This window comes from Meles meles, chromosome 8 (genome assembly GCF_922984935.1).
Source record: "Meles meles chromosome 8, mMelMel3.1 paternal haplotype, whole genome shotgun sequence".
Lineage (NCBI taxonomy): Eukaryota > Metazoa > Chordata > Mammalia > Carnivora > Mustelidae > Meles > Meles meles.
The window spans coordinates 98,509,810-98,569,728 of NC_060073.1; the positions used below are offsets into that span (position 1 = coordinate 98,509,810).

A 59,919-nucleotide genomic window follows, 5' to 3' on the forward strand; every position below is an offset into this window, starting at 1 on the left:
TCAAGTGAGAGGTTCTCAGCTCTCCATACATAAGACTATTCCTAGGGAGCCTACTTGCCTCTCTTTCTGGGTTCCCACTACAGGTGAGCCCTTGGGAGAAGACCATTTGGCTCAGCTCATCTTTTTAAACCAGGCTGCATCTTTTTTTTTTTTTTTTTTTTTTTTTTACCAGGGCTGACCTACTGGGTTCTTCACTTCGCTTCAGGCCATTAGAAACCAGAGCTTTCCCTCATCTGGGATGGCAGAGATGGGCAGAGGAAGGACACAGGGACTGGAACGCCTCTGGACATCTTACTCCCAAACACTTCTGGTCCCACGGCAAATTCTCCATCACTCCATGTTTTTTATACAGTGTGCTCAGATACTCACAGATTTGACTCCAAAGTGCCAGACCACGGGACACAGGGAGAAAGTTTCCAAAACAGAGCTTAAGGAAAGCCAGCCTGGGTGGGATTAGGATACAGTCCCGTAATGCTAACTTTAAGAAAAAAAGGGAGGAAAAAGTTGGAGGCTGAGGTTTAAGGAAAGACTGTTAGGGCCAACTTAATGTTAAAACCTGTTTAACTATAGGGCCTGCTTAGCCACAGCAACTCCATACTGCCTCGGTAGCCATATTGTTGTTTACATCCACGGACTTCATTCTGGGAATAAATGCCCCCGTAGTTCCTGGTATGGTTCCTGGTATGGTTCCGGGTATCGATTCTGGGAGTAAACGCCTTAACAATAGAAGCCGCGTACCTTGGGTCTGCGGTTATGCCCTATAAAACCAGCCTGTGAGATCGGGAGGGGGTCGCTCTCTTTGGAGGCGGCCCTGGCCAGTCAGTCTGACTTCTAATGCTTGGCATAGAATAAGGTTTTGCATAACTTTCACTTTGTCTCAGTCTCATTCCTTTGATAACGGACCCCAACAAAGACCATTCAGGCTTTAGGTCCTACCTTTCAATACTGTGACTCCTAGGTAGGGATGAGGCTGCAATATTCCAGAAAGTTCTGAGAACTGCATAAAAGCGTGCTGCCAAACTTTAAACAACTGGTGGGTGTTATACATAGTGCCTCTCCCTTTCCATGAATTTCCACTGCTTCTATCAACAAAAGTCTGACTCAGTATGATCCCCAGCTGTTTCTCCAGACTCTCCACATGGAGAAAAATTATCAACATCTTGCTCCTTCATGCATTTCTCCACTCCCCAGCAACCCAGCCTTAAACCCACAAATCCTAGTTTAGTTCTCCTACACAAGCCACTTTTGACCCCTGCTGATCCCGCTTTTTCCAGCTAACCCACAGTCTTTAGCCATACCAGTCTCAGAGCTTTCTATAAACTTTCCTCTGTGAGGCAGAGAGGGGTCCAAAAAAGGCAACTCATCCATTCCTCCATTCACAAAGCACTTATTAAATATGTATTATGTGGCAAAACTGCTACTGGGTAGTGGGGCGTACTTCAGTGATCAAGACGGACAGGGGAAAAGAAAAAGAGACAGACAGGGACCCTGCTTTCAAGGAGCTTAGAGACAAATGGAAGAGATAAATATTAAACCCATAATTGTAAGAGTGATAAATGCATCTGTACTGGATCCAGCTTTCAGTACTACATGTAACAAAGTCCAGCGGAGGTGGGCATGGAAGAAGTAGGAGGTGAAGGTCAAGAGCTCTCTGCCACCCAACCCCCAACAGTTCTAGCTTTCCACCAGGTGGATGCCTCGCTGCATCCACAGTCTACCCCCTTGAGAGAAATTATAGCTCAAGGCACAGCTTTCAACAATTCCTTGTTGATCCCTTTTCTGGGCCCATACCATGTATTTGCCACTTGTTTCCTGTCAAAACCAACATGTTACCATAGCCTGGTTGAGAGCAGGAGCCATAAGAGAGAGGACACCCAAGAGCAGCTTTGTCATGTCAAGATGCAACCGGTGTCAAAACCATGGCAGGAAAGGAAGAAGAATAAATATAGAATAAATATTTTGATCTCAATCTGTGTGTGTGTGTGTGTGTGTGTGTGTGTGTGTGTGTGTGTGTGTTTTCCCCTCTAATCTTCCACTGGCTAAATCCAGTCTGAAGCCAAACACAACCAGCTTTCAGGTGATCAGGTCAATAGAAACTAGCTTACAGGGCCAAAACAACAACAACAACAACAACAACAACAACAAAACCAAAACCAAACAAAACAAAACGGGGGGAGGGGGGGCGCTGATTCAAAGAGCTGAACACAAAATAATCACAGCTCGCTGTCAAGAACATCTCAAAATGAGAATAGCTTTAAAAATTTATTACAAAAAGAATGTTTTGGTAATAGGATTTTGGTAATGGGATTTTTTTTTTAAGATAGGGCAAAGAGCCCCAATACACCATGTTACACATGGCAAATTAGCCTTCACTGGCATCATTTGCCCTGAGTTGTTAGAGAGCCATCCTGCCTGAACAGCCTGCATGAGAACCTCAGAGCTCAACCCATTGTGAGGCACATGGGTGGTCTCTGAGGTTCTAGAATTCCCAGGAGCTGTAACTTAGCATTGGGAGCTTCTGCTCACAGTTTTCCTTCATAACTCTTGGGTGCCCTACGCCAGAGTCTCCTCTTTCCCAAAATCCAGATGAAGAAGTTTCTCTTACTAATGAGTCTTTATCTGATTGGATGTGCCAGAGGTGAGTCCCCTATCTTGGCTCTGGGAGGCTTCTTTCAGGTCTTTTAGCCCTTGAAGAAGGAAGACCAGAATACTAGTTATCTAAATCAATCTGACTCAGAATCAAGAATAGCTCTGAGAGCTCCCAAGCCAGTTGATTCCTTCTAGCAATGGCTTTGCCATCAGAGAAGCCCACTGGTTGGGCACAGTCTCAGTCCTACTACTTCTTTCAGTCGCTCATCTTTTGTACCTGATGCTCTGTGAGATGAGAAAACAGATCTAAGGGTTCTGTGAAAGTACAATGAATGTTTGTCCCAAAGAACTGAGTGCAAGGGATCCTTATGTAGTTAATGTAGCAAGGAAAGATGTAAGGAGATGGGAATGTGATGTACCCAGGAAGCCATCTCAGAACACAGCAGGGCTATGGGCCAGAGACCTTACAAGCCTCTCTGTCATGGCCATGTTCTATCCATCCAGTTGTCTGTATTTCCTCTTTCAGGGTCCTCATTCATGGGTTGTGTTCCCTCATTTTTCCTAGAGGAGAAGAGAGAGGCCATGAAATCTGAACAGTTGGCTAAATGACAAAGTGTTTTCCATAATGTTGGTTGTCTGAGATTTTGTTTTTTGCTAAGACTTTCAAAGTTGATTCAGAAATATAGATACATAGCTACCAGATGGTAGTATATGCCAGCCACATGGCAAAGCAGTGACTCGTCAACTTTACGAATGACTAAGAAATGAGTGTGTTTTTTCAAGCCTCCTTTCTACATCATGAATTTCTTTATTAAAACTCCTGTTAACTGTTAAAAAGTCAAGCAGGTAATAATCGATAACAACTTTTTTTTTAAAGATTTTATTTATTTATTTGACAGACAGAGATCACAAGTAGGCAGAGAGGCAGGCAGAGAGAGGAAGGGAAGCAGGCTCCCCGCTGAGCAGAGAGCCCGATGTGGGGCTCGATCCCAGGACCCTGGGATCATGACCTGAGCTGAAGGCAGAGGCTTTAACCCACTGAGCCACCCAGGTGCCCCTCGATAACAACTTTTAAAAAGAAAAACCTCCCCAAAGCCTTTCCAAATCTTACCTTTCCTTTATCAACATATTCTAATCCTAGTCTTTCAGAAAGTCGTAGATTATAAGGACTGTGAATCATCCAGAATACATGAATTTATTGTAGGACTCTTACAGAGATAAGGGTAATTTAGAGCCCTAGGCTACCTCGTCCTTAAGAGATCTTGTCATTCCTCTCAGATTTTGGCTAGGTAGGATTAATAACTCAGTCCTTTTGGGGCACATGGGTGGCTCAGTGGGTTAAGACTCTTCCTTGGGCTCAGGTCATGATCTCAGGGTCCTGGGATCGAGCCCCGCATCGGGCTTTCTGCTCGGCAGGGAGCCTGCAGCCCTCCTCTCCCTGCCTGCCTCTCTGTCTACTTGTGATCCCTCTCTCTCTGTCGAATAAATAAAATCTTTAAAAAAAATAATAACTCAGTCCTTTTATAGTCTACCCACCCTCCTCTGAATTACTCAGTCTAAGCACATAGTAATAATCAAATTGTTTGGTGCTACATTCAATAAAATAAAAAGTACTACCTAAAGAATATTTGTCTAGTAGTCATTGGTGAGATGGATTAAAAGTAGAAGGGACTGGCCAGAAGAGAATGATTGGCTAACAGGTTTTTTTTTTTTTTAAGTCCCAGTTTAAAGTGGGGAGGAGAGAAAAATTAATTGAACACTTAAACAATGAACTAGGCACTTCACAGTTTACCTTACTGAAAACCCATGCAACCCATGAAGTGGGTATAAATGGTATATCACAAGGAATCTCAATTCAGAAATAAATAAGCAAATAATGTTTTTTATCTTAATAACTGTTCCCATCTTTGAGTTTCCAACCTGCATGGATTGGGGACTGAGTGTAAGAAAGAACTTGAATTTGCCAAATAAAAATGTCTTAAATCTTGTCTGGTCATTTTTGTGAGTTCATTAGATATTTGTCATCTCTGGTTTAAAATTTATCCTGTCCAAAGGGTAAAATCTTCTATCTTCAATTTCATCTAGAATTACTTAGCTATTGAACCGAGTTGGTTTCTCTTTCCCTTTTGTATTTTCATCCTTCCTGCCTTTCACCCAGAGAGAAACTGGAGGGAGGGCTGGTGGTAGACTTCTGATAATGTGATTGATGGCACATTGATTTCCTGATGCTGTCTTTGTCAGGGAGGCACACGATTTTCCCTTTGGGTGCTTTTGGTACATGGGCCAGGGGACCCCCCTGTACATTTCTTAATAATGTGGATCTCAGGGATGCCTGGTGGCTCAGTCGGTTAGGTGTCTTTCTTTGGCTCATGTCATGATCCTGGGGTGCTGGGACTGAGTCCCTTTCCTGCTTAGCGGGGAACCTGCTTCTCCCTCTGCCTGCTGCTCTCCCTGCTTGGGCACTTTCATTCTCTCTCTCTCTCAATCTGACAAATAAAATCTTAAAAAAAATAATGTGGATCTTAAAATTCTTCCTTTATATGGCAGAGACAGTCTCTGTGTGTTTCATTAATGCCTCTGTCCTTCATGGTCTTTTTGAGTAATTAGTTGATTTCCTCCAACATCTGCAATATCTTCAGATCCCTGACCAGGCCCACAGGAAACCCAGGAATCCCACGTTAGCCTTATTGCATAAGCAAAACAGTCCTTATTCCATTCTTTCTCTCGCCTTCACTATCTCTCTTCTGTTTCTTCTCCATCCCAGGAGCATCAGGTCAGCCTGATGAGCCTCCTGGCTCTATGGATCATCAAGCTTCAGTTCAGCAATTTTCAGGTGAGTACGTTTCACTTGGAAACCCTTCAGATGGTGAGGCTTTATATGAGACTTCTGCAGGCGAGAGCACTTTAAGTGAGCATTCTTCAGGTGAGCACACTTCAGCTGAACATGCTTCCAGTGAGCACACTTCGATTGAACACACTTCAAGTGAACATGCTTCAGGTGAACACACTTCAGGTGAACACACTTCAGGTGAGCATGCTACGGGTGAACACACTTCAGGTGAACGTGCTTCGGGTGAGCACACTTCTGGTGAATCTTCAGTTGAACAGTCTTCAGGTGAAAAGCCTTCAGTTGAACAGCCTTCCAGCGAACAGTCTTCAGGTGAAAAGCCTTCCAGTGAACAGCCTTCCGGCGAAAAACCTTCAGGTGAACAGGCTTCAGGTGAACAGGTTTCAACTGAAAAGCCTTCAGGTGAACAAGCTTCCAGTGAGAAGCCTTCTGGTGAACAGGCTTCAAGTGAACAAGCTTCAGGTGAGCAGGCTCCAAGTGAACAAGTTTCAGGTGAAAAGCCACTGGGTGACCAGCCTTCAGGCATTCCACCATCAAGCACATTTTCAGGTGAGGCACATTTTGGGGTGAAGGATATCTGAATGGGTTCTTGTCCTTGACTTCAGGAGAAAAACAGGCAACACATCAAGACACCCAACTTTAAGGAGAGCATACAGAAGACTAGCTCACAAATACTTCACAGACAGCTCTCTCAAAAACACTCGTTACATCTCTTTACAATAATACCAGGAGGCAGGATATAGGTTTTGTGGAGCCCTGAAGGCTAAACAACTTTGAGGGCCCTTTAAAAAAATAACACAAATTCAAAATGCCAGCGGTCCCTCCAACTTCACCCTTCATAAGAAATTATGAATACAAATGCCCACTGCTCCCTTGGAAGGGGCCCATGGGACACTCACCTTCATGAGCTTCACGCTAAATCTGCCTCAACAAACTATGTTAGAATGCCTTGCAAACTCTGGGAAGAGATGACTAGTCCTGGAGCTGGTGGCTCCATTTTGTTTGAACATGGAAAATAAAGCATGAACACACTCTTGTCTGTTAGATTCGTAAAAAAGTTCCCACCACAACTGCAATTCTTTGGCTCTTAATAAAAAGAGGTTGTTCAAGAAAGGAAAGCAAGATCCAGAGTCTGACCCCTCAATATAGTACCAGACATAAGCACTTCATAGTTCCTCCCATTGCACAACTTCAGATGAGAGAAGTGGGGCTAACATCACATAGCTAGAAAGTAGCAATCCTTGGATTCAAAGTTAAGGTGGTCTGACTCCAAAGCCCACATCTTACCTATTTATTTATCCTTCCTTAACTAGGGAACTGGCAAAGAACATAGTAAAAGAGGCAAATGGAAGCATCAAAAAGAATGCCCTTTGTGACAAATTGACATTGTTGTTTTGTTTTTAATAAAGATTTTATTTATTTATTTGACAGAGAGACAGGGAGAGAGGGAACAGAAGCAGGGGTTGAGAGAGGGAGAAGCAGGCTACCCACAGAGCAGAGAGACCAATGCGGGGCTTAATCCCAGGACTCTGAGATCATGACCTGAGCCAAAGGTAGATGCTCAACCTACTGAACCACCCAGGTGCCCCAACAAATTGACATTGTTGAAGGTCAACTTGAAAATGGAGAATGATCACTCTTTACAGAGTTTGCAATATTAGAGCATTCTTTAAAAAAAAAAAAAAAGATTCTATTCATTTATTTGACAGAGAGATAGAGCATAAGTAGATAGAGCGGCAGGCAGAGGGAGAGGAGAATCAGGCTCTCCGCTAAGCAGGGAGCCCTATGTGGGGCTTGATCCCAGAACCCTGGGATCATGACCTGAGCCAAGGGCAGCCGCTCAACCAACGGAGCCACCCAGGCTCATAACATCCAGGCCCTCTAACATAGCTTATTAATCAGTCAGTTCTTACTCTAAGTGTGCCTTGTGGGTGACAGTATGATGGGAGAGTAAAAAGGGGAGCCAGTCATGCGATTAAAGGTCTACTTTGCTCCTATGGAGTAATACACGGCAGATCCAGTGGGGATAAGAATTGGAGTAAACATCAGTATTGTAGAGAGAAATCTGGGATTCTTCAGCAATGAAATTTATAGACTAAGTAAGTAGTAAGAATGAAGGAATTTCCTCTGGTCCAGAGGAGAAACTATGCTCTATCAGATGCAGGGCCCTCAAATGCCAACAAGAACCATAAAAAGATATGTGGTATCCAGGCTACTTACTGCCCACCATCCCTCTCCCTGGGACTCATGGCTCTACACCTGGTCCATCAGGAAATTTCATCAGGCTTATCTTAAATTTGCAGGCCCAATATTAAATTGCCACACATGTTCATATATGAATGATCAAGGAAAATGTCTTCGTGGAGAAGGAGTCTGCTCCACTCAGAATTCCCAGCAGTGCATGTTAAAGAAGATCTTTGAAGGTATGTGGGGACTTCATAACACAATCTCTGACAGAGAAACACATCAACTAATGAGTACTCTTGAGAGCAGCTGGGGTGGCGGGAGCCAGAGGGGAGGGGTCAAGCTGTGCTTCCCCAGAAGCTTGAAGACTCAGGAGAACCTTATCCTGAATTAAGAGCACAATTCTAGCTGCTGATGGGGAGGGAAGGGCCCTTCCCAACAGGCCTATGATGTCTTAAAAGGAGACAGGGAGACTGGCGGTCTCTTCCTACAAAAGAAATGGAGGAGTTGCACCTTGAGATGTTGAGACATTGACCATAAGCTCAGGACCGTGTCTGTCTTGTTCATGGCTATATGTTCCTAGCAGTTAGCACAATGTTTAGTACATGGCAGGCATTTAGCAAATACTGAATAAATGAATAAACAGTTGTCTATCAGTCAGTGTTCATAGGTTGCCAGACCTATTCTGCTTTATTCCCATACCCTCTACCCTTATTATACTCACTCCTCATCCCCGAATAAAGGGTCTTGGTTACTGCCATCCTGTGAACCACACTGCCTGACTTCCCTTGTGGTTTGTCTAGTCCCTCCTAGAGGCTGGGGGCAGCAGATGTGGGGAAGGGCACAGAAAAGACAGGCAGAAGGAGTGGAGGAGGAAGAATACACAAGCTGGTGGTCTTGGTCATGCCTGCATGGAGACACTGGGGACCATCAAAGGTCAGAGGAGGAAGCCTTTCTGCTCACTACAGTCTGTCTCTGCTTCTTTCAGGTGGAAAACTCCAATTCATGGTTCAGGGGTGTGAGAACATGTGCCCATCTATGAACCTCTTCTCCCACGGAACCAGGATGCAAATTATATGCTGTCGGAACCAATCTTTTTGCAACAAGCTCTAGACGCCTGTGCCCTCGCTTCCTGCCCTGATTCAGGCAGCAAAAATTCTCCATCATCGTAAAAGCCTCGATTAATATTTCGTTTCTTTCCCAGCCAATAACTAATCATTTCTGCCTCCGCCTGAGTGTCAGGATGTTCAAATACCTCATGCCGTTACCCATTCTTCTTTGTCATCTGTCTTCCCTTACCCCATCTCCCAACACGCTTTTCTTTCTCAATAAATTCTGCACGGTCAAGAATACAGCCTGGAGATGCACTTCTTTTCCCATTAGCCAGCTGCAGGGTCGGCCTGAGCTTGCTTCCTCCCCACACACTAAAGTGGATGTGTTCTAAATCACTCCCCATTCACCAAAGTGGTGGGGCCCTCCAGGGCAGACAAAAAGAGAAACGCAGAGTAGCTTGAACAATACTGTGGGACCTTCTCTGACCCCACTCCGTGTCCATCCTATTAGAAACCTCACCCCCTTCTATTATCCCATGATGGTGTCCAAAACTCACCTCTTCATTGGCTCTTGAGTTTTCAGTCTTCGAGTCTACTCTTCACATAATTATAACAACAAAATGTCTCTTTTTTATTTGCTATATAAATACACAGGAGGTCATACTGTTTAAATCTCTCACACAATGTTACTGGATCATCTCAGTATAGAGAAGCAGGTGGAAATACTGTAATAGTCCCTCTCTCACCTTGTATTAGTGTTATATTCTTTAATATGTTTTTATATACATGGTCTCATCTGATCCTCAGGAAAGAGCCCAGTAGGGCAGACAAGAAAGACTGCGTCATCCTTGGTTTACAAATACACAGAATTTATTTATTAGTATACCATGTTGTTCCAAACTGGCCATGGTTACAGAGTTACATTGAGCCAGGGCCGGATTTCAAAACCAAATCTGCATGATTTCAATTTGAGTTGTTTCCACCACATGATAAATACTAAGCAGAATGGTTCTTCCAAGACCAAAATCGAACCTCCCTCTGCTCTCCCACACCTGTTTAAAACCTCCTGAGATCAGGTCATGGTCCCAGGGTCCTGGGATGGTGTTGGTGGTATAGTGGTGAGCATAGCTGCCTTCCAGGGTCCTGGGATCGAGCCCCACATGGGGCTCCCTGCTCAGCTGGAAGTCTGCTTCTTCCTCTCCCACTCCCCCTGCTTGTGTTCCCTCTCTGTTTCTCTCTCTGTCAAATAAATAAATAAATAATCCGAAATAAAATAAAATTCCAAAAGAATTCTCGACTTGAAATATGGTTTACTTGGGTGCTTGGGTGCCTCAATCTGATAGGCATCCAACTCTTGGTTTCGGCTCAGGTCCTGATTGCATGGGTCCTGAGATTGAGCCCTGCATAGGGCTCCCCACTCAGGAGTCTGCTTGGATATTCTTTTCTCCCTTGACCTCTTCACCCACTTGTGCTCTCTCTCAAATAAATAAATAAAATCTTAAAAAGAAATTAAAAAGAAAAAGAAATATGGTCTACTGAGAGCAAGAAGAAAAATGAAATCCTACTAAAACATTATTGACATATTTTTTTGAGGGAGGGGGATAAATATGAGCTAAATCTATTCTATAAATATAGCTATAAACATTGAGGATATAAGTTCAAAAATGTGGTTAAAATGGAAGGGAAGTTCTGGCTTCCATTAATAATGGAGTAGTTTGGTCGAACTAGCCTCTTTTAGATAACAATTATAAACAGGGTGAAAAATAAGAAAGAACTACTCGAAAGTTCCTTGAAAAGTACCGGAGAGAAGTCACCCCTAAAAAGACAGGAACAGGACCAAGCAAGATTTGCAAGTCTGTGGCTTTATGCCTGAGAGGACTTCTTTGTCCACATATCAAGGGAAGGCAAAATCCCACAGTTTACTAATTTGTGGATTCAGAGAACAAAGATTAGGGCTGGCAGAGCAGCTATAAAAGGAAATCCTAGAAAGAATGAAGTTATAATTAAACCTCAAAATGAGTATAAACTGTGACCAAATTCTTGGCTGATCACTGACTCCTGGAGGTCTGACAATAGCAGCTGGAAGCTGAAAGAGATGTGTGCTGCTGTCTACCTCAAAGAAGACAGAGTCTGGACTACAATTCAATTACAATTCAACCTAGGAGAACAAAAGTCAACACTCTTCAGAGGAACACACAGAATCCAGAACCTCTACAATGCATCATTCACTATGCCCACTATATAATAAGAAATTAGTAGAAATATAAATAAAAATGTGACCCATAGGAAAGAAAAAAAGGTTACTGACCTCAAGATGGAATTAGTGAATAAAAGCAATAAGCAGCTAGTAGAGATATGTTCAAGAAACTTAAGGAAAATAGTGTCATATAAATGAACAGATAAAAGAATCTCAACACAGAAACTAAAACTATAAAAAAGAACCAAATGGAAATTTTAGAACTGAAAAATACAATAACTGAAAAAAAATCACATAATCTTAACAGCATATTGGAGACCACATAGGAGTTGGCAATTTTGAAGAGAGCTCAATAGAAATTATCCAATTTGAAAAACGGGGAAAAAAGTATTAAAGAAAGCGAACAAATCCTCAGTGACTTGGGGGACAATAACAAGCAATAGAACATATAATTAATTGGAGTCCCAGAAAAATAGGATAATGAGATAGAAGAAGGATTTAAAAAAAAATGGTCAAAATTTTCCCAAATTGGGTGAAAACATAAACTTACACAACTAAGAAGTTCAGTGAACTAAGGGTAGGATAAACACAATAGAAAACTACACAGGCACATAATAGTCAAATTCAAAGGTAAAGAATTCAAAATTCAAAGATAAAGAAAATAAACTCAAAATTGGTCCAGACAAAAGATACATTGTAATATGTATATAGAAGAACACTGACACAAATACCAGCTGACTTCTCATCAGAAACAGGAGAGCACAAACAAGAGAACTGTATGTTTAAAACCATAAAAGAAAAAAACCTGTCAGCCAAAATGTTACAAACAACATAATTATCCTACAAAAATGAAGGTAACAAATACATTTTCATATAACCAAATAGGAAGAGAATTCACAACCAACAGACCTGTACTATGCGGGGCAAGGAGTGGAGTGCTAAAGTAATTTCTTTGAGCATAAGGAAGCCAAAAGAAAATCTGGCCAGATGGCAACTCTGATCTACAGGAAGACAGGTAGAGAACAGATATAATGTGGTAAATTTAAGACATGTATACTATTTCTCTTAGTTTTAAAAGCCATGCCCTTGGTCTTAAGAAGGGCATGGAGAGGTCCCCACCGTCCTGAGTATCCATACAGGAGACTGTCATCTAGAGAGGAAGACAAGAAAAGAGAATCTCTGATTAGTGGCCTCTAAGATCAAGTGTTTCCCACATTTGAGGTAAATACATTTTTGTTGAAAGAATGAGTGATTCAGTCAGTGGGAAAAAACACCCCATGGTCCTGAGGAGTAGGTTGCCAGGTAAGAAGGGACATCAGCCACGCTGCACTGACAGAGGGGGCCCCTAGTGGGCCATCTTCCCCCAACCCCTCACCTTGCCCCCACCAAGGCCTCCGCTTCCCAAAAGCACTACCACAAACAAGCTCCACTGGTATTTTTTCAGCCAGTCCCTCCCACCCCGAGTCTGCATGGAGACTCCCCAAAGACCCAAAAAGACCCAGGGACCCCTCCACAAGCCCTTGTTCTCCTGATAACTCTTGTCGGTCCAGGCAAGGGCGGGTGGCAGTCCAGCACCCGATCCAGGACACTTGGGCAGTTTTTTCTTTTCCCAACGGATTTCACAGACTTTGTCACTCTCCTATGTGAGCTTAGACGATATTGAAATATTGCCACACTGATTTCAGCCACAGCTCCAGCAATGCAAACACTAATTTTGCAAACGGTGCCAGAACCCGGATCTGGGATAGCTTTCCCAGTGCTTAAGGATGGAGTATGCAAGGAAGAGCCAAGCCCTGTAAGGAAACTCCCGATTATTAATTCCAGGAAGCCGGTTATAGAGCTATGGTGGAAATTACTTAAAAACACCACCCTCGAGGAAACCCATGATGCATTCTGGCCATGACCCCTTTTGAAATTTTTTCAGGAAAAAAACCCTTCCTGAACTCTCTTGCTTTTGACCTCAGGGCTCCTGAGAGCTACCTCCCTCAAGATCCGGTAAAGGTCACCCAGGTGACATCTTGGGCCCCACCTACCTTGATGGTCTGTCCTCAGAGAGCTCTGTTGACTCTCTTCAGTCTGGATTCGCCACCCTGGGAAATGGCACTTTTAATTTCCAAATAAAACATGACCTCAGAAACTTCCTCCAACACAATAGAAAATGGTCTGAGGTTCCTCCTATCCTGGCCTTTGTCCACCTCCAATCTAAACCCTCTCTCTGTCAACCCTATTTGCCCTGCCAAGTCCTTCTCCTCAAAAGAAAATCCCATCCCTCCCCCTCTTTCCTCCCCCAAAAACCTGCCTGCAATTTCAAGCAGATGCATTGCCTCCATTACCACCTCTCACCTCTGTGCCTTCTCCAGCCCATCAGTGCCTCCTCCCCCACCCCACCCCCAAATCTCATGCCCCTACCAATACACTCCCCTCCTCAAGGAGGTGGCAGGGGCAAAAGGCATTGTCTGCATTCATGTGCCGTTCTCCCCTGCTGACCTTCCCCAAATTAAAAAGTGCTTGGGCTCTTTCACCACCGATCCTACCGCCTTCTGTAAAGAATTCCTATACATCAACCAGTCCTATAATCTTAACTACTACATCTATGTCATCCTCTTGTCCACCCTCTCCTCTAAGGACTGGGAACATATCTGGGCAGCAGCTCAAATTCATGTAGACACCCTCCATCAACAGGATGCCACCCACAACCCCATTGGCATCATTGCTGTCCCCAAAATTGATTCCAAATGGGACTATCTGCCCAATATACCCGATAGACAGAGGAGGGGGCCACATGATTATCTACCTCCTGGCTGGTATAGATAACACTACCCTCAAGGCCATGAAATATAAAAAGATAAAAAAAGTTACCCAGAGCCCTGATGAAAACCCTGCCCCCTTCTACTCCTGGCTTTCAAAACCTACAACAAGATACACTACTCTCACCGCCAACACAGACAAGGAAAAGATTTATCTCCACTTCTACCTCATTTCACAGTTGGCCCCAAATATCCATGAAAACTCCAAATATTGGAAGATGGCCCACAAACCCCACAACAGGATTTAATTAAGGTGGCCTTTAAGGTTTTTGATAATATAGAGGAGGAGCAAAAACCCAAAACACTCAAAAGAAATCAGGCAAAATATCAGATATTGGAGCCTGCCAGGCAAGGCTCTCAGGGTCCTCAAAAACCTAATGTCCCATGCATAACCCCACCATGCTTTAAATGCCATCAACAGGGCCACTGGGCAATTGCTTGCCACAATCCCAAACTGCCACCAAAACCTTGTCCTATCTGTGGCAGAAAGGGCACTGGAAGTTGGACTGTGTTCTGCGAGACTGTTTCCCGTCCAACCACTTCCAATTCAAACCAATCCTCTAACCCAAATCTAGGCCTGGGGCACCTAATGGGTTGGGCCACCAAAGACCGACAGGGCCCGGGGTCTGTAGACCCCACCACCATTACTGTCTCAGAACTCAGGGTAATGCTGTCAGTATATGGTAACCCCATCTCTTTCTTGCTGGATACAGGAGCAACATTCTTACCAGAGTTTTCCAGCCCTCTCCACGGTTCCTCCATCTCTACTATTGGGGTGGATACCCCCCATGCATAAACGACTGGCCTGACACTCCCTTCATTCATTCCTTTTTAGTTACCCCACAATGCTCTACTGCAATCTTAGGGAGAGACATTCTAAGCAAATTCCAGGCCTCCCTCCAATTTGCTCCCGCCAACTCAACCCCCTTCATTCTACTTTTTCACCTATAGGCTTCTCCCTCCCGTCTATTTCCTCTATTCACCCTCTTCCCGCAAGTGGATCCCACCATACACTGTGGAACCCACTATAGCCACTCACCATACACCTGTCACAATCAAACTCCAAAATCCCACTCTCTTCATCAGCTACAATATCTACTAAGCCCTCCAGGCCTTCGGGATTAAAGCCCCTTATTTCCAAACTCTTTCAGGCTCATATCTTAAAACCCACCAAATCCCTCCACAACACTTCTATCCTAGCTGCCATCAAAAAATTGGACAAGTCCTTATCCAAGACTCTAAATTGTTAACCAGGCTATACTTCCTGTTTACCCCATTGTGCCTAACCCCTAAACCCTGCTTCCCGCATTCCCCAATCCACCACTTGTTTTTTTCTGTGCTCAACCTAAAAGATGCATAATTCCCCTAGACCCCACCTGCCAGAATCTTTTCTCCTTTACACAGATTGGCCCTCCAAAACCAAACCAAACCTAAGACCAAATCTCCTAATTGCCCACATTGAGGGAACATACACTTACATTAATTTTTTTAAAAGGTTTTATTTATTTATTTGACAGAGAGAGAGCACAAGCAGGAGGAGCAGCAGGCAGAGGGAGAGGGAGAAACAGGTTCCCTGAAGAGCAGGGAGCCTGATGCAGGGCTCAATCCCAGGACCTTGGGATCATGACCTGAGTTGAAGGCAGACACTTAAACAACTGAGCCACCCAGGTGCCCCAGAACACACACTTTCCTAAAGGAGGAGTGCCACTTTTATATCAGTAAGACTGGACAGTTCATCACTCACCTGAGTTACTCGAAAAACATCTTCACTTCAATGGAAGGGGTTCACGAGGACTTACTTTATGGCCAACAGTTATGCTGGCTATGGCCACTATTGGACCCTCTTGCCTTTTTTGGCATAATTCTGCTGTTTCGACTTTGTTGAATCTTAATGTCCTATCTAGCTTATCTACCAAGAACTAAATTCCTTTTACCAGCTACCTAAAAACACACGGTCATCATCTTCCTCCTGTGCCAAATAAGATATCATCTAAGCCAGAAAAACACCATAACCTCAACATCCCCAAACAGCAGGAAGCAGCCAGATGACTCCCATTGCCCTCAACAACCCAATCCCCCATTTCTTTCTCTCTTAAGATTTTATTTATTTATTTGACAAAGAAAGAGACATAGGGAGAGAGGGAACACAAGCAGGGGCGCAGGAGAGGGAGCAGGCTCCCCACAGAGCAGGGAGCCCGATGTGGGGCTCCATGTGGGGCTCCATCCCAGGACCCTGGAATCATGACCTGAAGTAAAGGCAGGCACTTAGCGACTGAGCCACCCAGACACCTCCCAGTCCCCAATTCTTTTTTTTTTTTTTTTTAAGGAAAACAGACTGAAATGTTAGCCAAAGACCTGCCATTTTTACCAGCCACCACCTCAGATGACTGGACTGGAAAATTACCGCCTAAACCCGGGACCCAGAATATACATCCTGTTCAACAAAAACATGTTTAACTGCAAAAGCAGTCTTCCTTAGCAACTCTAGCAATGACTAGCTGCAAAAATTTTTACTCACCTCCTCGGTCAGAATCTCTAACTACCCCTAATTAAGTCTGCAAGCGACAAGGGCTCCAGTCTTAGCTAGTGACGCCCTCTGCTGGCTTCTGTTGCCACAATAAAAATTGCGTTTACCATAGAGCCACCGTCTCCTCTCTCTTCCTCACCCTTCACCGCAGGAGTTAACCTAACACGACCCAGCCATTGCACTACTAGGTATTTACTCAAAGGACACAAAAATATTTACCCAAAGGACACACAAATACTATTCATAAAGGACACATGCACCCCTATGTTTATAGCATCATTATCAAACAGCTAAATAGCTACAATTATGGAGAGAGCCCAAATGTCCATCAACTGATGAACAGAATGTGGATATTTTATGTATATATATATGTACATATATATATATATATGTATATATACACACACACACATACGTACACGAGCCAGCAAAAAGAATGAAATCTTGCCATTTGCAATGATGTGGATGGAGCTAGAGTGTATTATACTAAGCAAAATAAATCAGAGAAAGACAAATACTATATGATTTCACTCAGATGTGGAATTCAAGAAACAGAACATGAAAATAGAAGAAGGAAGGAAAAAAGGAGAGCGGGGAAGCAAACTATAAGAGACACAACTATAGAGAATAGGGTTGCTAGAGCGGAGGTGGCTGGGGAAGGGCTAAATGGGTGATGGGGATTAAGAAGGGCACTTGTTATGATGAGCACTGGATATTACATGTAAGTGTGAATCCCTAAATTCTACTCCTGAAACCAACATTGCTAACTAACTGGAAATTACATTAAAAACTCAAGACAAAAATCTACATTAAGAGCCATCATAATTAAATGTCTAAAACCTAAAGACAAAAAAAAATATTTAATTATTTTTATTTTTAATTGAATTATAATTGACATACAATCTTATATTAGTTTCAGGTGTAAACATAGTGATTTATATAGATTATGAAATGCTCACCACAGTAAGTACACCTACTATCTGTCAGCATAAAAGTTATTATATTATTGACAATATTCCCTATGCTATCCATTCACTCCTGTGATTTATTTATAGCTGGAAGTTTTGTAACTCTTAACCCCCCTTTACCTATTTTACCCATCACTTACCTTTCTCCTCTCTGGCAACCACCAGTTTCTTCTCTATTTTTGAGTCTGTTTCTGGGATTTTTAAATTTTTTTACATTCCACATATAAGTGAAATCATATAAAATTTGTCTTCCTCTTATTTCTTTTAGCGCAATATCCATAAAAGGTCCATCGATATTGTCACAAATAGCAAAATTTTCTTTTTTTATGGTTGAGTAATATTCCAACACACACACATACCCCTTATCTTCTTTATCCATTCATGTATCAATAGACATTAAGTTGCTGCCATATCTTCTTGACTATCGTAAATAATGCTACAATAAACAAGATGAATATATCTTTTTGAATTAGTGTTTTTAGGTTAGTTTGGGTTTTTTTTGGTAAATACGCTGGAGGGAATTACTGGATTGTATAGTATTCTTATTTTTAATTTTTTGATGAGCCTCCACATTCAAAGAAAAAAAAAATTTAAAACAGCCAGAGAAAAATGAAGCCTTATGTACAGGGAGAAAACTATTAGAACGCCACTTTTGCACAGGAATTAAAAGATAAATGCATAAAAAAAATTATAAATCTGTTAATGGGTATATAATATATAAAGATGTAATTTGTGACATCAGTAAAACATAATGGGGAAGGGAAGAAGCAAAGCTGTGGAGGACTAGGGTCCTTTCATGACAAAATAAAGTTGGTGTTAATTTTAAATAAATTGTTTTAACTCTAGAATTGTGGGAATGTAAAATGGTATAGCCACGATGGCAAACACTATAGGGTTATCTCAAAATAGTAAAAATAGATTGGCCATATAATGAACAATTCCACTTCTAGGCATATACCCAAAAGAACTGAAAGCAGAGACTCAAATAGATATTTGTACACCCATGTTCATAACAGTATTATTCACAATAGTCAACAAGTACAAACAATTCAAAGTACAATTCACAAAGTACACAGTACAAACAATTCAACAAGTACAAACAAGTCCATCAAGAATAAATGGATAAACAAAATGTGTATTTTATTTTATCTTTTTCAAGATTTTATTTATTTGACAGAGAGAGAGATCACAAGTAGGCAGAGAGGCAAGCAGAGAGAAAGGAAAAACCAGGCTCCCTGCTGAGCAGAGAGCCCAATGCAGGGCTTGATCCCAGGACCCTGAGACAAAGGCAGAGGCTTAACCCACTGAGACACCCAGGTGCCCCCAAGAGTGTATTTTAACTACAATGGAGTATTATGCAGGCTTTAAAAGGAATAAAATCTGATACATGCTAAAACATGGGTGAACACTGAAAACAAATGTTTAGTGAAATCAACCAGACACACAAGGACTAATATTGTATGACTGTACTTATATGAAGGACCAGAAATTTTCAAATTCATAGAAATAGACAATACAATTGGTGGGTACCAGGAGCTAGTGGGGAAAAGTAAATGAGACGTAGTGTTTTGTAGGTATAAGAGTTTCAATGCAGGAAGATGAACGAGTTCTGAGAATGGATGATGGTGATAATTACATAACAGTGTGAATGTACTAAATGCTACTGAACTGGCACTTAAAAACAATTAAAATGATAAATTTTATGTTGTATATATTTTACCACAATTAAAACTAAATCCCAGCAAATTTTTTTTTAGATTCAGACAAGATTATTCTGAAATGTATGTGAAAAGACAAAGGGCTAGAATATCTAAAACAATTTTGAAAAGGTTAAACTAGAAGGAATCAATCTACCAAATTCACAATATATATGCGTAGTAATTAAGGCTATGCGGTATTGCTGGACAGACAGACATACACAACAAAGGAACAGAATAGAAAACTCAGAAACAGACCTACAAATACACCCAACTGATGTTTTTACAAAGATGCGAAAGCAATTCAGTGGAGGAAAGATAACCTTTTCATCATATGGCAATGGAACTAGATATTCAGAGGCAAAGAAAAAAAAAAATTAAACTTGACCTAAGGCATATACCTTATATAATAATTAACTCAAAATGCATCACAGCCTTAAATGTAGAATGAAAAAAACAAGAACTTTTAGAAATAATATAGGAAAAATCTTTGAGACCTAAGTCTAGACAAAGGATTGTTAGACTCTGTGTCTAACAGATCCCAAAAATGTCATTTATTTATTTTTTTTTTTAAGGATTTTATTTATTTATTTGACAGAGAGAAATCACAAGTAGATAAAGAGGCAGGCGGGGGGGGGGGGGGAAGCAGGCTCCCTGCTGAGCAGAGAGCCCGATGCGGGACTCGATCCCAGGACCCTGGGATCATGACCTGAGCCGAAGGCAGTGGCTTAACCCACTGAGCCACCCAGGCGCCCAAAAATGTCATTTATAAAATGAAAAATTAATAACTGGAATTCATTGAAGCTTGAAACTTTTGCTGTTTTCAAACCTGTGAGGATGAAAAGGCAAACTACACAATGGGAGAGCATATTTGCAAACCACATATCCAACAAGAACTAGTAACTAGGACATATAAAGAATTTCCAAAATCCAATATAAAAACTTTCAATTAAAATATGAATGAGACAGGATGCCTGGGTGGCTCAGTTGTCCATTAAGTGTCTGCCTTTGGCTCAGGTCATGATCCCAAGGTCCTGGGATCAAGTCCCAAGTCTAGCTCCCTGCTTTGCAGGAAGTCTGCTTCTCCCTCTGCGCCTCTCTCCACTCATTCTCTCACCTCTCTCTCTCACTTTCTCAAATAAATAAATAAAATCTTTTTTTTTTTTTTTTTTTTTTAATGTCCTGTAAGGGGCACCTGGATGGCTCAGTGAGTTAAAGCCTCTGCCTTCTGCTCAGGTCATGATTTCAGGGTCCTGGGACGGAGCCTCTCATCGGGCTCTCTGCCTGCCTCTCTGCCTACTTGTGAACCCTCTCTCTCTGTCAAATAAATAAATAAAATCTTTAAAAAAAATTTTTTTTAAATGAGGAAAAGAGTGGGTTGGCACTTCATAAGATACTCAACCTTATTTAAACTTAGGAAAGAGCAAATTAATACCAAACAAATATTACACACCAGTAACTTGGCAAAAATTAGACTGACAACGTCAAATGGAGGGGAAAATCTGAAATACTAGAGACACATATTCTGTTGCTATGAAAATTCTGATACTTTAATAGATCTTTCAAACTGTTTTCCAGCAACTGCATCCTCTCTTCATGGTCATATAAATTGGTTCAATCACTTTTGAAACAGTTTGCCATTATTCTACTCAAGTTGAAGGTATGCATTGTCCTAAAACCTATTCATTCCATCATAGGTATACACACTATTCTCCAGGACCTACAGAAATTCACAGACATACAACAATGTTCTTAGCAGGAGTGTTAATAATAGTGTCAAATTGTAAATAATCCAAACATCCATTAGCAGTAGAGAGAATACATAGTAGTGATATGTCCATAAATGGCATCCTATATAGTAATTAAAATCCAATGAATTTGATACATGCAAGCTATTCATGTTAATGAAAATAAAAAAGCAACACATAAAAATTATATACAGCATAATTTCATTTATATGAAGTTCTAAAACAGGAAAAACTAAACTGTATTATAAATAGGGGCACCCGGGTGGCTCAGTAGGTTAAGCATCTGCCTTTGGCTCAGGTCATGGTCCTGGGATCGAGCCCCGCACTGGACTCCCTGCTGAGCAGGGTGTCTGCTTCTCCCTCTGCCCCTACCCTGCTTGTGCTCGCTCTTAAACTCTCTCTCTCTCAGATAAATAAAAATATTTTAAAAAAATAATAAAGATGCATAAATAGCTGAAAAAGCTAAAGAAACCAAGGAGAGGATTATTATAAATTTTATGATTACTTCTGTGGGAAACGAGAGGGTTCTGAGTGGGAAGTGATACAAGGGAAGGCTTGTGAGGGTCAGAAATGATCTTTCTGCAATTGAGTTTGATTAAACAGATTACCTTTACACTTGTTAAACTGTACACACTTTATATATTTATATTTATCTCAACAATCATACGCACTTCACACACCACACTATGCATATATGCAATGCAGCACATGTTGACCTTTCTATCAAAATTTTAGCTGTTATCTTTGGGTAATAATTCTATTCCTCTCATTTTTACATTTTCCAAATTTCCATCAATAAGCAAACATTACTTTTCATAATGGGAGTAAACACATTCTCCCAACAACATAATGAATACTGCAGAAAAATTATGGCAGCTTATGTTTATTGGATGCCTTTTGTGCAATACGGTATACTACACTCTTTAAATACATTAACTCATTTACGATTAAAAACAACTCTAAAATGTATTTATTATCAATCTCTTTACAGAGGTGGTTGCCAATGCTCACATAATTATAAATGTGAGGGCTAATCTGTCCAAGTCTGAATGGAACTTCCTCCCCATTCTTACACAAATTCCAATAGCTGAGAAAGTGTTTACTATCCATCCATTCACTTTCCCCTTACAATATTCTGTAGCATTTTCTTCATCTGATATTTAATTCATTCATTTATTCAACAAATATTTATTTAGGTCCTACTATATTCCAGGTACTGTTCCACATACAAAATATATAAAGGGGCAGGAAGGGGGCGGAGATATACAAACAGGAAATGAAGTCTAAGTTTACATTTTGGTGGGGGAGACAGACAATAAATAATTTGAGATAGTAATCAGTTCTATGAAGAAAACAAAACAGTAGGACAGTGATTGGGAATAAGAAAAACATTTGGGCTGAGATCTGAATGCTAAATAAGCCATGTGAACTACTGGAAAGGATTCCAGGTGGTGGCAGCTGTAAACATAAAAGCCCTGAAAGGGGAATGAGCTTGGGCATGCTTCACGAATAGAAGTAGAAGTAGATGCTACTCTGCCTGTAGTATGATGAACAAAGAGGACAGATGGTGTATCTTGCAGTCCAAGCAAAGAATTTAGATGCCATTTTCGATGTAGTGGGAAGTCACTGGAGGTTTTTAAACAAGGGAATGTCAGAGTACAATTTATCTTTTAAAAAAAAAAAAGGACCTATGTCAAGAAAAGACTTGGAGGGAGAGCGTGTTGGGAAATGGCAAGAGTGGAAGTGGGAAGACATTAGTTTTTAGTAAGAAATCCAGGGAGGAGATGAAGAAGCTTGAACTAGAGTGGCAGCAATCAAAATGGACAGTAGTCTTCAGCTCCCAGATATATTCTAAGGATAAACCGGATCAATGAATATCTATTTCTTCACTTAACAACTATTCATTGCATGCTGTAAGATATCAGGCACTGTTCCTATAGGTGCTGGGGACACAGAACTGAACACAGCATATAGGATCCCTGACCTCAAGGAGCTTATATATTACATACTGCAGTGAGGGAAATAGACATTTAATAGGTAAATAAAAATATCTTATAACGTCAGTAAGTGTTATGATGAAAAATAAAGAATGATAGAAGTGGGGTAACATTTTAGATGAGTCAAGGAAAGACTCTGCATAATGGGTGACACTTAAGCAAGGACTTAAAGTGAAGCACAAGCCACACAAATGTTTGGGAGTAAAGCACTCCAGGGAAAGGGAACAGCAAAGGAAAAGATCTTGAAATAAGAATATGTGCAAAGCAAATGCACCTAGGGCAGGATAAGTGAGAAAGTGGCAGAGCAGGCGCAGATGCTGGTAAGAGAGCAGATCCCATAAAGCCAGGAAGTAAAAGAGAAAATTTTGAATTTTGTTTTAAAATGATGAAAAGCCATTAGAGTTGAGAACAGGGGAAGGATTCCTGATTCACATTTTAGAAAGATCATTCTGGCTGCCTTTTTGAACTGCTGAAGGATAAGTAATATGAAAAGAGGTAACAGTGCCTTCAACTAGAGTGCTTCCAGTACAGGTGTGAAGTAGGATAGATTATGAATAAAGTTGCTAAATTGAATAGGATTTGCTGAATTAAATGTACAATATGAAAACCAAGTCAAGGAAGATTCCTAGGGTTTTGGCTTAGAGAATTGGACAGCTGAATGTAGCATTACTGGCATAAAGAGAAACTAGGGAGGAACAGGTTAGAAGACAGACCAAAAGCTGGTTTTGGTCACATGTTCACTATGAATCAAGTGGAAATGTCAGCCTGGCTGTGTCTTTAAAAAGTCTAAAGCTCACAGGAGAGGCCAAAGTCTGAGATAACTGTTTTTGAGAGTTACTAAAGGTAATTTTCAAGAACAAAATTTTTCATATTTGAGAATTTACTGGCTCATTTTTTAGGAGTCACCTATCACTTCAAATTTATTTCTATGGATATACTGCAGTTAACACAATTTACCAGTATACATTAGTAAGCAATAAACTCTAACAAAAAAATTTCACAAGTTCTTAGCTTCAGACTAAGATGATTAATTTTATAAATGACCAGGAAAAAGGAATACAGGGTCCAACCTAATACATTCAAAAATTACTATATATTTTATCAGAAGAACAAAGTCTTAGTAAATCTAATAGTAAAAGAATTAGGAATCAGATCTATTTTTTTCAGTTTCCTTAATTCTCCCTCCTCTTTTATTCCCTACTACCTAGAAGCTTGGTCACCAAGAAGTCCACAGAGTTAGCTATTCATTTTCAAAACAGAATTTATTTCTGTAATAAAGAATTAAAATATGGCTGTGAAAGTAGAAAATAATATAGAAAAATATTTTAAATGTGCAACAGTAATTTTAGAGTAAAGGTAATTAAGCACTAGAGTCCATGCTCAACATCTACTTGAAAGACCAACCAGTATTTTATATATTATTAACTACAATGGAGAAAACATACCTACTCGCAATTTTAATTAACAGTTATAATTCAAAAACAGATTTATATATCTGATAAGGCCCTTGTGAAAATATAAGTACAAATCTTGAGGATATATTTTTCGAAGTTGGCTTCACTTTATAGACTGAAAAATTTACTGTCCAAAAGTCACAGGATTGCTTTATTACTAATCCATCCATATAATTAAATCAATATAGAGGAAATACCTACTTTTTGGATGAAACCAAATGTTTTGTCAATAATGAGACAAGAATATCATCTTTCATTACATTGGTATAAAAGCTGCTAAGCTCATGTATCCCCAAAGCTTGGTTTCCATCACACGGGTCTTTAGACACTAAACACAGGATGAAGAAATATCTAATGAATTCTATCCATTAGTTCCCCAAAGCTTTACTTACAGTGAAGATATAGATGTTGTTTGTATGAAGAACATGCAAAAAGAATTGTAAAATGTTTGGCTAGAGGGAAGTCAACTCTTCAGAGACTATTGTTTGCAGTTTGCAGAATAGGATAATCTTCTCTAGGAAGAATAATGTCAACATAGCAGCACTATATTCATCAGGAATCCAATGGCTCTCTCATGTGGCAGGAAGCCAAACCTTCTGGCTGCTCACAACATCACTCAGCTTCCCTTTAATCTTCAGGAAGTGTCTCTTGAATTCTAATCCATCACCCTATATTAGGAATAATATCCAAAAATAATATAAAAAAAGAGACTGCCATAAAATCAAACTCTCTTTAGTGGTTAAGAAGAGACAAACATCCTTAGCTATGTCCAGCTACAATTCTCATCAGGTCCTCTTATGAAGACCAAATATCCTAGAAGAAATGGCTACATAAATAATTCCGACTTGCTTTTGGGCCTATCACCATTCCCAACACAATGGGCTCAGAGAGAGAAACAATTACACCTTGTTATTTAAGGCATTGCTATCTATGGACCTAAGTCACTGTTTTCCATTGGCACTGGGGGTTTAATTTAAATTTAAATTAAGCTACACAATTACACTGAAGTCTTGCCAAAATACTGTGGCAACAAAGCCACAGTTATGAGAAGAATTTTATTACACTAGAATCTTAATAATTTAATTCCATACTAAGCATCTAGACAACGGTAATGCAGCAAATTTCCAATTTTAGAATGTGACCTATTTCTCCAACCTCCTTTAGGAGTCATGTACAATCTCTCAGGAAACAGAGAAAATGCTTTTTTGGTCTTATATACCAAGGCCAAACTACAACCTCAGAATCAGTAATTCCTAAAAAAATAATCAGAAATGTGAACAAGACTCTCTCTCTATATATATACATATGTGTGTGTGTATATATATATATAAAATAGACTTACTTATAACAGATAAGTGTTCACCAGTTATACTGTACATTTTGACAAACATTAATCGTTATTAAAAAGATATATATATATGGATTAAATAAGAAATTTAGAATGCTTTAAAATATTCAGGGTAATTACTGTTGGACAGTATAATTTAGGATTATTTTTATTTTTACTTATTTACATTTTCTACAAAAAACTTCTTTAATAAGGAAAATGTCATTTGGAAAAACTATGTTTTAGAAGGATAATGACAAAACAAATGTTCAGAACACTGAATGAAAAATAACAAGTTACCCCATATTTATAAATGCCATGTATATAAATATAATACCATTTAAAAAATTCTATCATAATGAAATAGTATAAAATAGGTCTCTGTTCTCTTTGGATGATAAGATCAAACTTTATTCTTATTTTCTCCATTTTATATTTTCATATTTTTTAGGTTTCTACAATGAACATGTAATACTTCTTTAATATCAGCAAAACAGTTTTTTTTTAAAAAAGTACCTTAGAAAGCCGAAAGTCAACCAAGATCTTCTCATCCATTTCTACCAAATTCACTTTGAAAATCAGTTTATTGTTTCTCCTATCAGTTGTTGATACAGTAACCTAAGGCAATAAAAATAAGTTTAGCCCAAATTACAAAACCATTTGTAATACTTCTGATTTCAAGGAATGACTAAAAAACACAGTGGTATACCACAATTGTGCAACAGTGAAACCTCATGTTCTGGGAAAGTACAAGATGCTTCACACATACACTGCTGGTGGGAATGTACAACAGTGCAGCTGCTTTGGAAAATCACTGGGCAGCTCCTCAAAAGGTTAAACATAGAGTTACTATATGAATTAGCAATTCCATTAGCAGGTATATACCTAAGAAATTCGACATGTATTGTTATGGGTTGAATTGCATCCCCTCAAAATTCATATGTTGAAGCCTAACCCCTCAGAATGTGACTGTATTTGGAGACTGGGCCTTTAAAGAGGTAACTGAGTTAAAATGAAACCACTAAGTGGGCCCTGATCCAATATGACTGGTATCTTTGTAAGAAAAAAAAAAAATTGGAAAAAAAAAAAAAAGAAAGAAAAAAAAAAATTGGGATACAGAGAGAGACAGATACCAGGTATGCATGTGCAAGGAGGAAAGGCCAGATGAGGAAGCAACAAGAGGGCTGCTATCTGAAAGGAAGAAGAGAGGCCTCAGAGGAGACCAAACCTCCCAGCACCTTGATCTTAGACTTCCATCTCTCAAATTGTGAAAAAATAAATTTCTGCTATTTAAGCACCTAGTCTATGATTATTTTGTTCATAAAAAACTTATACAAAGTTCATAAAAAACTTATACAAAAATTACTCATAATAGCCAAAAAGCAGAAACATCCCAAATGTCCATCAACAGGTAAATGGTTAAATAAAATGTAGTCTTCTATCCACATAATGGAAAATTATTCTCCCATAAAAAAGTACTGATAAATGTAAACAACACGGATTAACCTTGAAAACATGCTCAGTAAAAAAAGACAGATATAAAAGGCCACTGATATGATATTATATAATTCCATTTATATGAAACATCCAGAATAGGCAGTCCATAGAAACAGAAAGTAAATGAGTGGCTGCCAGGAAATGAAGGGAGGAAAGAATGAGGAGTGACTGCCAATTGCCATAGAGTTTATTTTCAGGGCAATGGGATGTTCTGTAATTAAATGATGATGGTAGTACAATCTTGTGAATATACAAAAACCACCAAATTATACACTTTAAAATAAGCGATGATTTTTAGGTTACATGAGTTTCACCTCAATAAATCTACCTGATTTAAAAAAAAAAAAAAATAGGGGCACCTGGGTGGATCAGTGGGTTAAACCTCTGCCTTCAGCTCAGGTCATGATCTCAGGGTCCTGGGATGGAGTCCTACATCAGGCTTTCTGCTCGGCAGGGAGCATGCATCCCCCTCACTCTCTCTGCCTGCCTCTCTGCCTACTTGTTATCTCTCTCTGTGCGTCAAATAAATAAATAAAATCTTTTTTAAAATTTTTAAAAAATAATAAAATAAATTACCTATACAACTGAGAGGAAAATCAGGCTGGCCTCAGATTTCTGCATAGTAACAACTTCCCCTAACTTTTAATTTTGAAAGCTTACAAATCTACAAAAAAACCCTGAAAGAATCTACAATAAATAACTATATAGCCTTCGTTGGTCTTATCAACATAGATAAGTTTAACATAGATATATTTATTTGACTTTTTGTATGTGGTTGTCTTTTTTTTTTTTAAGTTTTCAACCAAGCTACTGAAAATGAACACTTCACTTCAACATATTTCTCCTATGAACAAAGACATTCTCCTACAAACCACAGCATTATGATAACACCCAAAAAATTTGGCACTGATACAAAAATATTATTTAATATAAAACCATATTCAAATTTCCCCAATTATCCCAATAACATCCTTTATAGCCCCAATTATCCCAATAACATCCTTTATAGCTTTCTTTTCTTTAAACCCATGATTTAGTGAAAAATCATGCATTACATTATTTTTCAGACCTCTTGAATATGTAATATTCATCTCTAATTGTTTTTTTAACATCAGGTTTTTGAAAAGCCTGAACACATTAGAATTTCAATGTTACAAATATGCTATAATAATATAAACAAAAATTGGTAGGCGGAAGCAGGAGAGATGGAAGAAACATAGGATTGTCAATATATTCATCTTTCACAGAAGGGAATCTTTCCTACTGTTACAATTTAAGTATATACAGTTTTTAAAAACATGACTTGCCTCTTGATATTTTTAATAAATGTAAAGAAGACTTTCAATATTATTTCTTAAGGTAAAGAACATTTTACTTAAGTCTTTGCAATTTCAATTGTTTTTTTCTTTACTTATTTTTCTGTCAGAGAGAAAGAGAGAGAGGAGGGGAGAGAGAAGATGAGAGCACAAGCAGGGGGAGTGGCAGGCAGAGGAAGAAGAAGGCTCCCTGCTGAGCAAGAAGCCTAATGTGGGACACCATCCCAGCACCCTGGGATCATAACCTGAGCCAAACGTAGACTAAATGATTAAGCCACCCAGGCATCCCCCAGTTGTTTTTCAAAAATATTCTGATAATGACCATTTTTTACTTAAAATATTTACATTTTTCTTCAGGAAAATCTATGAAACATACCTGATTCATACAACTCTTTTTCCACTGATAGCCCAATTTCTCACAAGTCTCTTTCAGGCATTGATAAGATTTGTCTGCATCCAATTTGGTAAAAAATCGTGTCATCCTTTTAACCAAGCGCTGCCAAGGGTTCTACATGTCAAACAGAGGAAACCTGAATAAATCTGGTATCACCAAAAGCAGTCATATCATAGCTATTTGGTCCGAAAATTCTTTTCTGTGACTTAAGATTCTTATACAGGAAAGCAACCTTTAATTCTCTCTTCCTTGTTAAAAAAAAAAAAAAAATATATATATATATATATATGCTAAAGTGTTAATACTATATTTCTAAGATTTATACATTTTTTTAAAAAAAGGCTTTATGACAAAAACTAGAGGATCTTTATCACTTATCTGAAAAAACTAAATTTCCTTACCTGTGAGGAACCTGGAGTGCCAAGTAATTGACTATTCAGGAGCATGTGATCAGGACACGTGGGTTGGGAGAAACTGATCCCTTGTACCAGTTTATCAATATATGAAGGACTGGTGTCCCATAATGAAAGACCTGTCCGTGGTTCTGGCTGGGAACTGGAGTACTTCACATTTTCTTCACTGGAACATTAAGATATGGGGAAAAAAAATATATCTTCAGGTAAAATCAATCAGGCCTTTCTTAGACCACATTACCATTCTCACACTGATAAAAATTACATTCATTATTAAGAAAAAATATATAATGTATTATTTCGTATGGGAATATTACATTCAACAACCTTTCACTCTTTATTAATTAATCTTACCTAGAGGCACTGTTCACCGGAGAGAAGTCCAAATTGGATTGAATGTGCTTAGAAAATCTAGTAGGAGATTCTGATACACCACCTGAAGTGACTCGGGGCCTCTTTGCCCCTTAAAAAAAAAAATGTACATGTTGTACATGATTACGTAAGAAATGTGGTCATTATAAACTTAGAAGGATTCACTAGTCAAATCAAACATTTCACAAATCCTGACTTGTAAGTATGTTCCAAGTGTGGGATTTTATACTAAGGCCATAGTTTTAATGGTACCATTTATAGTAACAAACAATGGTCTATGAAGACAAAGAGACCAAGTTAAAAAATCAAAACATTTTAAAATAAATAATTGATGATAATGGCAATAAACATTATGAATCTACTCTATCTAACATTCTTTGCTCCCCTGAAAAAGCTACCAAGAATAATTATTACACAGAATATGGCGCCACTATAAAATCATGGTTACTCCCCTTAGCTGGATCCTCAACAATGACAGATGCTCCTATGTTTCTCTAGTCAGTTTCCTCTCCCTTTCTCCAAATGATTACTTCAAAACTTCTATACTCTTGTTAAACTCCCACAACTACCCATCCTTTCCTCCCTTCCATGCTCCTATCCAATGTCCATCCCTGTACTTATATGTGAGCCCCATACCCTCCTTTCTCTTCAGGGATCTTGATGCTCCTTCATTCCTTCTCTCTTAGACCTTCAGCCTTTTCCTCTCAACTGGTACTGTCCCGAAACCACTTAAACACACTTACATTTAGCCAAACATTTTATTAATTCATTCATCCAAATGTTTTATTAAAGCTACTATGCATCAGGCAGTAAGATGAAAGAAACAGCATGCTGGTATGCTGATGAGAAAGGAGATAAAGAAAAATTAATGATGCAGGAGGAAGGCAGAAGAATTGCTAGACAACATCCCTGAGTAAGCAAAAGAGAATTGGGCCTTATGCACAAGACAGAGTTGACTTATATCTGGAACAATTTATTTATAGCAACTGAGGAGAAAGCAGAGTATATGAGCACAGAGGCACCTGGTCAGGTGAGTGTAGATGGTGAAGAGAGCTTGTGGAAGTTTTCTTATGATTGTTTCTACTTCTCAGTGAAACAGGATGTACTGTCACCAGCTGAGAGTGTCGATAGGGAAGGAGGTATTAGAAGTTGAAGAAAAAAGAAAAGGTATAAAAATGCAATTTAGGAGAGTGAGGTTGTGAAAGAAGTGGAGAAATGCATTGTAATTGTCTGGCAGTTAAGGGCTCACTTGAGATTAGTGATCCTGAATTTAAAGTGAACACTGTTATGTATTTTGGCCCAAATACCATCAGCTGTGCAGGTGTAAGTGTAGAATAGGCAGAACACTGGATTAAACTTGGGTTGGGTTTTGGCCAGTAAGCATGATGAAGAGAGAAGAGGACCAGAAAGCAGAAGCTGAATGTAAAGAAGTCATTATAATGACTGACCTTGGGATTTAAAATAGTGAGGATAGGGGCACCTGGGTGGCTCAGTGGGTTAAAGCCTCTGCCTTCAGCTCAGGTCCTGATCCCAGGGTCCTGGGATCAAGCCCCACATCGGGCTCTCTGCTCAGTGGGGAGCCTGCTTCCTCCTCTCTCCCTGCCTGCCTCTCTGCCTACTTGTAATCTCGGTCTATCAAATAAATAAATAAAATCTTAAAAAAAAAAAAAAAAGTAGTGAGGATATAACTGAGGACCTAGTGAGGTAGCAGGTAAGAGACAGTGAAAAGGAAGAAGAATTAGTGGACTGCATTTCCACTATAGGGTCAAAGGATTGCTGGAGTCAGGGTACTAGAGGAGGAAACCAGAAAAAATTTTGCCAGTAGTCAAAGCAGGATACTTGAAGAGAAGATCACTAGAGAGGAGAAGAGCAAGGAAATATAAGATCAGGATACTGGAAGAATCATCCAAATGAATATTTAAATCACCAAGAACCACAACAAAATGTACATTAACAGTCTTATTGGAGAGAGTGACAATGTGGCAGGAATTTTCATTAGGGGTTCAAAAGCTGATTGTAACAAGGATGGAACTGTGGGTGGTAATCTGATAATAAGAGATTCAAAATGAAGTTGGGGAGAGATGCAGGAAAAAGGGAGAAAGTGGCAAGGATGTCTGTCCCACCCCATGTTTCAAGGGCAGGAGCATGTGGGAAAGAAAACATCTACCACTGGAGAGGAAGCCTGTGTTCCCAGGGGAGAGTTGGATTACTATTAGAACAGAATGAAAGGTAAAAGACGCATTCAGAGAAGAGTTAAAAACTCATTCATCTCCAGCCATTGTCCTCTCTCCTCCCATTCACAGCCAGACTACTTGAACGAGCTGTCCACACTCTGCTTCATTATCTCTCTTTTAATATTTTTTTTAAAGATTTTATTTATTTATTTGACAGAGATCACAAGTAGATAGAGAGGCAGGCAGAGAGAGAGAGAGAGGGAAGCAGGCTCCCCGCCGAGCAGAGAGCCCGACGCGGGACTTGATCCCAGGACCCTGAGATCACGATAATCACTGTACTCAACAATTACTTCCACCTCTCCACCAAACCTGTTCCTGCCACAACCATGAATAACTACTGGGCAAACTTTTAGGCTGCATGTTATCAACTCACTTAACAGTATCTGCTACTATCATGCATTTTCTTCTCTTAGCTTCAATTCCTCCATGTTCTCTTGATGCTCCTCCCATCTCTTTGGCTATTTTTCTCTGTTTCCCTGGCCTCTACCTACCACTTAAATGTTGGCATTGCTTAAAGTTTCATACACTCGATTTCATCTACCAGTTTAAACTATCATCTATTTGCAGAAAACACCAAATATCGACATCTCAAGTCTGGTCCTATCTCCTGAGTTACACACATACACACCCCTTATAATATCCCTTATTAGACAGTTTTACTTCTCAAATTCAACATGTCCAAAATCAAATAAAATTTCCCCCCAATTCTATTTTTCTTGAGTTATATCTCAGTAAATGGTACCATCATTTTCTGAGTTAGTCAACCCAGAAAGGAGTCCTCCTGGATTCCTCATCCTCCTTCATTTTCTACATATAAACAATCACTAGTCCTATCAATTCTAATTGGTAAATTTCTTTGGAATCTACTTCTTCCTTTCAATCCCATTGCCACTAATCTCATCCAAGGTACCATCTTCTCACACCTAGGATAAAAAATGTCAAAAACAATGAAAAAAAAAAAGGTAGCCAGAAAGATCTTTTAAAACCAAATATACGATCATGTACTTCCTGGCTTAAAAATCTCTCAAAAGCTTCCTCAATGGCCTTAAGTTTAAAGCTCAAAATCCTTAATGTGGTTTAAAAGGTCCCCCTCCACAATTTGGTCACTATCTAGCTTTCTAGCTTCATCTCAAACCTCTCTTCCTTCTTTATTTGCTCATTTACTCAATAAACATTTACTTAGAACCTACAATGTACAACACACTGTGCTAACCACTGGTGACACCATGATGAACAAGCCAGACATGGTCCATGCCTTACTGGACTTCTTTTAAGTTCCTCAAATGTACCACCTTCCAAATTCTAAACTCTCCAGATGTTGCTTCCTCTGTTCAGAATCTGCCACTCATCTTGCTAGTACCCATCAGGCTAGCTCTCCTTCAATCTTTAGACCTTAGATTTAATGTGATTTCCTCTGGAAGACAAGTTTTCTCTGTTACTTAAGACTTAGTCAAACACTTAGCTATAGTACTCTGACCTTCTATTAATAAAGTTCAAAATTATTTTTTGTATTTGTTTCCCCACTAGACACTATAACCAACCTACATGAAGACAGAAACCATAGACATCTTGTGTTACTGACTTGTAATACTGACTGCAAGTATCTTTTCTTTCACAGAAAAAAAACACTTGTATTTTTCAGGATATTACCTTTCTTGAGTGGTTTATTGTACCATCTATCTTTTTTGATGTCTGGGATGGTAATCCTTACTGATGGATTCTCAACTAGGATTTTATGCAGCAAAGCTGAAAATAAAATATTAATAAAACATTTATAAAAGAGTCATGCAGACTAGAAATTGTGCTGTGGAACATTTTCTCTAGGAGTCTCCTTATATCCAAATATTTCTGGGCAAGAGAAGGAATAAACCTACTACACTATCACTTTAATTTCATGTACTTGCTCTTTGCTACATCCTCAGATCTGATTTTTGGTTGTCTGCAAACAAGGAGAACATGAGCCAGGTGCAAATGTTTCTCCCTGTGTAGGACATTAACAAAAAGATACAAAAACCCTCATCAATTTTCAATACCAAACGTTATTGTTCTAATATGTCATGTTATGTCCTCATTCACCCAGTTTTATGAGGAAAATCTACTTTCCAATAACTTAAGAGAAAATAACGTAAGCAACTATCATCTTAAAGTATCTTATCTTCATAAAAAATTCATACATTTCCAAAACATAAAATTATTTTCTAAAGGACCAAGGTTTAAATAAAAAACTGAAACTATAAAAACACAAAAACACAGGGAATTTTTTTCTAAGTTAGAGGTAGGGAAGACCTTTCCAAACATAACAATATAGTCAGAAAACCACAAAGCACAAATCTGTAACAAATGCAAAGATCTAATGATATTAATGTTTAAAAAAAAAAACTCATATAAAGTATTAAGAAAATCTCCCTGGTAGAAGTGAGTAAAACAGGTCATCCACAAAAATGGACAAAAAGCTAGCAATGGCTATACCACCTCATTGATATTAAATTTAAAATAAAGATAAGAAACAGTGACTATAGGGGTACCTATTAGCTCAATCTGTTAAGCAACAGACTCCTAGTTTCCACTAAGTTTGTGATTTCCAAGTCCTGAGATTGGGCCCAATGCTGGGCTCCACGCTCAGTGCAGAGTCTGCGGAAAACACTCTCTACCCTTCCCCACTGCACGCATACACCATGTGCACTCTCACTCTTGAAAATAAATAAATCTTAAAGAAATAAATAAATCTATGGGGCACCTGGGAGGCTTAGTCAGTTAAGTGTCTGCCTTCAGCTCAGGTCATGATGAGCCCCAAGTCAGGCTCCCTGCTCAGTGGTGACCCTGCTTCTCCCTCTGCCTGCTGCTCTCCCTACTTGTACATGCGTGTTCTATCTTTCTGTCAAATAAATAAAGTTTTTCAAAATAAAGTCTTTCAAAATAAATAAATAAATGAAATCTTTTTAAAAACTTAAAAATATTAACTAATGAGATTATGATGAAATGGTACAAAGTTTCTAAAAAGCAATTTGACCAAGTAAGCCATAATAATTAAAAACTGCCTACATCCCTAACACTTCTGGATTTGTTTTTTAATTAAATAATTTAAAGGTATGTGCATTATGTGGATGATCATCATATGTCTTTCATAGGTGAAAAATTAAAAAAATATACAAATCCCTAAAAAAAAGTGAATTGGATGAATATAGTAAACATACCCACATAGTAATATTCCATCACGGCCTTTAAAAACAATGATGTAGACCTACAATTATAGTCACTGGAAAAACGTCCATGACTATAGCATTACGGCAAAAAAACAGGTTATAAGACAGCATATGTAGTGTGATCTCATTTTCTATAAAAACATACATACTTATAAATACACATATATAACAAATGTATATATTTGTTATACATCTTTACAACAAAGTGTAGAACTGCATATCAAAATATTAAAAGAAGCTATTTCTGAGTGCTGGGATTATACAGTTGTTTTTTTTAATATTATTTTCTAATCTGCTTACAAGGATCATAGATTACTTACATGATTATTTAAGAGGAAGAAAAAAATACAAAGAAAAAATTCAATCACCAGGCTTCATTATCTAAGAAATCAGTACTTTCAATCAACATAACCAAGTTACCTAGAGGAGCTGAATCAATTTTTTTCCAAGGGTTGAGGTATGTTTTTTTTTCTTTCCAGTCAGAATATTCCTGACAACTGTCACTGGGCTGGTCCCATGGCAATTCTAAAAAAGAAACAAGTCCCAGTTTTCTGAGTGTTCACATTATTACCCAGTAAAAATTTTAAAGGAAAATAGTCAACAATACAAACCCATTAAAAGTTTCCACCAAATTAATTCAATATGGTTTTCAAACTAAGAATGCCAACTCATGGAAATTTTAGAGGTACTTCAAAGATAAACTAATTCTGCTCTACCGTTTCCAAAATTATTCACATGAATCTTAGAGAGACTACTATTGTGATACTTCATTTAATAGCTATACATACCTCATTTTTAAAAAGCTTTGGGATTCAAAGTTCCAACTTAGTTATAAATAAATTCATTATTAAAATACTATCACATAGCAGATGCCTGGATGGCTCAGTCGGGTAAGCATCTGCCTTCAGCTCGGGTCATGACCCCAGAGTCCTGGGATCGAGTCCTACATGGGGCTCCTTGCTCAGCGGGGTATCTCCTTCTCCCTCTCCCACTCCCCTACTTGTGCTCTCTTTGACAAATAAAGAAAATCTTTAAGAAATAAAATAAAGGGGCGCCTGGGTGGCTCAGTGGGTTAAAGCCTCTGCCTTCGGCTCAGGTCATGATCCCAGGGTCCTGAGACAGAGCCCCACATTGGGCTCTCTGCTCAGCGGGGAGCCTGCTTCTCCCTTTCTCTCTCTGCCTGCCTCTCTGCCTATTTGTGATCTCTGTCAAATAAATAAGTAACAAAATAAAATACTATCATATAAATATGGATTCCCTTGGTTTGTTTCATTTATTTTGGTATAACAAATCTAGCTTTCCATAGGACAGGAGTTTCATCACAATTAAAGAGCTCTTACCTCCAGCCAACATTGCTGTAAGTACTATTCCACAGGACCAAACATCAACTGGTTCTGCATGAAATTCTTTTCTCTTTAGAAGTTCTGGAGCAACATAAGGCAAAGTACCGCACATCTTGTTCAATAAACGTTCACGATTATTATGCCGAAACACCGTTGCCAAGCCAAAGTCAGAGATTTTGAGGTTATCTAAACCAAAGGAAAAATGAATGGCACTGCATAAAAATGTTTTATAAATAGATATACTTAAAGGAATTAACATTTTATTGGAAAATCACTGGTATTACTTACAAAGTATATAGCACTTTTCTACCTTAAAATGAGAAAAAATAATTTTTTTAAAAAATTTAATTTTTTTAAAAGATTTTTTTTAAAGATTTTAGTTATTAGAGAGAGCACAAGTGAGAGAGAACAAGCAGAGGTGGCGTAAGAGGGAGCAGGGAGCCCCATGTAGGGCTTTATCCCAGGACCCAGGGATCATGACCTGAACAAAGGCAGATGCTTAACTGACTGAACCACTCAGGCACCCCAAAAGAGAAATTTTAAAAAAGAAGAAATAAAAAATATCATCACATAACAAAACTAGAAAAAGGCCTCATTGCTTCTATTAACTTAAGAGAAAAATCATCAATACACAAAACCGTTTGGACCAGGTTAAAGAAAGAAATGAGTCAAAAGGGACTGCCCTTCTATAAAAAGGGCACTCTAGTTGTGGTTGAAAGCAGAGCCAAGACCTTCATCAACTTGTACAGAGGGCAGGAAGGAGACACCAATAACATGACAGGCACAACTTTCTCAGCAGCAAACAAACCCAGCTGGCAGAAGAAAATATGTAAAGATGTACCAAAGCTTAAGATCCACAAACCACTAGAACTTCTTGTCAAAGTTTAGAAAGAAAGAAACAGTGGACAAAAAAAATAAACAAGAAAAGCAAAATTTCCTCTAACTTCCCATCTTTAACACATGCAAAACTGCAAGCAGGAATTTCAACTTATTCTGTCCTTAGTGAATTTTTGCCATAACTGAGCAACACTGTACTAGCCAAAGCAGGTAAATAAATTACTGAAGATTAAAAATAAACAGCCATTGAAAAAGTTATAAAAATACAAAGCATTACAAGATCTTATAGCGAGGGACTCTAATCTAATCTTAGGAGGGAGAGAAGTCCCCCTATTACCAAGGTGTCAAATGGTACAGCCTTTTTAGAGGGCAATCTGGCAATCTGGAAATTTTGAAATAGTCACTCTTTGAACTAGCGATTCCCATTTCCAGGACCACAAACACAGAAATATTCCCTAAAATTCACAAATATAAGGATATTCCTAGCAATATTATCTGTAAATAGCTTAAATATTCAATAAAGAAATGGTAAAATCTTATTGCACATGTATACAATGAAAACTACATTGATAAGTTGCTTTTTTTAAAAAAGGCGCCTGGGTGGCTCAGTCAGCTGAGTGTCCAGCTCTTGGTTGTGTCTCAGGTCATGATCTTGAGGTCCTGGGATCAAGCCCTGTGCCCAGCTCCCCACTCAGTGCAGAATCTGCTTGTCCCTCCCCCTCTTCTCCTCCCCCTGCTTTCTCTCTCTGGAATAAATACAATGATTAAAAACAAAACTATCTGTAGTATTGACATGGAACAGGGTATAAGTGGAAAAAAAAAGACAAGTGCCATAGCAAATATCCATTATAACACAACCCAATTTTTATATTGGACCTGAGCACAAATCTATAGAACAGATATTGCTGTTCTATCTCTTTAAATCTAGAAACAATTTTAATGTCCTAAAATAGGGGTTTGATTCTTTGAAAATCAAGTATATACACACAATATAATATGTAAGACATTGCTGATGTTTACCTGCATTTGAATTGGGAAGCTGCTACTCTAATTATCCTTTTAATAGCTATGCATGACAAGATGACAAATCACTGAGATTAAGAGTGGCAAGTTAAGGGGCGCCTGGGTGGCTCAGTGGTTAAAGCCTCTGCCTTCGGCTCAGGTCATGATCCCAGGGTCCTGGGATCGAGCCCCGCATCGGGCTCTCTGCTCAGCGGGGAGCCTGTTTCCTCCCTTCTCTCTCTCTCTGCCTGCCTCTCTGCCTACTTGTGATCTGTCAAATAAAAAAATAAAATCTTTAAAAAAAAAAAAAAAAAAAAAAAAAAAGAGTGGCAAGTTATCAGTAAAAATGCTAATAGATAAGTTGAGGGAAATTGGAAGGGGAGGGGAACCATAAGAGACTATGGACTCTGAAAAACAACCTGAGGGTTTTGAAGGGGCGGGGGTGGGAGGTTGGGGGAACCAGGTGGTGGGTAATAGGGAGGGCACGTACTGCATGGAGCACTGGGTGTTGTGCAAAAACAATGAATACTATTACGCTGAAAAAATAAATAAATTTTTAAAAAATGCTAATAGATAACTGTAACATTCCTTGAATTTTGTTGTTGCCATATGTCTGCAACATAATACTCAGTTTAAAGACCTGCATATAATAAATTCTAAATTGAGGAGTGTGGTTATCCCTGAGAAAAAGGGAATACATTTGTGAAGGAATACAGAGGACTTGGACTATATTCGTAATGTTTTCTTTTTTAAAAAGACTATTGTTAAATATTGAGCAAGGAACAAATATACATATATATTTTCTTTGAAATCCCCTATAATTACTTCCCTCAATATATTCCCTTCCCTACCTTCTCAGAAGTGACAACCATTCTGATTTTTGTTTTAATACGCACTTTCTTTGTGATTTTCCCCATATTTGTATTTCTAAACAATATACTTGATTTTACATATTTTTGAACTTCATATAAATAGAAGCATACTTGTATGAATACTTCTATGAAACATACCCATGTCATTACTTGTACCTATAAATCATCCATTTCATAATTTATCTATCCCATTGTTGATAGACATTTACGTTGTTTCCAGCGTTTTGCTATTTTACAACACTGCTTTGAGCAGTGTACATATGTATAATATTTTTAAAGATTTTATCTATTTATTTTTGCATGAGAGAGAGCATGAGTGGGAGGGCAGAGGCAGGGAGGTCTGTGGCAGAGGGAGAAACAGACTCCCTGAGAAGCAGGGAGCCCAATGTTGGGCTTGATCCCAGGACTATGGGATCATGACCTGAGCCAAAGGCAGACACATAACTGACTGAGCCACCCAGGCATGCTAATGTTTTATTTTTTAAGCCTGATTGGTAAGCAGGTTGTTATTTTATTTTTATTTTACTATATCATATATGTTTTATATGAATTTTTATATACCTGAACTTTTTAAAGTAAGCTCTACAGTCTGGGTACCTAGGTGGCTCAGTCAGTTAAGCATCTACCCTCTCAACTCAGGTCATGATCTCAGCATTCTGGGATGGAAATCCACATCAGGCTCCCTGCCTAGCACGGAGTTTGCCTCTCCCTCTGCCCCCTCCGCCTGCTTACGTATGCTCTCTCTCAAATAAATAAATAAAATCATTAAAAAAAAAAAAAAAAAAAAGGAAGTCCTACACCCAACATAGAGCTCAAACTCACAACCCCAAGATCAAGAGTACCATGCTCTACCGACTGAGCCAGCCAGGAGCCCCATGCCTAAATTTTTTTTTAAGTTTTAAGTAACTGTAAAGGCTTTTATATAACATAAATACAAAGTAAAATAAAGTCCTGAAAAATAAAACCCACATGCATGTTAAAAAACCATACATTCTATGATCTAACTTATGTTTATACATATGTGGGTAAAGATATGTATATCTCCCTCATCCTCAATCCAAACAGATTCTCTTATATCACCATTTATAAAGGACAGTAAGGAGAGAGAAGGTAAATAATGTCAGCTTGCCCATGGCTATACACCTACTATGAGGTGGTCTAGATTAAACCTAGGTTCAAATGACTCTAAATCCCGAGCTCTTAACACTATGCTGTACTGCCTCTCACAGTCAGAAAAAAGCAATCCTTTCTTCCCAAAACCCACATTTACTCAAAAAAAAAGGGGGGGGGGCTTAATTTGTAGATGAGGAAGAGGATGAAATGACTGTAGTATACCATCAACAATAGCTATTAGCATTCAGGGGCACCTGGGTGGCTCAGTCAGTTAAGCATCTGCCTTGGGCTCAGGTCATGATCCCAGGGTCCTGGGATCCAGCCCCATGTCGGGTTCCCTGCTCAGTGGGGAGTCTGCTTCTCCCTATCCCTCTGCCTGCTACTCCCTCCACTGGTGTTCTTCATCAAATAAATTTAAAAAATCTTTTATAAAAAAAAAAACAAAACAGGAGTGCCTGGGTGTCTCAGTGGGTTAAGCCTCTGCCTTTGGCTCGGGTCATGATCTCAGGGTCCTGGGATCGAGCCCCGCGTCGGGCTCTCTGCTCAGTGAGAAGCTTGCTTCCCTCTCTGCCTGCCTCTCTGCCTACTTGTGATCTCTCTCTGTCAAATGAATAAATAAATAAATAAAATCTTAGAAAATAAAACAAAAAACATAGAAACAACCCAGGGAACAGAAAAATGGATTAACTATAAATAATGCAGAGGAAGAAAAAAAAATTTTTTTTAAAGTCTATTAGCATTCAAAAAGTTAATAGAAATAGAGTGAAAAATGGAAAATAAAGATTCTCCAACTGTGCTCTCATTTCTTGGGACTCATCAATCAATTACTCAGTTCCTTTTCCTCAGACACTGAATTTTCTGAATATCTAAAATTTTGCTATGTGCCTTATAAAGCAACTTGCAGAAGCCTAAACAACCAAAGGAGGATCTTAGGCAGCTAGGCAGACAGCTTAATAAATGTTTATCTAAAAGATATTCATCAAAAATTAACAGTGGTTGGGGCGCCTTGGTGGCTCAGTGGGTTAAACCTCTGCCTTCGGCTCAGGTCATGATCTCAGGGTCCTGAGATCGAGCCCCGCATCGTGCTCTCTGCTCAGCAGGGAGCCTGCTTTCCCACTCTCTCTGCCTGCCTCTCTGCCTACTTGTGATTTCTCTCTCTGTCAAATAAATAAATTTTTTAAAAATATTAAAAAAAAATTAATAGTGGTTATAAATGACTGATAGGTTTCTGGTGATTTTTTTTTACTTTCTTCTTTATACTTTCCATCCTACTTCATTAACTAGTATTTTTATAAAGAAAAAAAAACCCAGGGGCGCCTGGGTGGCTCAGTGGGTTAAGCCTCTGCCCTCGGCTCAGGTCATGATCCCAGGGTTCTGGGATCGAGCCCCGCATCGGGCTCTCTGCTCCACAGGGAGCCTGCCTCCTCCTCTCTCTCTGCCTGCCTCTCTGCCTGCTTGTGATCTCTCTGTCAAATAAATAAATAAAATCTTTAAAAAAAAAAAAAAGAAAAAAAAACCAGATTTTTAGTATGAAAACAAAGTTTTCATATTCCAAATATTATTACATATTCACATCTCCATTACTTATTAAATAAACTGGCTTTCCTTAACTCATCTCCTAGTATGAAGGCCAATTAGAGTTCAGGAAAAGGCTAGGAGGCTGATAAGAAAGTACAGTGACATGTGGTGAAAAATACTGCCAGAAACACTAAACCTTAGGATTGGACAAGAACATAAAAATACTTTGGTCCAGGGCGCCTAGGTGGCTCAGTGGGTTAAGCCTCTGCCTTTGGCTTGGGTCATGATCTCAGGGTCCTGAGACAGAGCCCCACACCGGGCTCTCTGCTCAGCAGGGAGCCTGCTTCCTCCTCTCTCTCTCTGCCTGCCTCTTTGCCTACTTGTGATCTCTCTGTCAAATAAATAAATAAAATCTTAAAAAAAAAATGCTTTGGTCCAACTACCAAAATAATGTTTAAGTTCCCTTTATAATATTCCTGATAATTAATAATCCAGCATTTGATTTTCACGTTACAAACTTCCTACATTCCAAAGCAACCTATTCAACTTTTGGATAGATCCAAAAACGGAGTCCACACTAGCACTAACCCAGTGCTTCCATGTAGTCTTCACTCACATGGTCTGAAGAAATGCATTTAACCACTATTAATTTTCCTCTGGGTTCCTTCAAGTATTCCTTGTTTTTACAGTTTGTGGCCCTTCCAACGAGTCTGGTCACTCTCCTATAAAAGCACTTCATATGTCTATATGCCTTTTATGATAGTGTCCCAGGGCAACCATTATTTCCAGTATGGCCTCAACAAAGCCGTGCTGGACTGCTATCTTCCTCATTCTCAACAATACCACCTTAGTGTTCTCATGACTGCATCGCAAAGGTAACTAATATGAAGTCTGCTGTCTAGCAAAAGTTTTTTTTAAACTGTTTTACCGCCAAAGATAATGCCATTCAAATGTACTTATCCTGGACTTCAAATATTTCTGTACTGGAAAACGCCCTGTTAAACCCGACTCACCTCTCTGGCCTGCTGGATTCATTCATTCCATAAATATTTTTGAAAATCTACTATTTGCGAGTCACTATTCTAATGCATTAAACGAGCATTAAACAAAAAAACACAAAAATCACTGCCTCATGCTGCTGACGTTTGTCATCTTTTTTTTTTTTTTAATTTATTTTAAAGAGAGAGAGCGAGAGCACAAGAAGGGGAGGGAGAGAGGGAGAGGAAAAGAATCTTAAGCAGACTCCCCACTGAGCATAGAGCCTTCTGTGGGGCTCAATCCCACAACCCTGAGATCATGACCTGAGGGAAAAACAAGAGTGGGATGTTCAACCAAATGAGCCACACAACCACCCCCTCTGTCATCTTTTCTGATCCTGACTCAGTAAGCTAATACTTTCACCATCCATCCCTCTCAGTTTTTATGACATCCATGAAATATACCTAAACTCTCTGTATGTCCATCCAAGTCACAGGTTAAAAAGAACAAACAGGGTGGAGTTGAACAGCAGAGTAAGATGACCCTAGGCTTGCTTTATCCTTCAAACACAGCAAGATAAATATCAATTCATTCTAAATACCCAGAAATCAATCTGAGGACTGACAGAACAAACTGAAAAATTAGAAGGAGAGAGACCACATTCTGGAAGGTAGGAGGTACGGAGATGTGATCTGAAGAGATGAGATCTGGGGATGGCAGGTGCTGCAGAGAGGAGGGAGCCCTGGTCAAAGAGAGAGGTGACAAAGAAAGGAGCACATGGGAGATCACACAAGGAAAATACTTCCCCAAAGGGAAAAACGAGAAGGGTTGATTTTTGTGAGTTTTTATGACCAGTGAGGCCGAAAGACTGGAGTTTTAGAGGTATGCAGCATGGCTGGTGTGGAGCCCTGAAGGTGCTGTAGTGCTCCCAGGGAGAAGGAAGGCAGATAACCTGGGAGCAGATGGTGTAATCTGAGAATTCCTGGTACACACTGGGAGACAGTTCCCCTTCTTGGCGCCATTGCGGAGAGCTGGCATTGCCTCTCTAGGAACAAAAGAGCCAATGGGCATCATTTCCCTCCTCTGCCCCTCGGTGTAGGTGCTCACACACCTGCTGAGGACAGCTAACGTGGACGCTGGCTCTTTGCAGCGCTTTATTCCAAACTCCATGCCCTGTGCTTTGGTGTGACTGCCCCTCTGGGACAAACCTGCATCAAATCCAGCACAGTGAGACCCTCCCCCAGAGGACCAGCATAGGTCCATGCCATGCCAGGTCCCTAAAGTTTGGAATTTTAAAACTCAGCCAGCCTACTTGGGATAGAACACAGGTACACTGTAATGCCAGCGGGCAGACAGCCCGGCCATAGACAAGGTGAAGGAATGGATCTGAGGGATGCCTGGGACACATGCTCTTCTGGGAGGGCTTCCTGGACAGAGGTGGGTATGAACTCCCCCTCCAAAAATGAGGGAGGGGGCTGGTGCCATTTCTCTCCCCTGCCCCTCGGCATAAACTAACTTCGGTAAGCAGCACAACACCAACACTGGTGGCCTGAACTGCTTACACCAAGCCTCACCCACCCTGTACTCTGAAGGTGCTGCTTTTCTCAGACAAGTGTGCCTGAGAACGGTGCAGCAAGCCCCTCCCTCAGAAGACCAGCACAAATCCCCCACATGCACCAACTCTACTGACTAGAGTGTTCTGCAGAACTTCAGCACTAGTAGAAACAACATCTGGTCCCTTTTTGTTTTTAATAATTTTTTTTTTTTCAGCGTAACAGTATTCATTGTTTTTGCACAACACCCAGTGCTCCATGCAGTACGTGCCCTCCCTATTACCCACCACCTGGTTCCCCCAACTTCCCACCCCCACCCCTTCAAAACCCTCAGGTTGTTTTTCAGAGTCCATAGTCTCTTATGGTTCACCTCCCCTTCCAATTTTTTTTTTTTTAATAAACATATAATGTATTTTTATCCCCAGGGGTACAGGTCTGTGAATCGCCAGGTTCACATACTTCACAGCACTCACGATAGCAAATACCCTCCCCAAGCAGACCAGAACACACCTAGGTCAAACTCAGCACACTCTGGCCAAGGTCCAAACACTCCCCACTGCAGGCAAGAGAAACTACAGAGGACTGACCCAAGGGAAAGAGCAGCCAAAATACAGCCACAGAGTGCACAAAACATACCTCAGAGATACCTCCTGAAGCACAAGGCCCTGGAAAGTACAGGACCTCTTCTTTATAAAGCCATTAATCTCAGGAGCAAGAAACATAATAGGCTTTCCTAACACAGAGAAGAAAAGAGAGACCTAGACAAAATGTCAAGATGGAGGAATTCATCCCAAAAGAAAGAATAAGAAAAGGTCACAGGCAGGGAACTAATTGAAACAGGTATAAATAACATGCCTGATCCAGAACTTAAAGCAACAATCATAAGAATATCAGCTGGACTTGAGAAAGGCACAGGAGACACAAGGGAGTCTCTTACCTCAGAGATAAAACATCTAAAAACTAGTCAGGCCAAAATGAAAAATGTAGTAACTGAGATTTGAAACCAACTGGATGTAATGACCACAAGAATGGAAGAATTAGAGGAATGAATAAGTGATATAAAAGATAAAATTATGAAAAACAATGAAGCTGAAAAGAAGAGGGAAAGAAAAATATTAGATCACAAATGTAGAAGGAGGGAACTCAGTGACTCCATCATAAGAGTCCTAGAAGAGAGTGAAAAGGGGACAGAACATTTATTTGAGGTAATAATAGGGAAATAGAGAAATAAAAATTTCCCTAATCTGGGGAAGGAAACAGACACCCAGATCCAGGAGGCAGAGAGAACTCTCATCAAAATCAACAAAAGCAGGTCAATACCAAGACATAACATGGTTAAATCTGCAAAATATAGAGATAAGGGAATAAATCCTAAAAGCAGAAAGACAAAAGAAATCCCTAAGTTATAAGGGAAGACAAATAAGGTTAGCAGCAGTACTCTCCCACAGAAACTCAGGAGGCCAGAAGAAAGTGACATGATATATTCAACAAACTGAATAGGAAAAATATGTAGCCAAGAATACTTTAGCCAGCAAGGTTGTCATTCAGAATAGGAGGAGAGATACAGAGTTTCCCAGACAAACAAAAACTAAAGGAGTTTATGACCACATAAATGAGGCCTGCAATAAATAGTGAAGGAAACTCTTTGAGTGGGAAAGACTAAAAACAATAAACACTAGAAAGGAACAGAGAAAATCTCCAGAAACAACAACTTTATAGGTAATACAATGGAACTACATTCATATCTATCAATAATTACCCTGAATGTAAATGGACTAAATGCTCCAATCAAAAAACACAGGGTGTCAGAATGGATAAAAAAGACAGAATGGATATGCTGCCTACAAGAGACTCATTTTAGACCTACAGACACCTGCAGATTGAAACTGAAGGGACAGGGGCACCTGGATGGCGCAGTGGTTAAGCATCTGCCTTCTGCTCAAGTTATGATCCCAAAGTCCTGGGACTGAGCCCCGCATCAGCTCCCTGTTCAACTGGAAGCATGCTTCTCCCTCTCCCTTTCCCCCTGCTTGTGTTCCCTCTCTGGCTGTGTCTCTCCCTGTCAAATAAATAAATAAAATCTTAGAAATAAAAAAGAAATTGAAGGGATAGAAAATCATTTATCATGTTAATGGAAGTCAAAAGAAAGGTGGAGTAGCAATACTTATGTCAGACAAATGAGATTTTGTTTTATTTCTTTTTGCAAATATGCTCCACACCCAGCCTGAAGACCAAAATGGGGCTTGAATTCACAGCCCTGAGATCAAAACCTGAGCTAAGATCAAGAGTCAGATGCTTAACCAATTGAGCCACCCAGGTGCCCTGAGCCAAATGAGATTTTAAGCCAAAGACTGTAACAAGAGTTGAAGAAGGGCACTTTATCATAATAAAGGGGACTACCCAACAAGAGGACCTAACAAGTATAAACATTTATGTCCCCAACTTGAGAGCACTCAATATGTAAAACAATAACAAACATAAAGGAACTCATTGATAATAATACAGTAATATAGCAAGGGACTTTAACACTCCACTTACAGCAATGGTCAGATCTTAATCTAAGCAGAAAATTAACAAGGAAACAATGGCTTTGAATGACACATTGGCCCAAATAGACTTAACAGATATATTTAGAACGTTTCATTTTAAAGCAGCAGAATACACATTCCTTTCAAGGGCATGGGACATTCTCCAGAACATACCACACACTGAGTCACAAATCAGGCCCAACAAATACAAAGAGACTGAGATCACACCGTATATGTTTTCTGACCACAACACTTTGAAACCTGAAGTCAACCACAGAAAGAATTTGGAAAGACCACAAATACATGGAGATTAAAAAACACCCTACTAAAGAATGAATGGGTCAACCAGGAGATTAAAGAATAAAAAAACACATGGAAACAAATGATAATGAAAACACAAATAAGCCTTTGGGATGCAGCAAGAGTAGACTTAAGAGGGAAGTATATAGCAATACAGGCCTACCTCGATAAGCAAGAAAAATCTCAAATAAGCAACCTAACCTTATACCTAAAGGAGCTGGAAAAAGAACAAATGAAGCCTAAAGGCAGTAAAAGAAAGGAAATAAAAAAGATTAGAGAAGAAATAAATGATACAGAAACAAAAAACAACACCCCAGCAGAACAGATCAATGAAAACAGGAGCTGGTTCTTTGAAAGAACAAAATTAATAAACCCCTAGCCAGACTTACCAAAAAGAAAAGAGAACGGATCTAAATAAATAATGAGAATGAGAGAAGAGAGATTACAACCAACACCACAGAAATATCAATAATTAGAATACTATGAAAAATTATATGACAACAAATTGGGAAATCTGGAAAATTTTGATAAATTCCTAGAAACATATAAACTACCAAACCTAAACTGGAAGAAATAGAAAACTTACACCAATAACCAGCAAAGAAATTGAATCAATAACCAAAACTCTCCCAAAAAAACAAAAGTCCGGGACCAGATGGCTTCCCAGGAGAATTCTACCAAATATTTAAAGGAGAGTTAATACTTATTCCCCTCAAACTGTTCCAAAAAATAGAAATGGAAGGAAAACTCCCAAACTCATTCTATGAGACCACCTTATTTTCATTCTTTTTTTTTTTTTTTTAAGATTTTATTTATTTATTTGACAGACAAAGATCACAAGTAGGCAGAGAGGCAGGCAGAGAGAGGAAGGGAAGCAGGCTCCCCGCTGAGCAGAGAGCCAGATGCGGGACTTGATCCCAGGGTCCCTGAGCTGAAGGCAGAGGCTTTAACCCACTGAGCCACCCAGGCGCCCCCTTATTTTCATTCTAAAACCAGACAAAGACCCACTAAAAAAGAGAATTACAGGTCAATATCCCTGATGAACATGGATGCAAAAATTCTCAACAAAATACTAGCAAATCAAATCCAACAGTATATTAAAAGAATCATTCACCCCAATTAAGTGGAATTTGTCCCTGGGTTGCAAGGTTCAGTATTCACAAATCAATCAACATATACACCAATAACAATAACAATAATACACCACACTAATAAAAAAAAGGATAACCAGCATATGATCCTAACAATAGATGCAGAAAAAGCATGTGACAAAATTCAGCGTCCATTCTTGATAAAAATCCCCAACAAAGTAGGGATAGAGGGAACATACTGCAACATCATTAAACCCATATTCAAAAGGCCATATTCAAAAAGCTAATATTATCCTCAGTGGGGAAAAACTGAGAGCTTTTCCCCTACAGTCAGGAACTACATCTACAGATGTAGATCTACAGACAGGGATGGCCACTCCCACTGTTATTTAACATAATACTGGAAATCCTAGCCTCAGCAATCAGACAACAAAAAGAAATAAAGGAATCCAAATTAGCAAGGAAGAAGTCAATCTTTCACTATTTGCACATGACTTGATACTCTGTAGAAAACCCAAAAGATTCCACAAAAAAATTGCTAGAACTGATAACACAAATTTAGTAAAGTTACAGGATACAAAACCAATGTACAGAAATCTGTTGGATTTCTATACACCAATAAAGCAGCAACAGGAAGAGAAATCAAGGAATCAACTGTACCAAAAACCGTAAGATACCTAGGAAGAAAACTAACCAAAGAGGCAAAAGATCTGTACTCTGAAAATTATAGAACACTTATAAAAGAAATTGAAGAGGACATAAAGAAATGGAAAAACATTCCATGTTCATGGATTGGAAGAACAAACATTGTTAAAATGTCTACACTCTCCAAAGCAACCTACACATTTAATGCAATCCCTATTAAAATACCACTAGAATTTTACACAAAGCTAGAATAAATAATCCTAAAATTTGTATGGAACCACAAAAGACCCTGAATAGCCAAAGCTATCTTGAAAAAGAAAAGCAAAGCTGGAGGCATCACAATTCTGGACTTTAAGCTATATTACAAAGCTGTAATCATTAAGACAGTATGGTACGGCACAAAAATCAGATACATAAAAACCAACGGAATAGAATAGAAAATTTAGAAATGGACCCACTACTATTGGGTCAACTAATCTTCAACAAGCAGGAAAGAATATCCAATGGAAAAAAGACGGTCTCAACAAAAACTGGACAGCAACATACAAACGATATGAATCCAGGGGTGCCTGGGTAGCATTGTCCATTGAACATCGAACTCTTGGTTTTGGCTCAGGTCATGAGATCATTGCACTCAGCATGGAGTCTGCATGAGTTTCTCTCTTCCTCTCTGTCTGCCTCTTCCCACCTCACACTCTCTCCCTCTCTTAAAAAAAAAAAAAAAAAAAAATGAAAACAGACCACTTTCTTACACTATACACAAAAATAAATTCAAAATAGCTGAAAGAACAGGGGTGCCTGATGGCTCAGTCGGTTAAGCGTCTACCTTTGGCTTAGGTCATGATCCCAGGGTCCTGGAATCAGGGCCCACATCAGGCTCTCTGCTCAACGGGGAGCCTGCCTCTCCCTCTCCCTCTACCTGATGCTCCACCTGCTTGTGCTCACGTGCACTCTCTCTCTGTCAAATAAATAAATAAAATCTTGAAAAAAAAATGATTAAAGACCTAAACATGAGACAGGAAACCATCAGAATCCTAGAGAGGAACACGTGCAGCAACCTCTCCGACATTTGCAGTAGCAACTTCTTACTAGATACATCTCTGGAAGCAAGGAAAACAAAAGCAAAAATGAATTAATGGGATTTTGTCAAGACAAAAAGCTTCTTTACAGCAAAGGAAACGATCAACAAAACTAAATAAATAGCACCTTTGGAATGGAAGAAGATATCTGGAAATGACATATCTGATAAAGGGTTAGTATCCAAGATCTATAAAGAAGTTATCAAACTCATCCCCCAATAAACAAATAATCCAGTTAAGAAATGGGCAGAAGATGTGAATAGACATTTTTCAAGGGCAGAAGATGTGAATAGACATTTTTCTAAGACATACAGATGGCTAACAGACATACAAAAAGATGCTCAACATCAGTGATCATCAGGGAAATGCAAATCAAAAGTACAATGAAGTATCACTTCACGCCTGTCAACAACAAAGGAAACAACAGATGTTGGTGAGGATGCAGAGAAAGGGGAACCCCCTTGCACTGTTGGTGGGAATGTAAACTGATTGCAGCCACTCTGGAGAACAATATGAAGGTTACCTAAAAAGTTAAAAATAGAACTGCCCTGTGGTACCTCGGTGGTGCAATTGGTTAAGCCTCCCACTATCAATCAAGAGCCCACTCAGGTCATGACCTCAGGGTCCTGAGATCAAGCCCAACTCAGGCACCGCACTCAGCATGGAGCTGGCTTGCCTCTCTCCCATCGCACACCCACACACTCTCGCTCTCTCTCTAATACATAAATAAATAAAATCTTTTAAAAAAAAGAACAGGAGCGCCTGGGCAGCTCAGTGTGTTAAGCCGCTGCCTTCGGCTCAGGTCATGATCTCAGGGTCCTGGGATCAGTCCCGCATGGGGCTTTCTGCTCAGCAGGGAGCCTGCTTCCTCCTCTTTCTCTGCCTGCCTCTCTGCCTACTTGTGATCTCTCTGTCAAATAAATAAATAAAATCTTTAGAAAAATAAAATAAAATAAAAAATAATTAAAAAATTTAAAGAAAGAATAAAAACAGAACTACCCTATGACCCAGCAACTACACTACTAGGTATTTACCGAAAGGGTACAAAAATACCCATTTGAAAGGACACACGCACCCTGATGTTGACAGCAGCATTGTCAGCAATAGCCAAATTACATAAAGAACCCAAGTGTCCACCAACTGATGAATGGATAAAGAAGCTCTACATATACATATATGAATATTCATATATATATGAATATTACTCTGCCATAAAAAAGAATGGAATCTTGCCATTTGCAATGACATGGATAGAGCTAATGACTTAGCTCTGCTTAGTGACTTAGTGACTTAGCTTAGTGAAATAAGTCAGTCAGAGACAAATACCATATGATTTCACTCATATGTGGAATTTAAGAAATGAAACAGATGAACATGGGGGTGGGGAGAGAGGCAAAACTTAAAACAGACTCTTAACTATAGAGAACAAACTAAGATTTGCTGGAGGGGAGGTGGGCAGGCAGATGGGTATTAAGGACGGCACTTGTGATGAGCACTGGGTGTCATATGTAAGTGATGAATCACTAAATTCTATTCTTGAAACTATTATTACTCTATATGTTAACTAACTGGAATTTAAAGAAAAACTTGAAACAAACTAAATAAATAAAAAGAATAAACAGGATAAGGCTAAAAGTCCAGGGTATTCCAATGGAAACTTTTCTTTACTAATTCATTGAAAAGTTGTTTAAGACTATTCGTACAGCTATTCATTTAATGAGCTACCCTTGCATCTAGGTTAGATTTCTCTATCTCATCCATAACTATATTAGGAAGTAGTTGTGAAATCGAAATATACTGAGTTTCTCAAACTTCCTCGACTTTTCAGATTTTCCGCCCTAAAATTTCAAAAATGCAAAAGCTTCAAACCTGCCTTATGTGGATTAAAATAATTTAGGCAGGGACGTCTGGATGGCTCAGTTAAGCTGCTGCCTTTGGCTCAGGTCATGATCCCAAGCTCCTGGAATCGAGTCCCACATGGGGCTCCTTGATCAGCAAGGAGCCTGGTTCTCTCTTTGCCTACTGCTTTCCCTGCTTGTATTCTCTCTCTGGCAGATAAATAAATAAAATCAATTTAGGCAGCAGTGACAAAAAGCTGAACTTACCCCTTTCATCCAATAGGAGATTTTCTGGCTTAATATCCCTGTGAGTTATCCCAATACCATGCAGATAAACCTAAAAGAGAAACAGAAGGAAGCACACCAAAATTTGGTAACTTACTTCGTTCATAATAATTTTAAGCAAAAGGAAAAGAGACAACTGTACATACCACCCCCGCCATGAGTTGATGGAAGAACCTCTGAGCATCTTGTTCAGGCATGCCTATGTCTGGCTCTATCAGAATTAATTATGAAAGTTAGTTTGTCAGGTAAACATAATCAGGCATCAACCAGAGAGTCTCCTAATTCTAAGGTTAGACTTCTGTGATGGTACTCTGGCAAACAGAATCTTACAGTAACAGTTAAAAGACTCTGGTGTCCACTAACTCATATAACACTTAGTAACTCACATTTCACCATCTGTTATGTGGCAAAAATAAATCAACATCCAGGAAAGTTACAAAGAAAACAACAAACTGCTACCCAAATTAAGAATGGAAGCCATACCTTGAACACCTCTGCTTATCTTACACTAACCATCATTTATTTGGTATCTTTCAAATTCTCCCCTAATTTCTTCTAAATGCTATAAAAATATTTTTCCCACCCCTGAAATGTAATTGCCAAAGTGTTAGCCTGGGCAAATATAAACTAATTTCACCAAATATTTAACAACAAAATGAAATTTCATACACTCACTCATACTACAAAGCCATGAATGCCTGCAAAGTTCTTTCAGGAAATAGTTTGATTAAGAAATGTCCTACTGTCAGTTATCTTTTTATATTTTGATCTCCCTCTTTACCTCTTGATTTCTTTTACACTGAACTCTCTCCTGAGATACATACTGGAGAGTCTAATAATCAGTTTTTAAATATGAACACAATAGCTTTAAATAACAAATTTGGATCCACATAATATTAATCATATGTACTTCTCAGTGTTCTGAATATCAAGCCCTCAAATTTACATAGAACACTGAAGTAACAAGTACAGAATTTACTAAATATAGGCAAAGCAATCCTAGAAAATTCTCAAGTTAATTTCACTTAAATAAATGAATATAACAACAAGCTATTATTTTGTCTCTGTAAATGTATATGATTTCATGTAACTGGAATGTCTACAAAGAAGAATCGCTGTATAGGTAAATAATATGGTGCGCGAAAGATACTTCACCGTGAGATTAGTTTATCATTCTTAAACTCTAGAAAACAGCAATTCTAATCAAAATCACATACACAGTTAGGGAAAGAGTTTTCCTTGATGATTCCATATATGCTTTAATGTGCTAATATAACTTGCAAAAACAAGAAAACTTACTCCAATTTCACTGTTGCATAAGCAGTTCTGAATGGACAATGACCAAATCGCACTCAAGATGAAAAAACAAACTTAGAAACTTATTTAGTAAAAATAGTTATTATAAAGCTTATTTCCCTACCTATTCTGTCAAAGAGTTCTCCTCCACTACAGTACTCCAGAAACAGATACTGGATATTGCCTTCTCTCCTGTGACCATAAAATTTCACCACATTCTCATGATTTAGCATTTTATTGATACAGATCTCTTTCTTAATATTTTCTGGACAGTCTACGGCACGCTTCATGTCTACAATCTTGACTGCAACTGCTTCTTCAGTTCTTCTATTCACAGCAAGTTGAACCCTCAAAAGGAAAAGGAAGACATTTGAATTCTATTTCTTTGAAAACTTCAAAAGATTAAATATGAATCAACAATTTTATCTTCATTTTTTTCTCTACTCAGTAGAAACCAAAAAAATGGTTTCTGCCATGTTCTTGCCAGAAACTACTCCTTTCTGAAATGTGAAGTATGACAACTAATGCTCTAAAGAAGTCATTATGTTGTACATCCAAAGGTTATTTAATACATATTTGAAAAACAGGGCACCTGGGTGGTTCAGTAGATTAGGTGGCTGCCTTTAGCTCAGGTCATGATCCCAGAGTCCTGGGATCAAGCCCCACATCAGGCTCCTTGCTTGGCAGGGAGCCTGCTTCTCCCTCTCCCTCTGCCTGCCTGCCTGCCTACAGCTCCCCCTGCTTGTGCTCTCTCTCTCTCTCTCTGACTCTCTCTGTCGAATAAATAATTTTTGAAAAGAAAAAATAAACTAAAATGGGCTAACAGTAATTCCATGCCACATCACATATGCACATGTTCTATTCATTTAATTTTAATAACACTACCTAATATTTTTTAACCTCATACTATATATGTCTGTGGTAACTGTTCTAAGGGGTAGGTACTATTATTTTCATCTTAGAGCTGAGGAAAACAGAGACACACCTTTAAGAAGTTTGCCTAAGAACACAAAGCAGTGTGTTAGTATGTGATGAACGAAGATTTGAAACCCGGCAGTCTGACTCCAGAGTCTGTTCATTTGCTCATTTAACCACTATGCTTAAACCCCAGGAAGGAATACGTGGGGGAAGAAAGTGACTTCACAGGTCTCTTCCAGCTCTTTACAGAGAAAATGTTTTTTAAAAACGTGTGGGGGATTAATTCTTACAAAAGATTGTGCGGCTCTAAGACTTCAAACGCCAAGATGTTCTCTAAGATGCCACTGTGTTAGAATAAACAATTCCAGAACGAGTATGTTCTCAAGACAAGAGGGAGAAAACTAAATCAAGTGTGAAGGCAGGGAGAAAGGACTCGAACTCACTCTCCATAGGCACCTTCTCCCAGGGTTTGCACCAAGTCCCAGTCTTCCACAAAGGGCACTGCCATGACTCCACCACGGACCACGGCTGTCAAAGGCAAGGAACCCAGAAAAGACAGGGATGAGGATAAGCTTCAACCACCTGCCAAGACTCCTCAATATAACAGTTTGGTTTCCCCTTTCGCCTCGCCCGTATTTTACCCAAGGCTTTAAACCGCGAGCAAGTATTCTAAATTCTGGCATTCTGTGGTGGAAATCACCATTCCCATTCCCACGCAGAACGAAGCAGGAACTGCCTTCCTCAGGCCTCTGAGAAAAAGCAGCGACTCTGTTGAGGAGCCGGGGACACAAATGCTTTGAGGGTAATGACTGGGGACGGGCAGGGGGTGAGAAGGGTGACCGGCCGCGAACTAGTGGAGACCAACAAAGTTTAACTCTGGCGCCTGCAGCCCCTCCTCCCCCCGTGCTCAGCTCCAATCCCCACCCCCCACGCCGTCCTAGAGGCCGGGAGGAGCATGGGGCGGGGCCAAACTGCGCCAAGAAGCGGAAGGAAGGGCTGGCAGGCACTCGAGGCCGCCGGCGCCCAAACCTCCGGGGTCTCAAGGCCACAGAGGGGTAGTCTCTCCAATCCCCACACAACGGGAGCCCCTGGTCCCACACCTTTCCACCCTCCGAAACCGCCCCTCAGCGCGAGTCTCTCCGATCCCCTTCGCTAGTCACCGATAACTTTCTCTCGCCATGCCCCTCCCAACTAATGTAGACCCCGAACTCCTTCTACAGGTTCCTTTCCCACCCAACCGGCCGCCCCTCCTCACCAGGCCGTCCTTTGGCCGCCACCACTGGAATCCAAATGCTGCACTTTTCCCGCCAAAACTCTGCCGGCGTCACGCTGTCGCAAACGCGCGCACCCCTGCCGTAAAGGAGGAGGGCGCGCGTCCTTCCGCCCCGCTGCTTTAAAGGGTGGCCATAATGGGCTTCCGGCGTTGGGAGGTTGCCAGCGATGCGTAAGCCGGGTAGCCCCGGCTTAATTTGGAATCGAGGGAGATCCAGGCTGGAGAGGTTTAAGAACCGTCGAGCGCATCAGCGCGAAGGATCTCTGGGCCCATAGCGAGCAGATACCTGGTGCGTGGGCCGCTCCCGGGCGGAGTCGAAGCCCCTTCGGCAAACTAGGCTGCGGGGTCCTCGTGTGCCCTCCCCGCCGCTCTGGACCTGCACACCTCCTTGCCCAGCCCTCCGAGCCCCTTGCCTAGCGGCCGGGCAGCATTGTACGAATCGTACTCAGACCTGCTGCTTCTGAAACTTTAAAATGCGGTACGGTTCAGGCTAGAGCTGAAAAGTAGACCAGCTGTTGCAGACCGATCCTGTGAAAAATGTTAATACCTTATGGCGGGAGCGAGAAGCACCCAAAAAAGACTGGCTGCGCTGCAGTGTGGGTGGAAGACATCCAGCTGAAGCAAGCTACTCTTTTTGTAGCGTGAGGGCGTGTCAGGATAACTAGTTTTGCCTTGTTTCCGGGCTCCAAGGCCATAACTTAACCCAAGGTTTTTGTGGGAACAGCATCTCCATACCTGCTTTCCTCATTCTTAGTATAAGGACAGGTGGAGGCAGAGGACTGTTTGCCTCATTTTACGATGCAGATTTTAAACGCAGAGTAACCAGTTTAAATGGGAAAGAAAATTCTGGGGAAAGGGACTTGGCTAAGAACAAAACAATGTGGAAAAACTAGGTATCCTCCCCACCCTTGACAGTAAACTAGACTGGGAACAAGGTGCAGGCAAGATCATCTCCATTAAACTCTCCAGTTCTTAAAATTGGGGCACTTTTTTTTTTTTTTTTAAGATTTTATTTTTTTTAAAAGATTTTATTTATTTATTTGACAGAGATGACAAGCAGGCAGAGAGGCAGGCAGAGAGAGAGGGGGGGGGAGCAGACTCCCTGCCGAGCAGAGAGCCAGATGCGGGGCTCAATCCCAAGACCCTGGGATCATGACCTGAGCCGAAAGCAGAGGCTTTAACCCACTGAGCCACCCAGGCGCCCCAAAATTGGGCCACTTCTTGAGTATAAAGCTCTTGATTGTGATCCTAGTAATAGAATAAAATGCGTGTACATGTTACCAAAAAAGCACACATTTGTTTTGAAGCAAAGTCAGCCACAAAAAAAGCAAGGTCAGAGAGAGCTCTTCAGAGTGCTTACGGAGAGGTTTTTAACCATGATGTCAACACTAGGCTTCCTGTAATAAAGTAAATTTTCCAGGTCATTTACTCTGTCTTCTGTCATTTTCACACTGTGTGCTACAGAATATAAAGAAAGGAAGAGGAGGACCTGCACAGTTCCTGTGTCTGAGTAGAATGAATGTATCTTAGCCTGAAAAAAGAATAATGTATACAGATTTCGGGCAGAACACCAATAAAAAGATAGCATGTGAGAGAATCAGTGCACACATTAGCCTCTCTTCCCTTCTCAAACTTTACTAGAGAATAGTAAATATTTAAAAAGCAATTTAATAATAAAAATAGTAAATTTGTAAAAGGCAATAACCCACAAGAATGGAGTATGAAAAATAAAATTTTGGAAATTGAGAAGTTTCAGACGAATGATAACTTAAAAGATGAATCTTAAAGCCAGCAATAGGAAAGGAAAGCAACTTGATTTACATCATAGAACTTCCAAAAGGCTCAGGTTGGATTAGTGACTCTAGGTAACTGAATGTGGAGGTGAAGGTGGGACTAAAAAGAGGATAGGTTGAAAGACTATGTAAGAAGTCTAAAGTAAGGAACCTGGGAACCCTTCCCTCCTTTGTGCACCCAAGGAACTGCTCCTCCCCAAAGCTGGTATAAGACTTGAGAGGGTAAACCCAATCCTAACTGGAGAGCATCAGGCATAGTTAAAGGCTTAATTACCCTACTGAAAACAAAGGTATTAAGTTTATGTACTGAAGGCTGAACCACAAAGCCTTCTTGCCCCACCATACTCCCAGAAACCTGCCAGCTGGGCTTATATCCCTAAGAGGATATACAAGTCTTCTTGAGGAAATCTTACCTATGTAAAAGATCTAAAAAATACCAATATCAGGGATTCCCTATGTAAATAATTATATAACAACAGAAATATATTCCTATGTAACAATATGAAACTCAGATCACAGGGGAGAGGCCCATGTTTAGTGAGCCCCACCCCAAATAGAACTTCCAATCCACTTTTTGGGTCCCACTGTCTAAGAAGAGCAGACAACCAAGAATTTGAAAAGGTCTTTAATATGATAGATATTAAAACAAAGGAATTTTTTTTTAAAGCTTTTGGACATAAAAAAGTGACAGCAGAAAAAAAAAAAGGAAACTAAATAGGTTAGAAAAAAGTTTAGAAAATATCCCAGAAGGAAAGATAAAGGTGGAAAACAGAAGAGTAAATATAGGCTATCAGGAGACTAACCCAGTAAGTCCAACATCCAAGTAACTTAAGTTTCAGAAGGAGAAGTTGTGGGAATACACAATTAAGAAAATTTCCCAGAACTGAAGAACTTGATTTTCCATAATTTAAAGTACCCAGCACAATGGATGACCCATTCCCAAGTGCATCATTGGTAAAATTTCAAAACATTACATAGAGAGGATCTTAACAGGCCTGGGGTGGGAGTTAGAAGAATGTACACATACAAAAAAATGTCAGCATCAGAATAGCACTGCAGGGGTGCCAGGGTGGCTTAGTTGGTCTGCCTTTAGCTCAGGTCATGATCCCAGGGTCCTGGGATAGAGCCTCATATCAGGCTCCCTGCTCAGTTGGGAACCTGCTTTTCCCTCTCCCTGTCCCCTGGCTTCATGGCTCCATGCTCTCGCTCTCTATCTCAAATAAATATTTTTAAAAAGAAACAAAGAATAGCACTACAATTCTCAACAACATTTAGAAGACAGAAAACAAGGGACCAGTATCTTCAATTCTAAGAAAAAGTTATTCCCAACCTGGAACTCTACATAGCTAACCTATCAACTGAGTATGACAAGAGATATGCAAGATCTCAAGAAATTTATCTCCAACATGTTTTTTCCTCAGGATGGTAGGTAGAGATGATAAGAACGAAGTCAGAAGATTAACGCAATACGACAGTGAAAGGATACACCAACCCAACAGGTTAGGTAAAAAATCTAGAATGTAAACCAGTCCAGACTGGAACATATCAAAACAGAAGACCCTCTAAGAATGAACACCTAACAAGTCTGAACACATTGAAAGGATGATGGTACAAATGAAGGAGAGTTTGGGGAGAAATGAGCATCAAGTACAAAACACAAATAAAAAAAAAAACAAAACAAAACCCTCCCCCAAAAAGTAATGCCTGAAAAAAAAAAAGGTACAACCACATGGCCTAGTTGTGGAAAACCATAAAGTAAGAAATAGTGATCTAATCTAAATCGTAACTGTGATAGAAGCGTAAGATGGTAAGAATATGTGTGTCCACAGGAATCACAGACTGGTCAAAGAGCAACACCCTCAATTTCCACACCACCAGATGATACCTAAAACTGAAAAACCAACACATAGCAAAATAAAGCAAGTTATTTAATGATATGGAGGTAAGTAATAGAAAATCAGCAGAGCTGAAAGTGGTTGTCTCTGGGCGGGGTGGAAAAGTGTTGCTGCTTTTTTAGAACTATGTGATTTTTCTTACATTAAATGCACTAGAACAATGAAAGTGAAAAGTAAATTTTTAAAAACCATAGCTTCATGTAGCCTAAAAGGCAACAATATTAAAATCATAAGTCTAACAACTGTAGTGATTATCCCATATATGCTTCGGAGGAAATCACTTAACAGTTTTTTACCTGGTATTGCTCATATTGGTTAAAACAAAACGAGCTCAGAATAACCTCTTCCACTAGGGAGAAACTCTATATATAAAACAAGTAATATATTTATGTATAGTAAATTAAATGTTAACACTAATCGAAATCTCACCCACAGGTCAAACACTTAGTATATAAATTGATTTGGAAGCTTAAGTTTCCTGGGTATACAAGAATACCTGAGCATACCCTTTAGGGGCACCATTATGACTTATCTAAAAGTCAAGTAATTGCTCCTGTTTTTTAAACAGGTAACACTCAATAGTTACCTTACATTTTTAATGACTTAGGGTTTATATACATCACTGATACATGTCTTATATTGTAAAATACATACAGTGCCCTGCTGTACTGAATATAAGGCTATTTGTCCAGACATTGAATATTGATGGAACTACTATGCTTTGAGTTAAAATGTTTTTAAGTTTCTCTTCTCCTTTACTGAAGTAAGGCTAGCACTATCTCCAGGTACTTGGTAATAGCAATTCCTCCCCCTAATGTGTAGCTTATTTGCAAGAGCTTCAAAACCAGATCATTGAATGTATTAGTGGTATATAACAACAACATGGGCCACATATTTAGATGAGACTAAGAGAGAAGCTCACCTTTAAATAACCACAA

General features: G+C 39.5%; 2 protein-coding genes across 7 annotated transcripts; one reads left to right on the forward strand and one right to left on the reverse strand.

The window, feature by feature from the left end:
- Nucleotides 1-2,586: 2,586 nt before the first annotated feature.
- ACRV1 (acrosomal vesicle protein 1) lies at nt 2,587-8,734 on the forward strand. 4 transcript variants are annotated; one of them, XM_046017499.1, is made up of 7 exons: nt 2,587-2,638; nt 5,354-5,422; nt 5,603-5,647; nt 5,705-5,899; nt 5,960-5,986; nt 7,741-7,860; nt 8,610-8,734. In XM_046017499.1, the coding sequence occupies exons 1-7, from the start codon at nt 2,587-2,589 to the stop codon at nt 8,732-8,734; spliced, it is 633 nt and encodes a 210-aa protein (XP_045873455.1). The 4 variants fall into 4 exon arrangements, with proteins under 4 accessions (XP_045873455.1, XP_045873456.1, XP_045873454.1 ...); XM_046017500.1 differs by lacking the exon at nt 5,603-5,647; XM_046017498.1 differs by having other exon boundaries at nt 5,354-5,817; nt 5,953-5,986.
- Nucleotides 5,898-56,298, reverse strand: CHEK1 (checkpoint kinase 1). 3 transcript variants are annotated; one of them, XR_006820087.1, is made up of 14 exons: nt 55,276-56,298; nt 54,464-54,548; nt 53,227-53,450; nt 51,953-52,017; nt 51,789-51,858; nt 36,165-36,353; nt 35,245-35,349; nt 33,272-33,367; nt 29,370-29,478; nt 29,004-29,181; nt 28,585-28,716; nt 25,912-26,013; nt 24,461-24,736; nt 5,898-6,036 (listed from the first exon to the last, which is right to left on the reverse strand). XR_006820087.1 is itself a non-coding variant. In XM_046017494.1 (13 exons), the coding sequence occupies exons 2-13, from the start codon at nt 54,526-54,528 to the stop codon at nt 24,641-24,643; spliced, it is 1,431 nt and encodes a 476-aa protein (XP_045873450.1). In that variant the 5' UTR covers nt 54,529-54,548; nt 55,276-56,298; the 3' UTR covers nt 21,054-24,640. The 3 variants fall into 3 exon arrangements, 2 of the variants coding, with proteins under 2 accessions (XP_045873450.1, XP_045873451.1); XM_046017494.1 differs by lacking the exon at nt 5,898-6,036 and having other exon boundaries at nt 21,054-24,736; XM_046017495.1 differs by lacking the exons at nt 5,898-6,036; nt 55,276-56,298 and adding an exon at nt 54,662-55,255 and having other exon boundaries at nt 21,054-24,736.
- Between the last annotated feature and the right edge of the window lie 3,621 nt (nt 56,299-59,919).

Excerpts from the sequence above, each read along its gene's own strand:
- ACRV1 (XM_046017498.1), top strand. The coding sequence starts at position 2,587 with ATGAAGAAGTTTCTCTTACTAATGAGTCTTTATCTGATTGGATGTGCC. Across the intron at positions 5,987-7,740 it reads ACCATCAAGCACATTTTCAG|GCCCAATATTAAATTGCCAC; the intron begins GTGAGGCACATT and ends TTAAATTTGCAG. Across the intron at positions 7,861-8,609 it reads GTTAAAGAAGATCTTTGAAG|GTGGAAAACTCCAATTCATG; the intron begins GTATGTGGGGAC and ends TGCTTCTTTCAG.
- CHEK1 (XM_046017494.1), bottom strand. The coding sequence starts at position 54,528 with ATGGCAGTGCCCTTTGTGGAAGACTGGGACTTGGTGCAAACCCTGGGA. Across the intron at positions 36,354-51,788 it reads TCTCCTATTGGATGAAAGGG|ATAACCTCAAAATCTCTGAC; the intron begins GTAAGTTCAGCT and ends CCTTTGGTTTAG. Across the intron at positions 26,014-28,584 it reads AAAAGAGTTGTATGAATCAG|GTTACTGTATCAACAACTGA; the intron begins GTATGTTTCATA and ends TTATTGCCTTAG.